We start from the raw sequence: 72089 nt of genomic DNA on the forward strand, positions 1-72089 counted from the left end.
ATCCGATCTAGCAGCTTCATCCAATTTTGAATTTTCTTCCTCCTGAGGCCAGCTTTGAGTCGCCCACCAAGATGACAGCTGATAATATTTAAACCTTGTCAACGTCCCTCTTGTAAGGTTATTAAGCACTTCCCAGCTTACTAAATTAGATTCCTTTTTTTAGATCTGCCCAGTAATTTTTACCTCCCATTCTCAAAGGCTGACTGAGTTGATCTCTCAAGCATTCTGGGGTGCCTGGAGAATCCCATATAGGGGCCCGTGCTGCATAATATAGAATCTTCATTCTCTTTCTTATAAATGCCCAAGTCTCTAAAGCCGCCCTTAAAATCTTCAACTTTACTTTCTTATAAAACTTTGGGTCTCCATATTTAAAGAGGAAGTGTTGCTGACCCTGAACCACATCTTTTAACATGGCTTCAAATAGTAGTCCCATTGATGAACTATCAATCTTACTAGACAACATTCGAAATGTTTTTAAGTGAAAGGCATAACAATAAGTAAGTAAATCCGGTAGCACCAACCCACCCGCAGGGAGCCCTCTTCTAAGCTTTTTCCCAAGCTATTCTTGGGCCTTTCATCGACCAAATAAAGCTGCCTATTTTTCCCTGTAGCTTGGCTATATCTTCTTTCCTAAAAGACAATGGGATAGAATTATAAAGAAAAGTAATTTTTGGCAAGACAATCATTTTTACGAGATTTACCCTCCCATAGATGTTTAAAGGGAGGTTCGCCCATCGTAAAAGTAAGCTCTTTACCTCCTTACTGACTCTCTTCCAGTTGACTAAGGGGATATCCTCCAGTTTCTGAGTTAACTGTACCCCGAAATATCTCATCTGATTTTTGGCTCCCTGGCTTCTCACCCCCTGATAATTTCTGTTTTTCCCCTATTGATCTTGTACCCTGAGACCTCGCCAAATCTCTCCACCTTCTCCATTAGACTAGGAATTGCTTCTTGAGGGGTTGTCGTGTAAAGGAGCAGGTCATCTGTGTATAAAGCTAGTTTAATTTTTAACTCGCCAAAACTGAAAGAAGAAATTAAGATGTCTGCCCTGAGCCAGTTGGCGAAAGTCTCAATATATAAATCAAACAGGAGCGGGGACATGGGACACCCCTGTCTTGTGCCTCTTGTAATGCTGAACCAATCGGTTAGGTCCCCATTTACCAGCACCTTTTCCTTGGGGTTAAGGTATAGATTTTTCACGGTCTTAACTAAGTTATTCGGGAACCCAAAACTTTTTAAGGTCTTCCATAAGTATGCCCAGTTCACTTGATCAAAGGCTTTGGCTGCATCTATTCCCACTACAGTTAATGGAATCTTTCTTACTTCTTCCATATCTATAGCCCCCATTATCTGGAAAGTTAATTCGTTCAACTGCCTCCCTGGTATGAAGCCCCTTTGGTCTGAGTGAACAATCCCCTTGAAATCAGTGAAGCCACTATGCCTGAGAATACTGTATTTAATAGGAATGTAGGTCTATAGGAATCGATCGCCTGGGGGTCTTTATTCGGTTTTAAAATTAGCGTGACTGTGGCTTCTGCCCATGTGCTAGGTGGAGTCTCCCCGTCTACATATATTTTATTGAACATAGTTTTTAGAATTGGCACCACTTTATCCAAGATGCATAGATATAATTCTACTGGCAGACTATCCGGTCCTGCTGCCTTTCCCCTTGCCATTTTTATGCACTGTGCCCTTATTTCTTCTTCTGTGATGCCACCTTCTAGGAACACCTTCTGTTCCTCTGTCAGTTGGGGGATTATTGTAATTTTTAAACAATTCTCAATGTTCTCCAGCCCTGGTGTTGTATCCTCGCCGTACAGCTTGTACATAAAACTTAGAGCTTCTTCACGAATTTCTTTGTCCACTTGAATGATTTCTCCTGAACCTCTTATTAGATTACTTATCATATTCCTTGCCCTATCTGCCTTAGCTTTCTACGCCAATAAGGAACTGCACTTCTACCCATATGCAAAATGCTGAAGCTTACTTGTTTGCCATCTATCTAGAAGCTTCTTATCTAGTTGTGCCTGAAACTCAGCCTGCAAGCCCTCCAACTCTTTCGCTAATACTGGCACTGTTCTTAGTCTTTCCATTGATGCTTTCTGCAGTTCTCCTTCTTTTCCCTTAATCTCGCTCATTTTTCTCTCTTCGTCTTATTTCATGGTTTTTCTCCTTCCTGCCGTTATGGACCTGATTATCCCCCTTAGATACGCTTTAAAAGCCTCCCAGACTATCTGATCCTTAGCTATGCCCATATTGAATTGGAAATACTCATCTGTTTTTTCCCCCACATCTTCACTTCTTCATTTAATATTATCGTCCTATCCATTGTCCACCTCCTCTGCGCCTCTTTTTGCTGTAATCTCAAAGTCATAGCCACAGCGGAGTGATCTGATAATATCGCAGGATGTGATTAACTATCTCCACCTCTGTAAACAACTCCTGAGCTATAAGAAAATAATCAATTTGTGAATGGTGCCTATATTTCTTGCTATAAAAAGTGAAGTCTCTGGTTTCCCCCATCCTACTACGCCAAAGATCCAGCAAGTTGAACTCTCTCATCATGTTCTTTAAACTTGCATATGTTTTTGGGGGACTATTATATTTTACTTTGGAGGTGCGATCTATTTCCTTATTTGAAACTAAGTTAAAATCACCTCCCATTACAATCAGTGCTGTTGTGTCTAACAAGTAGACTTCAAGTTTCGAAAGTGCTTCCGGATTATCTTCGTTTGGCCCGTAGTATACTGCACATATCAAGGGTCTGTCCTGAATCAGTATTGTAGCCACCAGCCATCTCCCTGACTGGTCTGTTTCATATTTGACTACTTTTATTCCTGCATTGCTTCTTATCAGTAGTGCCACTCCCCTCGTACTTCTCCTTTGCTCAGAAGAAAGCACCTCCTGGACCCATCTTACTTTGCTATAGCTGTTTGCATTCTTGTGCTTCCAAGTGGGTCTCTTGTAAAAAAATGTGTGCCTCACTATTCCTCAGAAATTCTGTTACCCGGGACAGCTTTCTCCTTTTCCTCAGCCCATTCACATTCCATGTTAATAGTTTAATTTTGTTGAACCTATCCATATTTAAAACTATTGTCTTTATGACCTCCTGACTTCTTCAATCTTGGGCCCATTTTTTCTTTTTTTTCCCTTGCTCCCCAAACCCTGTGATTCCCCCCCCCCCCCACCTTGGAATTCGCCTTTTTACTCCTTCAACGGTTCAAACTGCCATTCGTGACCCTCCCGTTCCAGCAGGATGCATTTTCACAAAAATTGAAGAAACCCCCTATTTTTTTCTGTTAAACAAAATTTCTATCTCTACCAAATTCAATTTCGAACCTCGATTGTCTGTATCAGAATCATCTCTACATCTGTGCCAAAAACGTGTCCACTTCCTCTGGACTACTAATATTATGCATTTTATTTTGCCATGTTATTTTAAGCATAGCCGGGAGTTTCATTTGGACCTGGGCACCACTACTTCTCAGCTCACCCATTCTGGTTCCAAGCTACCACTGCCTCTGAGCAGTTCTTTTCCCAAGATCTGATCTGACTTGATAACTGAATGCCTCATATTTTAAGGTCGTTTCTTTCAAAGCTCTCCCCAGTACTAGCTCTTTTACGGCGCACTGAGGAAGTTTATCAATATTTTCCTCAGTGTCTTTCTGGCCGGGTTTAGTTTAAAGGGGTCTCTGTGGACTCTCTGGATCTCTTTCTCCAGGTCTATGTCAGGTCTGTCCTTCAGGATTCCTTCTTTCAACATTTTACATATAAAAGCCTTAATATCTCCCCCTTCTGCATCCTCCGGGATTTTAAGGACTCTTAGGTTGTTTTGTCTGGCCTGCATCTCGAGCTTCTCCATGTCCTCCTGCAAGGTTTTGTTCTGTGCTTTTAATTTTTCTAAATCTTTAGTATTTTCTGAAACTACTTCTGACAAGATCTTCACCTTGCTCTCCAAAGCCCCAGTTCGTAAAGCAATATCGTCCAGCTTTTCTTCCAGGACATCGCACTTATCATGGATCCCTTTCTGATTGATCTCAGAAATCTCAAATTTCGAGAGAATATCTTGTCTTAAATTCAGAAACATCAATTCCACCTGACTCATTGTCCCCTCTACTCCTTGTTTCTTTTCCATATTATCCCCCTCCAAGGTACTGCCACTACCTTGAAGTTGAAGTTGAAGTTGGCTAACACCCGAGGTTGACACAATGGAGGATGTAGCTGTAGTATAGAGGGAATTGGCAGTTCTATCTACCCCAGCCGCGGTCGGTAGTAGGAGTTCCTGCAGGGCGGTGACGTCGGGAGGGGAAGGGGCAGGGTGGGGGGTAGTAAACTATGGATTACGGAGGTTTACAGGTAAGTAAACATATAAATGAATAAAACGAATTTCGTTGCGTGCACTGCATCGCATTTGGGGATACAGTGCACGCAACGAAATTCGTTTTATTAATTTATATGTTTACTTACCTGTAAACCTCCGTAATCCATAGTTTACTAACCCCCACCCTGCCCACCCCCTCCCGACATCACCGCCCTGCAGGAACTCCTACTACCGACCGCGGCTGATCTACCCCCTGGATTTCACACTGGTCTGCACACTGACCATCTCCGCTTTGTTCATTCGCTAGTAAGGCAAACCGATTTTCCAATTGTAAGGGCACCGAATTTACCTGGGTGACCTTGTTTCCTCCTCCTTTAGGGGGTGTGACATGCTCCATTATTTTAAAATAAGAGGTGAGAGACGGGGCAGGTTTTATCTGAATGCGCGTTGCCTTGCCACCGGTTTTGTCTCACTCCAGATTTAATCGCTTTTCTTTTTGGTGAGACTGGTATCACCTCCCTGATCACCCTAGATTTATCTGCTCTGTATTTTGCCTCGGGATGAGACCTTAGTTGATACCTGTTTCTTATCTGATTTGAGGGGGCTCCCTTATTAGTTGGCATGTTAAAAGTGCCCTTGCCTGCCTCCTCCGGTGCCTCGATCCCCGCTCGTACACCACATGTTCCTTCTATGGCTGCAATGTCTTCCCTCTCTCCCTCCTTCTACCTCTCCTTGTTGCCCTGCAATGCTTTTGAGAGCAAGTCCGAGTCCTTTTCCATCAACTAAGCCACTATTCCTTTACGTTGTAAACCTTTCCAACTCGTGCGCCTTACCCCGTCAGTTCATGAGTCCAGGCTAAATCTTTCACCACAGCGTTCGCCCCGACTCTTCCCGGGCTTCTCCTCCACTCTTACCAGCCAGTGTCCTGTTCCTGTTCTGACACTGCCACGACCAGTCTGGAAACCAACCAGCACTGAGGCTGACCTTGTCCTCCTCCAGAGGTCGGCTATGTGTCTCCAGGTCCCCTGCTGATACGCTGTATCTCGACCCATATAACCGGCCAAGGAGGTTCCAGGTACTTTTTCAGAGGTTAGTTTTTATTAATTATTATCTTGTCCATTCCCTTCTGCTTCGTCTCACATCTTAAGTGGGCTGAATCGTCTTAGAGAATCGCTTAACTCAGCTCATGCTACACGCTGCTCTGGGAGCTCCCGCGACCGGCGTCAGCCTGCCGACATGCTTCCCCACTCAAAAACCTATGTTCCTTCTTGAGAGACCAGCAAACTGAGGTGGGGTATATTGGGGTGGAGTGGGTTGGATTGGGGCAGAGTACGTTAGCTTGGGCTGGAGTGGCATGTGGTAGATCAGAGTGAAGTGGTGTTGGGTAAATTGTGTAGAGTGGAATGGAGTATGGTAGATTGGGATAGAGTGGAGTGGAATGCATTTGGTGGATTGGAGTGGGCAGATTGGAGTGGGGTCGATTGGGGCAGAGTGGAACCGGGTAGACTGGAGTGGAGTGGGTGGATTCGATTTGGATAGATTGGAGTCAGGATTGGAGTGGAGTTAGATAGATTAGGGAAGAGTGGAGTGGAATGGGTAGATTGGAGTGGGGTGTAGTAGGAACCGTTAGGGTGGAGTGGGGAAGATTGGGTGGATTAGAGTATGGTAGATTGGAATGGAGTGGGTAGATTGGAGGGATAGATTGAAGAGGGATGGTTGGAGTGGTGTAGTTTGGAGTGGGGTGATTTGGAATAGAGTGGGGTAGATTAGAGTGGAGTGGGGTGGATTGAAGTGGGGTGGCATAGAGGGAGTGGGGTAATTGCAGTGGAGTGGATTGGGGTAGATTGGGGTAGAATGGGTAGATTGGAGTGGAGTAGATGGGGTAGATTGAAGTGGGGTAGATTGGGGTGGAGTAACTTGGGGAGGGGTAGATCAGAGTAGGGTCGATTGGGTGGAATAGAGTGGGGTAGATTGTAGTGGGGTGGATTGGGCTGGAGTGGGTTAGATTAGAGTGGAGTGGGGTAATTGTGAGGAGTGTGGTGGATTGCAGTGAAGGTTGGTAGAGTGGAGTGGGTTAGATTGGAGTGGAGTGGGGTAGATTGGGTGGATTGCAAGGGGTACATTTGTGGTGGAGTGGGGTAGATTAGAGTGGAGTGGGCTAGATTAAAGTGCAGAGGAGTTGGGTAGCTTGCAGTGGAGCTTTGAGTGGGGTAAATTGAAATGGATTGGGGTCAATTGGACTGGGGTATATTAGACAGGAGTTGAGCGGAGAGGGGTAGAATGGAGTGGAGTCGGGTAGATTGGAGTGAAGTAGGGTGGATTGGGGTACATTAGGGTAGAGGGGATTGGGGTAGATTGGAGGGGAGTAGGGTACACTAGGTAGAGTGGTGTAGATTTGAGTGGAGTGCAGTTGATTGGGATGATGGGGTAGATTGGAGTGGGATGGAGTTGATTGGGTTAGATTGAGTGGAGTGGTGTAGATTGGAGTGAAGAGGGTTAGACCGGAGTGGAGTAGAATTGATTGGAGTGGGGTGGGGTGGAGTAAGGTAGATTGGAGTGAGGTAGATTGGGGTGGAGTGGAGGGGGGTAGATTGTAATGGAGTGGGGTAGAGTGAAGTAGATTGAAGTGTGGTAGATTGAAGGGGTGGAGTAGATTGGAGTGGAGTAGATTGGAGTGGATTGGGGTAAAATGGAGTAGAGCGGGATAAAATGAAGTGGGGTAGATTGGGCAGAGTGGAGTGGGGTAGATAGGAGTAGAGTAGATTGGCGTAGGTTGTAGCGAAGTGGAGTGGGGTAGATTGGGTACACTGGAGTGGAGTTAGGTAGATTGGAGTGGGGTGGAGTGGGGTAAATGATGTGGACGGGCATAGAGTGAAGTGGCATGTTGTGTCGTGGAGTGAGTGGCATAGATTGCAGTGGCGTGGAGTTGAGTGGCGTGTCTTAGAGTGGAGGGGCGTAGAGTGGAGTGGCAGGTCGTAGAGTGGAGTGTCGTAGAATAGAGTGGCATGCATAGAGTGGAGTGGAGTGCCATAGTATGGTGTATGCATGGTGTGGAAGCACACTGCTATTACAGACAACACATTTTGAAATGAAATGACCATTACATTTGCACCAAAATACAGTTTTACTGTACTCAAACAATAAGGTGTGCAAATGTCATCACCTAGTGTATTGATATGTTTTGATTATATTCAAATATTTGTTTCTACCACACTTCAGAATTAAGTAATTCTTGTATATTCTGAAACATCATCACTGTTCATTTTTTTGTTGTGTGCTAGAAAAAACACCCATCCTACACCCTCACCTTTTACATGGGTACTCAGCAGGATTATCACATAAATTCTCTCACTCTGAAGTCAGAGAAAGAAAAGTAAACACTATGCTTCCTTGGAAGATAACTTGCCATTTGAGCTCTGTCTTTGAATGCACAGCAAATGTGACAATATGAGAACAAGATTTAAAGGCCTGTTTACAAAAAGCGAGTTTGTGGAAGAGTATAGTGAAATGATTTAGGAAACGTGAGGAACAAACTCAAGCTGGACAGCCTAAAACAAATAGAGGGAGCAAATAGAAAGGCAGAAAATGTGAGTTACAAACCACAAAGCCAATTGTCAGCAATGTATGGAATGCATCCCTAGGTGAGCTTTCTGAATGTCCCCAAGATGTCTTCAGCAAAACAGATTCGACCTAACAAGGACAGAGAAATGTGTGCTTGGTTTCATTTGTTTGGTAAAACAGTGGCATCAGCTGGAAAAGGGAGAAATACCACATTCACAAAGATGGTGCTCATATGCCAAGTTCAGAACTTGGGTTCTGATATACAAACTATTAGCGATTCAAATATCAGTCACAAAGCGGGTTATGACTCTAAAAACACAATTTTGAATTGAACGTGATTAGGGCTGTGTTGTTGAAACACATTGGGCTTAGATGCTGTCAGTCACGGCTTGTACTAAATGAGTGTGGCGGGCAGGGGGTTTAAAATAATAAATATTACTTGCCTTGTAGACCACTGACTCTCCTCCATCGTCATCTCTCGTCTGGTGCGGTCCGGCCGGAACAGGAAGCACACAGGCTCCCCTTAACCAATCACAAAGCTGCAGTTAGCACAACGCGGTGTGATTGGTCCGAGGGCCATGGTTCGGCGCTCTGTTGGGGACAGGGAGCCTGTGCATGTTCCCCACCAGGCTGTGCATTACAGCCTAGGGGAGAACATGCTAAGTGCGCATGTCTGTTTGGCCGGCCCAGAAGGGCCGGCCAAACAGACATGCGCACTTAAGTACACATGTTTCCTCCTCCCCTGCTGGCTGCGATAACAGCCAAGCTCCGCTCCGCCCCAAAACTTGCTTCAGCCAGAAAAATAAAATCTTAACATCGCGTTGTTATTTTATTTTTCCTTCTGTGCTCTGCCTAAAAGCAGTGGGGCATCGCTTCTCTACCTTAGCGGAGGAGCTGCCGCTGCTTGTGATTGAGCACTTAATATGCACTTTGTTGGCACTTTTCATCAGTGCGTCCTTCCTTCTCTCTGTGCTGTTGGACGGAGGAATTGAAATATATAGACATTTTCTCAAAATACAGAAATCCTATTTAAACCATTAAAAAAAAATCATAAAAATATTAACAATTATACTTTTCTAAACATTAACAAAAACACATTTAAAAACATAATAAATGAAGAAAAAATGCAAGGTAGTGATGCCTCCTCCATCTAGCCAAAGTTGCTCACCCTGCAGAAGTTAACGCCTCAGCTCCTTCACCATTAACAATCAGGCTCCTGGTGTGGTGTACTCTATGTACCTCCTGTACAGAAAGACTGCTGAGTTTCAAAGACTTTCTGAATCTGCCACTCCTCAAGTCTGTGGTAACCTGACCTAACCAACACTGAAAATTGACAATCTGTCTTGTAAGGACAGCTCTGGCATTACCCTACCGGTTCACTTACCTTGCAAAAAACGCTCGAATATGAAATTGACTTGTCTGTGCCTCTATGCATGTGACTCCTCATGCAATGTTGTACATAAAACAATGACTGGCTCTGTCAAGGCCTCCATATTATTATTAACAGCTCACCAGCATTTATTGTGCTGCACACAATCTTTGATTCAGCTTTGATTCTGTGCCAAGGCCCCCCGCCTTCCTCCTATAAGGATATAATACCTTTAGTTGTTAGCATTGTACACCAAGTATTGAGTTTTCTAGTTGACTAAAGGCACAGATGTTGGTACAGCACCCTCTCCCTCCTGGTCACTTGAGCTTTGTGCTCTAAATTCTGAACTGTACCTATACAGAAGCCTTCTTTAAGTACTTTTGTCCTCACCCTAACTGTGTCTGTGGTTGGGTGGTTGGTATGAGTGATGCTTGAGCATGTGGTTGTGGGTGTTGGAAGACTCTTAACCCCATTGGTCTCTACTTTTGTACAGGAATTGTCATGGCTGGGCTCTCCAACATCCATTTCCGGTCTTGATCTTCCCTCTCTCATGCTTGTTCCTCCTGGAGTGATGATATGTATTTAGGAAAATGTTGGCTTACTAGATTGATTCAGCAACATGCATAATGCAGCGCTTGTTTACAGGTTACCTTCTTTAGAGATTATTTGTGGTGAAATTCATGCACTTGAATGTTTTTTTTAACAAACACAGGTCTGATTTTGGAAATAGTTTTAAGTTATGTGTTGGTTAAACTTTGCATTATTTTATTTTAACTACTTATCTGCATTTCTTGTTCAAAGACTAATGTAGGTATGGATTTTCTGGTGTTTAAGCATAGCTGCACTTTAAACTCACTTTTCTATGTAATATCAGTTTAGTGGGCCAATGGCAAGGAGATAGACAAGTGTTTTTGGACTGGGGACCACTTAACCATGGACGCTGGTTGTGGAGCAGAAGTGTCTATAGTGCCCACTGCTGAGACTGCCTCGGGATGAACTGACCACCTTATTAATTCCTCAGTACGAGTAAGTGATTGTTCGGTTAAAGGGCCTCTTCCAGTCATGCTAGCCTCTTTCCTTCGAGTTGCAAGCTTCCTTTGTTTTGGAGCACAAGTAATATCTCATTTCCCTATTTTTTCGAGTCTACTATGAATAACTTGATCTGCATTTATTTACTCTTAAATGCTGAGACATATTTTCTCTTTTTGAACTTCAGCTACTGTGAATGTCAATTTCCCAAATGATACATCATTATATGAAACACAATCTTATACTAGAATCTTCAAATCAATGTGGATTTTAAACATCAATGGTAGACTATTGATGGTAGTTAATATCAAACTGATAGTATCATGGGTACCATAATATTGAAATATCAAAGATTCAAATATTTATTACTTAATCATTGTCATTTTAATATTGATTTTATAGATTTATGGGAGTTTTCAAATAATGATGTGAAGTTTAAATGGACTTTTTTTTAAAATATTATTTTCTTGTAAAATGTATTCCTTTTCATGGTTTTGAGTTTTTAAGGGTGTTTGGTGGGTAGGAGGTTTAAAATTATATATATATTACCTACTGGCGGTCGCCAGTAGGTAGTTATAGTTAGGACCTAGTTTCCATAGGAAAAGCGTTTTTTGTTTCCCCAATAACTTTGGCGCCGGTTGACGAATCTTCGCAAAATTTTCAAAACTTGTGGCCCGCTCCGGTCAGCTCCTATCCTGAATGTTTCGGGGTCATTCAACAAGCAGGAGCCGAGAAAAAAGGGGGGTCCCCAAACATGTTTTCTCTATGTTATTTTCCATTGGAAACTTTAGACACGGCTACAGGCCGAACTGCTGAACGGAATTACACCAAATTTGGCAAAAAGGTAGCCCTTGGTTCAGAAAGAGCCCTTTTTGTTAAATGGTGTACATCCGTTCAGTTGTTCCTGAGAAATAAAAAAAAAGCAGGTCAACAAATGAATTTCCCATAGGAAACTTTAGACACGGCTACAGCTCGAACTGCTAAACGGAATTACACCAAATTTGGCAAAAAGGTATTGCTTGGTTCAGAAAGCGCCCTTTTTTTTAAATGGTGTAAATCCGTTCAGTAGTTGCTGAGAAAATCAAAAAATAAAAGTTTCGATATTTAGAGGCGTGGTGGATCCGCGGACCCTCCCGACCACAAGCTTTATTCTAATTGGCTGTCAACAGTCCAAACCAGGAAGTGTTGGCAGCCATCTTGTGCCTCGGTAACCGAGGCACAAGAAAACAGAAAAACAAAAGGTGTAAAATAACAAAAAGGGCAGGGTAGAAACACCCTGACCCCCTAGGCCTGCTCAGGGGTCCCACAGGGACACCCAGGGCCAAAAAAAGAATAAAAAAAAAAAAAACTCGCCAGAATTCGCGCTGGGTGCGCGAATCCGGACAATTTTTTTTTTGTTTTAAAACGAAGCGTTAGCTCCGCGCTTCGTTGTATTGAAGCCCCCGGGTGGGCCAGGTCCCGGGGGCAGTGAAAAAAAAGTGTGGGGGGCCCCAATCCACCCCACACTGCCCTGGGGACCACCACCTCCCTTGGGCAAGATTATTGATTTGTTGAGGGGCACACAGCCCCCCCACAGCCCGGGGACTGCCTCCATCCTCGGCTTCTTCCTTTTGTTCAATCTGTGGGGGAGGCCTCCAAGGCCCCCCAAGCCCCGGGGCTTTTATTAATTATTTTGCGGGGGGCACGCAGCCCCCCCGCTGCCCAGGGGACCGCCACCCCTGGAGCTTTGAAAAAAATAAATACACCTGTGTGGGGGGAGCTCGAGCCCCCCCACACGCCCCAGGGTCTGGCACTAAAATGAAAATGCTGGGGTTTGTTACGGACCTCCGAGCCCCAGGGACCCCCACTTCCCCGGGGCTCTGCATTATGTGGGAGGGGGGCCGCGCGGCCCCCCTCTTGGAGCCCTTGATGGCCCTGGGGACCGCCACCCCCAAGGGCCGGCTCCTACAGTGTCCCGGGGTGCCCACCCCTGGGACACTGCTGTTTGCTATGGCAGGACGGGAGCTGTGCGGCTCCCGCCCTGTCATAGCAACCTGTGGTTTGGGTTTTGAAAGCAAGAGCAGGAAACCTGCTCTCGATTTCAAAAATCAAACCACATTGCTTTTCCACATGAGGAGCTGCATGTCAGCAGCTCTCCATGTGGAAAAGCAATGCTGGCTCCCGCAGGAGGCGGGAAGCCGGCAGGGACTGTGGGGGCATTGTGGCTCCCCCCATGGTCCCCAACAAAGTGGCCAGGCCCCGGGGGATGTGGTCCCCGGGGCCAGAAGTGGCCCGTGAATAATAAAAGAAAAACAGAGAGGCCAGGTCCGGGGGATGGGGTCCCCGGGGTCATATTGGGCCTGAGGAGGGGGGCCATACGACCCCCTCCTAAAAATAAAAATAAAAAAGGATGGCCAGGCCCCGGGGGATTGGGTCCCTGGGGCCAAAAGTGGCCTGGGATGGGGGCCACGCGGCCCCCCTCCCCAAATATATATTTTTTAAAATAAAGGCCGGCCCCTGGGATGGAGTCCCCAGGGCCAATAGAGGCCACAGGAGGGGGGCCCACATGGCCCCCCCTCGTGTTTACATTTTATTAAAAATTTTAAAAATATGTGGCCATGCCCCGGGGGATGGGTGTCCCGGGGGCCGGAATTGGCGACAGGAGGGGGGCCCATGCGGCCCCCCTCCTGTCTACATTTTAATAAAAAAAAATTAAAAAGGGGCCAGGCTCTGGGGGAGTGGGTCCTCAGAGCCGGAAAAAAGGCAACTGAAGGGGGGCCACACAGCCCTCCTTCTTAAACAAAAAGCCAAAAAAAACCGGCATCATGGCTAGACCCCGCCCCCTCCCTGCAGTACTCAGCAAATGTGCCCCCTGGCACGTTGTAAGTTGGGGAATTAATTCCCTTTGAATACTGAGGGTCCCTGGGGGCCAACTAGCCCACCAGGAACCTCCAGTATGCGCCAGGGAGCTGCGTTGCAGAGAGGTGTTCAGAGGCCAGGCCCCTTTTTACACCTCTCTGCAACGCAGCTCTGTGGCGCTTACTGGAGGTACCTGGTTGGCCCCTAGGGACCCTCAGGACTAAAGGGGACTTAATCCTTAAATTTACAACGCCCCAGTTGGTGAGTTTGCACAGTGGTGCAGGGAGGGGGTGTGACCTGATGTGACAAGTGTGCAAACGCGCCCTGTGGCATGTTTTAAGTTGGGGAATTAAGTCCCCTTGAATCCTGAGGGTCCTTGGGGGCCAACTAGCCCACCAGGTACGTCCAGTAAGTGCCACAGAATTGCATTGCAGAGAGGTGTAAAAAGGGGTGCGGCCTCGGAGCACCTCTCTGCAACGCAGCTCTGTGGTGCTTACTGGAGGTACATGGTGGGCTAGTTGGCCCCCAGGGACCTTCAGGATTCAAGGGGAATTATTCCCCCAAATTAAATCCCACCAGGGTGCGCGTTTGCACAGTGGTGAAGGGAGGGGGCGGGGCCTGATGGGACATGTGTGTACTTATGCAATCACTCCACCAAAACCCAAGCACTTATACATTCACCATGCACTCTCCTTGCAGCACTCTAATCATCCAGTCACTACCCATGCACTCATGGAATGACCCATGCACTAACTCATGCACTGCTACAATAACCTGAGCAGTACCCATGCAGTCCAGCCATTGCCCTGTTACTACCCATGCACTCCTCCAATCACCCAACGAGCACCATGTACTTATCCAATCACTCCGCCAAAACGCAGGCACTTATAAATTCCCTATGCACTCTCCTAGCAGTACTCTAATCTTCCAGTCAGTACCCATGTATTCATGGAGTGACCCAGGCACTAACACGTGCACTGCTACAATCCCCTGTGCACTACCCATGCAGACCTCTAACCACCTACACAGTACTGATTCACTCCTCCAATTACCCAGGTTGTACCCATGCACTCCAGAAATCCCTCTGTCACTACCCATGCACTCCTCCAATCACCCATCCAGCATCATGTACTTATCCAATCACTCCGCCAAAACCCAAGCAGTTATAAAATCACCATGCACTGTTCTTGCAGCACTCTAATCACCAGTCACTACCCATGTACTCATGCAATGACCCAGGCACTAACTCATGGCAAATACAGAGGTGGTCACGCTCATTACATTGGTACTCCAACGCATAATGTTCCCTAGTGTATGTATGTGTTTTCACTGTATTCTAAGTGTCATTTAGCATAGCACTTGCTCCGGTCCTAGTTAGTCAGAGTCAGTTACTTCCAGTTCCCGTCACTAAAAAGTTGGTGGCACAGGAGGACTTTCTGCTCCTCTGTTGGTTCTTTCTGCACATCTCTTGCTTCTTCCTGCACTTTTCTTCGTCTTTCTGAACTTCTGTTGCCTCTCTGCATTTGTCTTGCTTCTTGCTCGCTTTTCTTCCTCTTTCTTCACATGTCCTAACTTTGTAGGCATAGTTAGAAATTAGCATTGAAAAAAACATTAAAATTCACTGAAAAAAACATGGGTTTCAGGGACATTATAGTTAGTTGGACATTTCACTCGTAAAAAACCATAGAATTTCCCCCTTTATAGTTAGTTCAGCTAACTATAACTCGCTCCCCCGCAATGCACTGCTGATGACGTCACATATTACATAATTTATGACATGGTCAGTGACATCACTGATGACATCCCTGATGACATCTCAAATGACATCATTGATGACATCACTGATGCCCACTTTACGCAGTTAGTGCCGTGCACGCACGGTGCCCACGTTACGCTAGATGGGCCATGTACGCATGATGCGCTTCGCGCACCGTGCGCACATGGAGGACATATGATGCACTTCGTTTTGAAAGGTAATATTTTAATTTTTCGTATATTTTATAAGCCATGCACGGCACTAACTGCGTAAAGTGGGCGCGCGGTGCGCGAAGCGCACCGCGTGCTCACTGTGCGCGCACGGTGCGCGAAGCGCACTGTGCGCGCACGGAACGAACTGCGTTAAGTGGGCGCGCACGCCACGAATGGCGTAAAGTAACTTAGCATTTAAAAAAACGTACAAATTCACTGAAAAAACCATAGGTTTCACACACGTTATAGTTAGGAATTAGCATTTAAAAAACCTTGCAAATTCACTGAAAAAACCATAGGTTTCACACATGTTATAGTTAGCGGAAATTTTACTGATAAAAAACCAATGAAATTCCCCCGTTATAGTTAGTGCAGGCAACTATAACTCACGCGACCGCAATCTTCTGCTGATGACATATGTGTCTTTATGAAAAAAAAATATTTGTAATATATGTATAGCTAAAAATGTATGGAAGAAGACATGGGCAAATAAGTGTCTAAATACAGTATTAGCATCAGCAGAGGATTGCGGTCGCGTGAGTTATAGTTGCCTGCACTAACTATAACGGGGGAATTTCATTGGTTTTTTATCAGTAAAATTTCCGCTAACTATAACATGTGTGAAACCTATGGTTTTTTCAGTGAATATATATATATATATATTTATATATATATATATATATATATATATATACACATATATATATATATGCTCCACAGACTCCGTTTGGACAGGAAATACTCGAACACCCAGATTGCTTGCAGGTAGTTTTTTCGGCAAGTAGAAAAACAACGCGTTTCGCCCTTACGGCTTGATCACGCTCGTATAGTACACCATCCACCATGTTTAAATTCACCTCTACGTGAAAAATTAGAAGAGGGACTACAGATGCAAATACAAAGCATATCCTCGCAAATTTTGCGGCCATTTTGGAATATCCTGTATAACCTTAAATATCATCTGTTTACTCATATATTTGAATACAGGTAATACTGTAGTTTGCAATGGACAGTTTAGATTCTTCAAATATTGCATTGCCCAAATAAGTCATTCATTGTACATACAATTAATTCAAATGTAGACAAAGCTAGTGCCCGCATTGCAAAATGCATATAAACTGCTGCGCAGTACCGTAGTAGCTTTATAAACTCTACGTGTTCCTATGGGATGATAATATGATAAAATTACGTATCCCAACCAATATTACTACACGCAATGCCTACGGCACGTTAATTAGTTGTGGCAAATAGCATCGTCATTGTGGTACGGACACTGCTGTTGTACATAATTATACAAATAATCTGATTTCAACAAAGTTCATACAGATATAATAATTGGTACCTCGCTTCTTTGTAGTCACCTATGCATATGACCATCTCCACATGCCATTAAGCCTAAGTGGGCTTGCTTAGCTTATGTAATACATTGAGTATCAATATCCAAACAATCGCACTTAATGAATGTCCACAATTTAATAATACTGTCCATAGGTCCATTATTTCTTCATTAGGCTACAGATATTCCACCAATTGCAACAAAAAGTGCGGGCACTAGCTTTGTTTACATTTGAATTAATTGTATGTACAATGAATTATTTATTTGGGCAATGCAATATTTGAGGTATCTAAACTGTCCATTGCAAACTACAGTATTACCTGTATTCAAATATATGAGTAAACAGATGATATTTAAGGCTATACAGGATATTCCAAAATGGCCACACAATTTGCGAGGATATGCTTTGAATTTGCATCTGTAGTCCCTCTTCTAATTTTTCACGTAGAGGTGAATTTAAACATGGTGGATGGTGTACTATACGAGCATGATCAAGCCGTAATGGCGAAACGCGTCGTTCTTCTACTTGCCGAATAAACTATCTGCAAGCAATCTGGGTGTTCGAGTGTTTCCTGTCCAAACAGGGATCTGTCGCTCTGCCTGTGACAAAGGACAGCTTATGTTTGAAACGCGTAAGGCAATGTTATGAACCAGGGAGTTGCAGACTACGTTGTTGCCTGATTTTTCCTATGGAGAGTGCGTCCTGAAGCTTTGGCATTGTGAAACTGTATAATATACAGGGCAGCCATGCCGTGAGGACTGCACCACCGCAGAGAGTAATTGCGGGCCGGAGGCTCTGGATGTCAAGAGCTGTTCTCGGTCCATGAGGATGGCTTATTATTTTAACAACGTTTTTCTGCTTCTACTGGTAAGCCCACTAATGGCGAAATTATAAATATATTGAGAGTCAACATTGGCTGTTTATTACGAACTACGAGGCTGATGTAAGAACTGCTGTTCCCAGAATGCATTTTTTTGAAACTACAAGGCCTCACCTGAAGGCAATTCAAGGTATTTGTAATACTCAGCAGCAGTCTTTGCCTTTCATTTGATGTCGCTCTGCCTGTGACAAAGGACAGCTTATGTTTGAAACGCGTAAGGCAATGTTATGAACCAGGGAGTTGCAGACTACGTTGTTGCCTGATTTTTCCTATGGAGAGTGCGTCCTGAAGCTTTGGCATTGTGAAACTGTATAATATACACGGCAGCCATGCCGTGAGGACTGCACCACCGCAGAGAGTAATTGCGGGCCGGAGGCTCTGGATGTCAAGAGCTGTTCTCGGTCCATGATGATTTATTATTATTTTAACAACGTTTTTCTGCTTCTACTGGTAAGCCCATTAATAGCGAAATTATAAATATATTGAGAGTGGACATTGGCTGTTTATTACGAACTACGAGGCTGATGTAAGAACTGCTGTTCCCAGAATGCAATTTTTTGAAACTAAAAGGCCTCACCTGAAGGCAATTAAAGGTATTTGTAATACTCAACAGCAGTCTTTGCCTTTCATTTGATGTCGCTCTGCCTGTGACAAAGGACAGCTTATGTTTGAAACGCGTAAGGCAATGTTATGAACCAGGGAGTTGCAGACTACGTTATTGCCTGATTTTTTCTATGGAGAGTGCGTCCTGAAGCTTTGGCATTGTGAAACTGTATATATATATATATATTCACTGAAAAAACCATAGGTTTCACACATGTTATAGTTAGCTGGACATTTTACTGATAAAAAACCAATGAAATTCCCCCGTTATAGTTACTGTAGGCAACTATAACTCACGCGACCGTAATCCTCTGCTGATGCTAATACTGTATTTAGACACTTATTTGCCCATGTCTTCTTCCATTAAATTTTAGCTATACATATATTACAAATATTTTTTTTCATAAAAACACATATGTCATCAGCAGAGGATTACGGTCGCGTGAGTTATAGTTGCCTACAGTAACTATAACGGGGGAATTTCATTGGTTTTTTATCAGTAAAATGTCCAGCTAACTATAACATGTGTGAAACCTATGGTTTTTTCAGTGAATTTGCAAGGTTTTTTAAATGCTAATTCCTAACTATAACGTGTGTGAAACCTATGGTTTTTTCAGTGAATTTGTACGGTTTTTTAAATGCTAAGTTACTTTACGCCATTTGTGGCGTGCGCGCCCACTTAACGCAGTGAGCAGCGCTCCCTGCTCACTTCACTTCAGTCTGCCAAACGCGTTTCGAGCCCAATGGCTCTTGATCACTGGCCTGCATGAAAACACACGAAAACAGCATAGTTCAGCTAGGTAGCCATTTATTTCATCATAAGTCCCGCCCATCAGGGCGTAACATCGTGGCATGATGGTAGCGGTAGTCCACATGATAACGGACCTGAATACCAGCCCTTGTATGGGTAATGCTGTCCTCGCTTGAAATTAAAAACCAAGTGGAGTAATGTTCAAAAATGCTCATGATCGGAAATGGCAGGTGAAAGCGCTGTACTGCCACCAATATCAATCCAGAGGTCAGGCCCCCTCCACTCCAATAGGTGCCCACGGTTGCGAGCACTGGATCCGCACTTCATGCGGCGGGACCACTCCGCGGCCGGACCAGCCGCTAAATACAAAAAAGAACAGGTTGCCCCAATGGAGTAGTCGCACGTGGAAGGGAAATAGCACACGGCCCCTGGCAGCAACACCGCAGCGCTCCCTGCTCACTTCACTTCAGTCTGCCAAACGCGTTTCGAGCCCAATGGCTCTTGATCACTGGCCTGCATGAAAACACACGAAAACAGCATAGTTCAGCTAGGTAGCCATTTATTTCATCATAAGTCCCGCCCATCAGGGCGTAACATCGTGGCATGATGGTAGCGGTAGTCCACATGATAACGGACCTGAATACCAGCCCTTGTATGGGTAATGCTGTCCTCGCTTGAAATTAAAAACCAAGTGGAGTAATGTTCAAAAATGCTCATGATCGGAAATGGCAGGTGAAAGCGCTGTACTGCCACCAATATCAATCCAGAGGTCAGGCCCCCTCCACTGCAATAGGTGCCCACGGTTGCGAGCACTGGATCCGCACTTCATGCGGCGGGACCACTCCGCGGCCGGACCAGCCGCTAAATACAAAAAAGAACAGGTTGCCCCAATGGAGTAGTCGCACGTGGAAGGGAAATAGCACACATCCCCTGGCAGCAACACCGCAGCGCTCCCTGCTCACTTCACTTCAGTCTGCCAAACGCGTTTCGAGCCCAATGCCACGATGTTACGCCCTGATGGGCGGGACTTATGATGAAATAAATGGCTACCTAGCTGAACTATGCTGTTTTTGTGTGTTTTCATGCAGGCCAGTGATCAAGAGCCATTGGGCTCGAAACGCGTTTGGCAGACTGAAGTGAAGTGAGCAGGGAGCGCTGCGGTGTTGCTGCCAGGGGCCGTGTGCTATTTCCCTTCCACGTGCCACTACTCCATTGGGGCAAATTACATTTAGACGTGCAAAATCTATGCGTCAAGAACTTGTATGTAACTCCCCTAGACCAAATGTAAAAACAGAATGGCTGAAACCGCAAAAACGGATTTTTTAAATGTGCTAAATGCAAGGCATGCAAGTATGGCACCAACACCCGCAGCCTTACATTACCATTTAGGAACACTCCTTTTGAAATCCGTAGTAACTATTCTTGTAAAACCGACTTTGCGGTTTATGTCTTACGGTGCACCTGCAATAAATTGTATGTAGGTAGCACAATTCACCAAGTTCACGTAAGAATATTGCAGCATCTTCGTGCCATTAACAAGGATGATCCAACATACCCAGTGGCACGACACATAAATACCACACACAGTGGTAGAAGCGAAGACCTTTCATTTTTTGTAATAGACAGTATCCCAAAGAACAACAGGGGAGGAAATAGATTACTGTCTTTACGAAAACTAGAATCCAGATACATAATGTTGTTAGACAGTAAAATCCCTAAGGGATTGAACGCTGATGAAGCTCTAAGTGTGCATCTGCAATGATTATTGTATTCTAAACATTAGATTTTTTAGGTAACAAGGGCTCTCTCTTTTCTGTTAGTTCTAACCCACTCCACCAACACAGGTAGCACCATTAAGCATGCACAACTTATTTCATTTTTGTGCTTCCCAACCATAAATAGTGGTTCTATGATATATATATACATATATACATATCCAGAAATATTTCATTTGTAGCCACATGCAATCACTACCCACTAGGGTAAGATTTATCATAGCTGTTTTCTATGTAGTCAACAGCGAGTTAATGTGTGACGATATTAAGTTTAAATGTGTTAGCAAACATTCAACAGTATTTGATTTGCGTATTTGTTTTGTTGTAGAATGGGATCCTTTCTATCTCTATGACTAAATGGTTGGGTAACCATGACAACGTTGTATTTAAAAACATGGCAATTGTGTTGTACCTGTGTTCAGTGACCAAGGCGGCAAGACCGTCGAAACGCGTTTGGCCATTCAGTTGTGAATAAATATTTTTCTTTGACGGAATCTCCCACGGAGTCAGCGCCTCTTCAATTATAGTTGAACTGGATTGTCGAATATATATATATATATATATTCACTGAAAAAACCATAGGTTTCACACATGTTATAGTTAGCGGAAATTTTACTGATAAAAAACCAATGAAATTGCCCCGTTATAGTTAGTGCTGGCAACTATAACTCACGCGACCGCAATCCTCTGCTGATGCTAATACTGTATTTAGACACTTATTTGCCCATGTCTTCTTCCATACATTTTTAGCTATACATATATTACAAATATTTTTTTTTCATAAAGACACATATGTCATCAGCAGAAGATTGCGGTCGCGTGAGTTATAGTTGCCAGCACTAACTATAACGGGGCAATTTCATTGGTTTTTTATCAGTAAAATTTCCGCTAACTATAACATGTGTGAAACCTATGGTTTTTTCAGTGAATTTGCAAGGTTTTTTAAATGCTAATTCCTAACTATAACGTGTGTGAAACCTATGGTTTTTTCAGTGAATTTGTACGGTTTTTTAAATGCTAAGTGACTTTACGCCATTCGTGGCGTGCGCGCCCACTTAACGCAGTTCGTTCCGTGCGCGCACGGTGCGCTTCGCGCACCGTGCGCGCACAGTGAGCACGCGGTGCGCTTCGCGCACCGCGCACCCACTTTACGCAGTTAGTGCCGTGCCCACGTTACGCTAGATGGGCCATGTACGCACGATGCGCTTCGCGCACCGTGCGCACATGGAGGACATATTATGCGCTTCCTTGTGATAGGTAATCTGTTGAAATTTTTTGGGAAATTTCTGTGCTCTGATAAGCCATGCACAAAGGGTGGCCTTCGGCCACCATTTGCACAAGGGGTGGAGAAAGTGTGGATAGTGTTTTTTTTATTTTTATTTTTTTACCGTACGCTTACGGTAAGCGTACGGTAAGCGTACCCCGCGAAATTGCCGAAAAAAAAATAATGCCGTTTTTGCTCTTGGGGGATGTTTGGGGACTCCCTCAACATGACTATGTGAGAGGGAGTTGTCAAAACATCCCCGTAACATGTTTTTGGCCATCATGTTTGATACATAACACTCAGTGCGGTAGACAAAATGGTGGACGCCGCTTCCTGGTTTCTGCCGATTCGAATGTTTACTAAGATCTAAGAGCCAATCAGAATCGCGCTCGCGCACGCCACCGTACGCTTACCGTAAGCGTACGGTAAGCGTACCGTAAGCGGGCTCAGATATATATATTGATTTAAAGGCTATTTTCTCAGAATCTACTGAACAGATTTACACCAAACCTACAAAAGGCACTTCCTTGACCTAGGGACTACCTCTCTGCCAAATTTCTAGTAATTCTGTTCAGCCGTTCGGGCTGTAGCTCGTTCTAAAGGTCCTATGGAAAAATGCATGGGAAAAACGCGTTTTGGGACCCCCCTTTTATCTCAGCCCCCGCTTGACGAATCCCCCCGAGACTTTCAGGGTAGGAGCGGAGCGTAGCGCCCCACCTATTTTGAGAAATTCGCGAGGATTCGTCGACCGGCGCCAAAGTTATTCAAAATAGAATGTTGAGGTTTTCCTATGGAAACGTGGTCCTAACTATAACTACCTACTGGTGACCGCCAGTAGGTAATATATATATATATATATATACTTATATATATATATATATATTCACTGAAAAAACCATAGGTTTCACACATGTTATAGTTAGCGAAAATTTTACTGATAAAAAACCAGTGAAATTCCCCCGTTATAGTTAGCGCAGGCAACTATAACTCACGCGACCGCAATCCTCTGCTGATGCTAATACTGTATTTAGACACTTATTTGCCCATGTCTTCTTCCATACATTTTTAGCTATACATATATTACAAATATATTTTTTTCATAAAGACACATATGTCATCAGCAGAAGATTGCAGTCGCGTGAGTTATAGTTGCCTGCGCTAACTATAACGGGGGAATTTCACTGGTTTTTTATCAGTAAAATTTTCGCTAACTATAACATGTGTGAAACCTATGGTTTTTTCAGTGAATTTGCAAGGTTTTTTAAATGCTAATTCCTAACTATAACGTGTGTGAAACCTATGGTTTTTTCAGTGAATTAGTACGGTTTTTTAAATGCTAAGTTTTTTTCCCTTATAATAAGCCCTGTACATTTGGTGGCCTTCGGCCACCAAAAGCACAGGGGGTGGGGTAAGTGTGGATAGTGTTTTTTGCCCTTAACATAAGCCCTGTGCTTTTGGGGGCCTTCGGCCACCAAAAGCACAGGGGGTGGGGTAAGTGTGGATAGTGTTTTTTTTATTTTTATTTTTTTACCGTACGCTTACGGTAAGCGTACGGTAAGCGTACCCCGCGAAATTGCCGAAAAAAAAATAAAACCGTTTTTGCACTTGGGGGATGTTTGGGGACTCCCTCAACATGACTATGTGGGAGGGAGTTGTCAAAACAGCCCCTTTACATGTTTTTGGGCTTGATATTTTAAAAATCACTCTCAGTGCGAGAGACAAAATGGCGGCCGCCGCTTCCTGGTTTCGGCCGATTCGAATGTTTACTAAGATCTAAGAGCCAATCAGAATCGCGCTCGCGCACGCCACCGTACGCTTACCGTAAGCGTACGGTAAGCGTACCGTAAGCTGGCTCAGATATATATATTGATTTAAAGGCTATTTTCTCAGAATCTACTGAACAGATTTACACCAAACCTACAAAAGGCACTTCCTTGACCTAGGGACTACCTCTCTGCCAAATTTTGAGTAATTCTGTTCAGCCGTTCGGGCTGTAGCTCGTTCTAAAGGTCCTATGGAAAAATGCATGGGAAAAACGCGTTTTGGGACCCCCCTTTTATCTCAGCCCCCGCTTGACGGATCCCCCCGAGACTTTCAGGGTAGGAGCGGAGCGTAGCGCCCCACCTATTTTGAGAAATTCGCGAGGATTCGTCGACCGGCGCCAAAGTTATTCAAAATAGAATGTTGAGGTTTTCCTATGGAAACGTGGTCCTAACTATAACTACCTACTGGCTATCGCCAGTAGGTAATACTTATATATATATATGTTACCTACTGGCGGTCGCCAGTAGGTAGATATAGTTAGGACCTATTTTATATAGAAAATCCGCAACATTCTATTTGGAATAACTTTGGCGCCGATTGACGAATCTTCGTGAAATGTTCAAAACTTTTGGCCAGCTCCGGTCTGCTCCTATCCTGAAAGTTTCACGGTAATTCGTCAAGCGGGGGCCGACAAAAAAGGGAGGTCTCAAAACGCGTTTTTCTAATGCAATTTCCCATAGGACCTTTAGCCGCAGCTACAGCCCGAACTGCTGAAAGGAATTACACCAAATTTGGCAAAGAGGTAGTCCTTAGTTCAGACTTGTGCCTTTTGCTTAACCTCTTCAGCGCTGCGCGGATTCCCGTGCAGTGCTGAAAGATTTGAGCGCGGGCGGGGCCATGACGGAACGGTTCCGTCATAAGCACAGCCCAACCGGCGTGCATGACGGAACCGTTCCGTCATCGGCATCGAAGAGGTTAAATGGTGTAAATCCGTTCAGTAGTTCCTGAGAAAATGACATTTAAAAGTACATATATATCTATGGCCTCGGAGGATCCGCGCACCCTATGCGCACCCAGTGTGCACCCTGCCATGCACGAGCTGTATTCTAATTGGCAGTCAACACTCCAAATCAGGAAGTGTTGGCAGGCATCTTGTGCCTCAGTAGAACCGAGGCACAAGAAACCTAAGAAACAAACACCCAAAATGCGACTAGGGGGCAGGGTAGATACACCGTGACCCCCTAGGCCTGCTCAGGGGGTCCCACAAAAAGCATTTAAAAAAAACAAATCGGCGATATTCGCGCACCCAGCGCGAATTTCGGCCCAAAAAATAAAAAAAATGAAGCGCTGGTTCCCGCACTTCTTTGGTAATTGGCCCCCGGGGGGGCCAAATCCCGGGGGCATTTAAATAAAATAATGTGGGGAGGTCCCAATCCCCCCCACACTGCCCCGGGGACCGCCACCCCCCGGGGCTCTAACATAATATCGGTGGGGGACTCACGGCCCACCCGCAGCCCCGGGGACCTTCACCCCCCGGGGCTTCTTTAAAATGGGTGGGAGGGCTCTCAGGACCCCCCAGCCCCGGGGTCTGCCACCCCCGGAGCAACTTCGAAATGTGGGAGGGGGGCCACGTGGCCCCCCTCCTGGAGCCTTGTATAGGCCCTGGGGAATGCCACCCCCCAGGGCCGGCTCATGCAGTGTCCCGGGGCGCCCACCCCCGGGACACTGCCGTTTGTAATGGCAGCGGTACAAAAGGGGGTGGTGATGGACGGAGCATCAGAACCAATCAAACACTCACACCCAGTCAACAGATCTGGGTTTGATCCATCACCGTTCTTTAGCCCACTCTGCCACCCCAGTTCAGACATGGCCATATGCAAATCAGTCTGACCCTGTGCCTCATGGGAACAGTCCAGCCCGAACTGCCAAGCCATGCCTTCCCTGGACTGGAAACAAGCTTCCTAGGAACGGTTTCTGGCATTTCAGCCGTCTTCAGCCAGGCTTGCTTGAATCCAGTGGCAAAGTGAGCAAGGGACTCACGTCTGAGCATACCCTGCCAACTTATGGCGAACAAAGCGGTACAAAAGGGGGTGGTGATGGACGGAGCATCAGAACCAATCAAACACTCACACCCAGTCAACAGATCTGGGTTTGATCCATCACCGTTCTTTAGCCCACTCTGCCACCCCAGTTCAGACATGGCCATATGCAAATCAGTCTGACCCTGTGCCTCATGGGAACAGTCCAGCCCGAAATGCCAAGCCATGCCTTCCCTGGACTGGAAACAAGCCCGGTACCTCCAGTATGTGCCAGGGAGCTGCGTTGCAGAGAGGTGTTCAGAGGCCAGGCCCCTTTTTACAACACTCTGCAACGCAGCTCCGTGGCGCTTACTGGAGGTATCTGGTGGGCTAGTTGGCCGCCAGGGGGCCTCAGGGTTCAAGGGGACTTAATCCCCCAACTTAAAACACGCCACGGGGCACGTTTGCACAGTGGTGAAGGTAGGGGGTGGGGCCTGAGGTGATATGTGTGCAAACACGCCCTGTGGCGCGTTTTAAGTTGGGGAATTCGTTCCTCTTCAATCCAGAGGTCCCTTAGGGGCCAACTAGCCCACCAGGTACCTCCAGTAAGTGCCATGGAGCTGCGTTGCAGAGTGTTGTAAAAAGGGGCCTGGCCTCTGAACACCTCTCTGCAACGCAGCTCCCTGGCACATACTGGAGGTACCTGGTGGGCTCGTTGGCTCCCAGGGGACCGCAGAATTAAAGAGGAATTAATTCCCCAACTTAAAACGCGCCACAGGGCGTATTTGCACACGTCACCTCAGGCCCCGCCCCCTTCCTTCACCATTGTACAAATATTCCTCTAAAATCAGCCGAACTACGAATTACGATTTACTCACCTGTTATCAGGAGAGAACCCAGTGCTGCATCTTTTAGCCCAGCACTGACCCTGAAAAGTAATTCTAAGCGTACTTACCAGTAACTTGTATTTCCTTCCATAGGAATCCATTGTGCGGTTGTCAGCTGAAAAGTTTCTAAGTGTCGATTTTTGAAACGTACAAATATTCCTCTAAAATCAGCCGAACTACGAATTCCGATTTACTCACCTGTTATCAGGAGAGAACCCAGTGGTGCATCTTTTAGCCCAGCACTGACCCTGAAAAGTAATTCTAAGCGTACTTACCAGTAACTTGTATTTCCTTCCATAGGAATCCATTGTGTGGTTGTCAGCTGAAAAGTTTCTAAGTGTCGATTTTTGAAACGTACAAATATTCCTCTAAAATCAGCCGAACTACGAATTCCGATTTACTCACCTGTTATCAGGAGAGAACCCAGTGCTGCATCTTTTAGACCATCACTGACCCTGAAAAGTAATTCTAAGCGTACTTACCAGTAACTTGTATTTCCTTCCATAGGAAATCATTGTGTGGTTTTCACCAGAAAAGTTTCTAAGTGTCCATTTTTGAAACGTACAAATATTCCTCTAAAATCAGCCGAACTTTGAATTGCGATTTACTCACCTGTTATCAGGAGAGAACCTAGTGCAGCATCTTTTAGCCCAGCACTGACCCTGAAAAGTAATTCTAAGCGTACTTACCAGTAACTTGTATTTCCTTCCATAGGAATCCATTGAGTGGTTGTCGGCTGAAAAGTTTCTAAGTGTTCATTTTTGAAATGTACAAATATTCCTCTAAAATCAGCCGAACTACGAATTCCGATTTACTCACCTGTTATCAGGAGAGAACCCAGTGCTGCATCTTTTAGACCAGGGATACTCAAGTACGGCCCAGGGGCCGCATGCGGCCCTCCTGACCTTTAATTGCGGCCCCTGGTGAACAGCAGCACTGGCCTGCTGTTCACTTGACAGAGCAGGCACATTTCGGAAGCTGTGAAATTGGCATACTTTATTTTCAGGTTAACTAACCTAAAGGTAAACAAGCAAAGAATGTTTTCTAGACAACTTATCTTTATCATGCATCTGCTTTGCGTACCCCTACGCCCAATTTCCAACACCCTGACCCTCCCCTGCTGGCATTGGTGCAGCCCTTGGGAAGCCACAGATGGTACTTTGTGGCCCCCGGGAAATGTTTGTGAGTGCCCATGTTTTAGACCATCACTGGCCCTGAAAAGTAATTCTAAGCGTACTTACCAGTAATTTGTATTTCCTTCCATAGGAATCCATTGTGTGGTTTTCAGCAGAAAAGTTTCTAAGTGTCTATTTTTGAAGCGTACAAATATTCCTCTAAAATCAGTCGAACTACGAATTCCGATTTACTCACTTGTATTTCCTTCCATAGGAATCCATTGTGAGGTTTTCAGCAAAAAAAAGTGTCTATTTTCACAAACTAAAAATATTCCTAAAAAATCATCTGTATGACTTAAACACATTCTTTTAACTGTTTACAGGAGATTCACCAGTGCTGGATCCAGGATCCACAACTGAGTAAGAAAAAGTAACAATAACACTACTTACCTGCTAAGTGAATTTTCTGCCATAGGATAACATTGGTGAGTCTATGTGAAAAAAAATCGGTGTCAACTTTTAAAATACAATAATATTCCTTAAAAATCCCTACTGTAACCAAAATGCTTTTACTCAACTGTTTACAGGAGATGTCCAAGGACTGAATCTAGGATCCAGTCCTGTGGTTAGAAAAGTAATCCATAAAGTAACTAATTGCATTTGACTAGAAATTCACATAGAGCTCAATGTTGCATTGTGTTTGAAATTGTGTTGCCCATTGCAACAACTGTAACTACTGTACTTAAAAGTCTATTGCCTATTTGCATAGTATTTAAACTAAAGTAATTCATTCTGAAAAAGTATATTTTGTATTGTAATGTATAATGTAATTATAATGTAATTAAAAAAAAATATCTAAAAATAAATAGTTTAAAAAATGTAGAAAATCAGTATAAAAAAAATCAGTATAACAAGTAATACATTAAAAATTGTCATTTACAAAACCCTTGAAATTCACTGAAAAAATCACAGGTTTCAGGCCTGATATAGTTAGGAATTAGCATTTAAAAAACCTTTGAAATTCACTGAAAAAACCATAGGTTTCAGGCTTGCTATAGTTAGGAATTAGCATTTAAAAAACCTCAGAAATTCACTGAAAAAAAAATAGGTTTTAGGGGTGTTATAGCTAGCTGGACATTTCACTCGAACAAAACCATTGAAACTCCTCTGATATTAGTTAGTTGTACTAACTACATCTCGCACACCCTCAATCCACTGCTGATGATGTCACATATTACATCATTCATGACATGGTCAGTGACATCACTGATGACATCTCAAATGACATCACTGATGACATCACTGATGACATCATCCACGTGACAATCAGATACACCTCATCATACACTAGTATAACCTTTCATCACTCACTGTAAAATACAGAGTGCCAGATTTAAAACCATTGACACACCAATACAAGTTTCTAAACACCCACTCAGTGATTCCTAGATCTATACACACATCTAATCACTTACCTATAGATTCACTCATACATGCTGTCAATGATCAATAGAACACTATCAAATATACTTATACACCTATATCGACATTCCACACCAGCACACATCCTAATCACTTATGAAGTCATCCTACTCACTTATGCAAACAATGGATCATACTTACTTTTACTTAGCTATATACTTATAAAAAAACACCACTTCATCTATTCATATAGATAATAACTCATACTTAGTGTGTTATAAAAACACTATTACAAGTATACAGTTATCCATTCAGTCACTCATACAATCACAGAGTCTTATGTATTCTTATTTATATACAACAACTGACACATACACTGGCTTTTATTTTTCTATTTTGTTGGACATGTACCATTGAGACATATATTGGCTCATCACCACACCCATAAAGATATTCACTCACCCAAACAACTGTTATAACATGTAGTTTTAACTTCAGATACCTACTGAATCAACTATTCACACATCTTTGGGCAGTCACACCCCCCCCACTGAATCACACACACATTCACTCTCCCATACAAATACTTAGTTAACTAATCAATAAATAATATAGACTTTCACATAGCTAGTAACCAACTGGTGCAGCAGTTTACACAACAACTGACAAAGTGATACAGATATTCGCACAATTTAGTCACTATCCAATATATTTAGTGAGACACTATAAATTAGTCAAGTAAACAGTCAATCACACTGCTACTAAATCCTCCATCCAGATATTTATATTTATATATCCACTCATTCTTCAATGCAAATTGCTATATATAATAACAAACCAAACCACATTCACTGGATGATGTCATCAGTGATGTCATCAGTGATGTCATCAGTGATGTCATCAGTGATGTCATTTGAGATGTCATCAGTGATGTCACTGACCATGTCATGAATGATGTAATATGTGACATCATCAGCAGTGAATTGCGGCCGCGCGAGATGTAGTTAGCACAACTAACTATATCGGAGGAATTTCAATGGTTTTGTTCGAGTGAAATGTCCAGCTAACTATAACACCCCCAAAACCTATTGTTTTTTCAGTGAATTTCTAAGGTTTTTTAAATGCTAATTCCTAACTATATCAGGCCTGAAACCTATGTTTTTTTCAGTGAATATATATATATATATATCCATCCAAAAGAAACTGTGATAACAACCAGTATATTGTCCCCGCTCGATAAATCACAGAGCCGACACTCAAAATTCAGTTTCAGCGTATTAATTCTTGACAAGGCAACAATAAAAACACAACGCGTTTCGAAGTTTCGTCACTCCTTGGTCACGGGTTAGGTGTATGCATGGATACTGTTCTATTTAAAGAGACAGTTTGTGCGTTTCAAAAACATAAACAAAATACTTCCTATTGTTTGTTTAACATGTCTTGTATACAGTGAATGAAACAACTGATCATATTTATTTATTTATTTATTTATAAAGTTTTATATAGCGCAAACTTGATCCTGAAGGATATCAGAGCGCTTTACAATTTGAGGGAAGGAAGGTAACAGATCAAAACCTGAGTCAAATGGGGAATCTAATAGGCATTGAATCAAAATAGCGCACATATAACAGATCATTTATAAACTTGGGTGACCGAAGAGTGGGCTAGACGATGGAGCATAATGACATAGGGGAGCAAAAACAATAATCATATACAGGAATAATAACCAATACAAATACAATAATCATATGCAGGAATAATAACCAATACCATAGTATGCCCGATGCGATTAGAGTTAATGATTGCCCCTCATGTTAAGGTAAGAACTTATTCATGAGGAATCTTTTTGCTTCCAGTTTCAAAGCAACCTTGGAAGAGATTCTGCGAATTTCCGGTAGAAGAGAGTTCCAAATTTTTGGAGCAGATCCAGAGAAGGCTCGCTGCATGTTCTCTTTTTGCAGAAGATCTGAGGTTTCAAGAGGAAGAAATTAGCACTCCTTGACAGTCTACCCCCTCCGGATAGTTCTAGCTTTTGCGCAAGGTAGGTGGCGGTTTTGAAGTGGAGGGCTTTGTGCGATAGGCAGGCAATCTTCAGTTGGATTCTAGCTTCGTAGGGCAGCCAGTTTAGAGATTTTAAAACCGGGGAGATGTGGGCATTTCGCTTGGTGCCCATAGTCAATCTGCCCGCCGCGTTCAGTGAAGCCTTTAGGGGGGGCAAAGGGTATTTGGGGAGGCCACATAGCGTAGCACTGCCATAGACCAGCCTCGGCAAAACAAGCACTTGGACAACTTGCTTGAAATCTGCTTGAGGTAGGAAAGGTTTGAGATTCCTGAGTGTTCTCAGAAGGTGGTTAGCTCCCTTGCACATGTTGCTAATATGAGTCTTCATATTCAGATGCTTGTCCAGGGTGACTCCTAGAGATTTAGCTGAGTCGATAATGCCGGGGGAGCAGTTGAAGGCGGTGAGTTGGTTCATCCAGAGGTCGATTTTAGGAGTATGTTTCGGGAGAGAAATGAGGAGGAATTCTGTTCTGGAGGTGTTTAGCAGGAGGTGGTTCTCAGTTAACCAGTTTTGGGTAGTCAGTAGGGTGGAGTTGAGTGAAGTGATGTCATCCGGGGAGGAGATTTTCAGATAGAGTTGGGTGTCGCCTGCATACATATGGAAGCGAATGTCTAAGGATTTTAGAACATTAGCTAATGGTTCCAGGAACAAATTGAAGAGAATGGGAGATAAGAAGGACCCTTGGGGAACCCCCATGCTGACTGGGGATGGCTGGGAGAGTGAGTGGTTCGCTTCAACTCTTTGGGACCTGTGCTGTAGGAAGGACGAGAACCAGTGCAGCACCTGACCAGAAAGGCCCATCCTATGCTCCAGAATGAATAGGAGGTTGTCATGATTGACAGTGTCAAATGCGGAGGAAAGGTCAAGTAGGATAAGGAGGCAGGATTAATTTTGATCCAGCATTATTAAGATGTCATCCATCATGTGAGAGAGAGCCGATTCAGTGCTGTGCCCACTACGAAATCCAGATTGATGTTGGTCCAAGAGATGGAAATTTTCGATGTGCGCACATAGTTGTGACTGGACACATTTTGCAAGGTGTTTGGCTAGAGTGGGGATGCCGGAGATAGGTCGGAAGTTGTTAAGATCTATATTGTCAGCTGTGTTTTTTTTTTAATATAGGTGTTACCTGAGTCTCTTTTAGGCATTCTGGGATCGTGCCTTGTGACAGAGATGCATTGACGATCTTTGTCCAGAAGGGGGAGATGTCATCCTTAATTACTTTGAAGATGGTAGGTGGTAACGGGTCACTGAAGTGATTAGATGGGTTGATACTCCGAAGAACCTTTTTGATATCATTTTCATTGAGGGGAGTAAAGGTGTCCTAGGAAGCGTTATTCTTTTTTTTTTTTTTTTTTTTTTTTTAAAACCTTTATTTGTGCATATGAAAAGAACAAATACGGGCCTACAACCGTCAGGCCGGCCACGGTACGGTTAAGCACTGGTACAAACATTACATCCCCTGCGCATCCACGGTCAAGATTAGCAACGAGTCATGAGGTATACACTGGAGAGATCCTTGACACCAGGGGAAGGAGAAGTGAAGGTTAATTTTAAGGTTTTCAAAATAATTTTATCAGGGAAAAAATCAGTAAAGAATAAGAACCAAGGAGATTCGAGTCCGCAAGATAGCTTCACCACACGGGAGAGCAGCAGCATCATTAAAACGGTCATGGAAGAAAAATCTCAGGCAGTGAGGCGATGCAGTTATATAACAGGATAGTCACATGAGTAAATATGCACCCCTCCAGAGCCGCCCCCACTCAATCCACCCGACACCCGGACCCCGAATCGAAACAAGTATAGCGCAGAAACATAAAAGAAAAAGGCCCATAGAACTAAGTAGAAACAGTGAATTACCCCCCCACCCTACACCAATGCGGAGGCTACGGCCTGCCCCCCCCCCAGCATAGTGCCTGTCGCCCAATGAACCCGAAATATAGACAAGAGAGAAAGTAGGAATAGAGTAAAGAAAAATAAGAGAACAGAGAGGTAAGTGGGGAGGAGCCTACGCTACCCCAGAGCGCCCGAAACCATCGGCCAGCTATGGCCTCCACACACTGAGAACCCACTACGCCAAAAGCGGTCGTGTGAGGATAACGTGTCACAACAATTTAAATGAAGGCGGACAAACCGCGACGAGTGCGCACAACATATGCAAACAGTTCCAGTTCCAGTCCAGCCCATCCGTGAAACCATGGCGATATAAATCAGTTCAGCCCTGGCCCGATCGCGGGCTTAAGATTACACCAGCCCCTACATGAAGGCCCCGCACCCCGTGCAGACAAAGACAATATGGCCGCTTGGGAGAAGATGGTGAAGTAGAGTCACAAAATGGCCGCCGACCATCTATTGAGGTCCCCTTGTGCACCACATAAAGTCCAGACCTGGCATGTAAAGTACAGGAGTTCCACAGAAAAGAAGCAGTAGGCCACCATGAACGGTTCCTCGAGGACGTCAGGTGTCGCTCTGCTGGATACTCTTGCGGGCACGGTGAGGCAGGCAACAACGAAGCAGGCAGCAATGAACAGGGAGACAAAGTAACCGCAATTGAGCTGGAGAGCGATTGATCCTGGGTGCCGGTATAGCCAGATGCAGGCACCAGTGTAGCACGATCATAAACAGCCATTGCGTCCCCGCAAGAGGACAAAGGCACTGGCAGACCCACGCCTTGTTGATGACAAACGGGGTGCTCACGACCCGCAGCCGACAGTATGGAGTCAAACCGCTCACTCAGCGCTTGCAGGCCAAGACACATTTGTAGACGAAAGTCCCGCAGGGCAGCCAGAACGGAGCCGCATGTCAGCGGAGGCTGCGCCCCCACATCGGTAGCAATCCGGGACGGCACTGTGGAGCTGGTGTCTGGTAGAGGGAGGGCGAAGCGGGCAGCGGGCGAGGCCGGAGTAGCATCCCCCAGCCGCGAGCAGGCAATCAACGCCATGTTTTACCGCAGAACGGTACAGTGGCCAGGGGGGGGGTCGTAGCAAGGAGGAAATTCCCCTCAGGTCTGCGCCGCAACAGGGAAAAGCCAACAGTCGCTGCCCTTCCCTCGGGTTCTCTTTGCAGCCGACTAGGCAATAGAAGAAGGGGGTCTGCAGCCTCCCACAGCGCGGTCCACAGAACGGGGCAGGAGACCCGCCGCACCGGGGCTTACCCTATAGCTCCAGCCCATCAGGTGCGGGGTGCAGGAGGTATCCGGGCGTCCCTCCCCCGGCTCATCCGGCGACAGTCCGTGGTGTGAGGTGGGACCGGGACCTCGGGGCTCAGGTTTACGCTAGCGGGTCCGGTAACTGCGGAGCTTCCAGGGGGCCGGCCAAGGCCACAATAGAGCAGGGGTCCAGTGCGGAGAACAAAAGCACCAAGAACTCCGGCGTCCGGGCGGGCTAAGACTCCGGGAAAGCGGCGGCGCGGTCAGTGCGTCGTCGCACACGTTGCACCTCGAAAATCGGCGAGGATAGGAGTCAGGATGATAGTCCGAGGCCAAGGGCCGACGGAGCCGGGCGCCCAAGCGTCTGCTCCGGTCGCCATCTTGGCTCCTCCCCCGGAAGCGTTATTCTTGATACCCCAGCTACATGGTGCTGCCTTGTCTAGTAAGGCCAGGGGGGGTGCAGGTTCATTGGGTAGCAATAGAGCCCTCCTGGTTTCCAGATCAATGTTAATAAGTCTAGTTTTCTCAGTAAAAAAGGCAGCCAAATCATCACATGAGGGAGGTCTGACTTCCGAGGCTGATCGGTTAGGGGCTACCACCGATTGTTGTTTAACCAGTTCAAACAATTTCTTGGGTCGATTAGCCGTTTGGTTAAGTTGGGATCTGAAATATTCCGCCTTAGCTGACTTGATTTGTTTGTTATAAGAACTTCTTGCTGCTCTCAGGAATTTTAGATGGTCCGCAGATCTCCAGGAACGTTCTATGGCCCTTAGATTGCGACGTTCTGAGTTTAGGTTGCAATTGACCAAGGTTTAGATATTTTTGTAGTTGCATTTTTTTGTTGGAGTGGGGCCATAGAATCCATGATACTGGAAATAGAAGAGTTGTAGAAGTCTGTGAGAGCATGGTCTTCACGTATGTCCAATTGGGGAGAGAGGGCACGATTGCAGCGGGTTGCTCGGTCAGCTGTATTGATATCTCTGAGGTCCCTTTTCCAAATCTTTGATTTGGTTGTTTGTGTCTTACTCTGATAAACCTCCGAGTTGATATGGAAGGAAATGATGTGATGGTCCGACCAATCACATGGTATGATGGAGTCCAATGAGATGGTATGACCTTTGGAGATGATGAGGTCTAGAGTTTCCTATTTAATGTGAGTAGGCTGTTCACAATGTTGAATCAATTTGTGATCATTCAAGAAGGAATTGAGGCATGAAACTGCATGGTCATTAATGTTTGACCAATGAAGGTTAAAGTCCCCAAGGTAGATGGTGGACTGGACTGAATCCACATTGCCATATTGACATAATAATAAATTATCTGTGTTTGGAAAAATCAATTTCATTAATCACAGTTTTAAAATGGCATGATTGGAAAAATCGATTGCAATCACTACGCTACTTCATAAAATTTGCGTATCATCTTTATCAAGATGTTATCATTAAACATTGCAACATATGCAGGGTTCTATAATGAGAACCTTCAAATTTTAATGAGCGTTGATATCCCTTATATTCAAGTATAAACAATCAGCACTCTGTTAATGTTTGTTGTCAATAAAGTTTAGTGAATAAACTGCGAAGTACACAGTGAACAAAGTAACGCCCAAGTGGGCAATGGCTGCCCGTATTCAAACCTTTAAACATGCCACATTCTTAGTTTGATTCAAGATAGTCACAAACCAATATATAAACAAGCCACACTTAGCTTGTGATCAATTCTGCCTCAGTGGGCTAAACCAGTCCTGAATTTCTATATTTACCAACCATGTAATGACAAACACATCAAAAGTGTCAAAAGATATTACAGCTCTCCTGCGTTTCGTATTCTCCAATCTGAACCAAAACAAATGGAGAAGAAATTCATTAAAACCACAATTTACAACACACAATGGAAAAAAGGGGCATGTTTCCAGAATTTGAGGCTTAGCCTAGGTGCACTGCCATTTCCTCATCCATATTTAATCCTATTTGGATAGAGGGTGTTAGATTTAATTATCAATTTGGATTCTAATCTCCTTAATTCTTTTGTTCGATACCCACCTCTTTCCTGTTTGGAAACTGTATTAAGCACTACAAATTTCAACAAATTACAATTCTGAGAGTGATGGGATTTGAAGTGTCTTGCCATTGGGTAATGCCTATCATTATCACAAATGGCACGCATATGTTCCAATATGCGTTTCTTTGCCCTATGGATAGTACTGCCTATATAGGCTAATTTGCAAGGACAAAGAAGAGCATACATCACATATTCAGTATTACAAGTAAGGTGCTTGTCAATCACAAATGGTTTATGATCTGAGGACAGTATCACAGTTTTGCAGCTGTTGCAGTATTTGCAGGCTTTACATTGGTTGCAAATATAAAAGCCTTTTATTGTATTTTTGGGTTTGTCACGATTTATCAGACAATGATATAGAGTATCTTGTAGGGATCTCGCTTTCCTAAGAGTTCATCCTGTATTGTGCCCGATGGGTGTAACCAAATCAGGATCAGTTTTTAAAACATCCCACTATTTATTTAAAATTTTCCTCAGATCCCATGTCTTGTTGTGATATCTTGTGGTAAACTGAATTTTCTGATTTCCTTTCTCTTTAGGCTTAGGACACAATAGATGACTTCGGTCCAATTTCGCCACTTTGTCTACAGCCCGTTGAATCATCTTATTGCTGCACCCTCGTTCACTGAATCTCTTTGTCATGACTTTTGACTCCATGTTATAACCATCGTCAGTACTGCAGTTACTTTTAGAGCGCATCAACTCACCATAAGGAATGCTTTGGACCAGTGAAATGGGGTGACAGCTGTCAGTTCTCAGTAAGCTATTCCCTGCTGTGGGTTTTCTAAACAGGTGAATCACTCATCTTTTTCTTTCGACATTTAATCTGAGGTCAAGAAACTCAATCGACTTGCTGGCTGTGTGGCTACTGAATGAGAGATTGAATGAATTGTCATTGAGAATGGTAACATATTCCTGAGCTTTATCTTGGGTTCCATTCCAAATGCAAAATATGTCATCAACGTATCTAACCCAGAGGACGACATTGGTTTTAAAAAATTCAATGTTATTGACTACCTGCTCCTCCCACCAGCCAAGGTATAATCCTGCAAAGCTGGAAGCGCAGCAAGTTTCCATTGCCGTTCCCTGAGTTTTTCTTAAAGATTGTTTCATCAAACACAAAGAAATTGCTTGTGAGACAAATGTGGATCATCTCTATGATCATTCCAGTGTGTAAAAGATGCGATATTGATCTGTTTTTTAAAAAGTGTCTACATGCATCTATGCCTAAGTTATGGGGGATATATGTGTAAAGGCTAATTACATCAAGGCCTACTAATAAAAGATTTTCATTCCATTCAATGTCTTTGATACACCTCAAATATCCCCTGTATCCCTTACGTATGAGGGGAGGGCCTGTATGTACGGCTGAAGAAAATAATCTACATATTTTGATGTGCTTTTAGCATACTTCCCCTAGAGGTGACAATGAGTCTCCCCGGTGGATTTGTGGCATCATTGTAAAGTTTAGGCAGTAAATAGAGTGCTGGTATTTTAGGAAACTTGCATAACAATAATTGATATTCTTCTAATTCTAAGATACCTTGATCTTTCCAATCACTTAGTTTTCCTTCATACACTTTATTGTTGTTTTCATAACATTCTCTAGATGATATTTCATATCTCTCGACATCATTAAGTTGTTTCATTCCCTCATTTAAATACATTGTTAGAAGCCACACAATGACATTTCCCCTTTTTATCAGATTTTTTAATGACAATGCTCTTGTTATTCTCCAATTCTTTTATTGCCTCAATTTGTACTTTTTTGAGATTGTTATACTGTTTAGGTTTTTTATGGTTTATGCATTTAAGCTCTTAAATCATACCACGTTCGAAAACATCAATCGCTTCATTTGCAATTTGAGGCAAGAAAATTGATTTGGGTCTGAAGCCACTGGGGTCACTCATACCAATGTCAATGTCATCGTTAACCAAATTAAGAAAGGAAAGGGATTATCAATAAATCCAGGTTCATCTTCCAGTTCATGCATGGTGTGTAACACATCCAAATCATTCACATTAAGTATACTAGCTTTCTCTTTCTCTTTTGCAGGTTTCTGAGTACTCATAGTTTCATACCACTTTTTAATTTTCAATTTCCTTACAAGGTGAAAGAGATCAATGCGACTCTCAGTATAATTATATTTAGCGGTTGGCTAATATGAGAGTCCTAAGGCTAGCACATCCAATTGGTGTTTAGTTAATGCCAGATCAGATAGATTTACCACTGTTTTGTCGTTCATCATTTTGCTGCCTTCTTTTCACTTGTTCGGACTCCCACGGAGCTTTTGTCTCGATTTTTCTGTGCTTGTTTCCTCCTTTGCCTCCTCGTCCGCGACCTCGTTTTGCTGCTGTTCCCGTGTTGCTTAGGTTGTTTGATCTTCCACGAGTCATGAGGTTGAATTCCTTTAAAATACTTGCTTTTACTCCAGCTGGTTCACTTTGAGATGGAGTATCTTTGTCTCCTTGGTCATTGTTATCTCCTTCATGAGTGGTTGCCATTTCAGCAATTGATCTTTCTACCTCTTTATCTCTTGTCATTGTTGAAGTGGATGGTTGTTCTGCTCCACTTATTTCCTCAGCTGCCCTTCTTAAGTGGTCGAATTTCTTCCCAAATGTAAGGATCTGCCCTTTCTGATAGTCAATTTCGTCCCTATTAAATTTTCTTTGTTTCTTGATTTTAATTTCATCCTCCACTTTCAAGAGTCTGACACCAATTTTGGCCATTTCGCTGTCAAATTCCTCTTGTTCATAAAACTCCTGTATTTTAGTGGCGAGTTCTTCAATTTCTTGTTTTAGTTTGGCACCATCTTTTTCTGCATATTTAACGAGGATTTTCAATATTACCATGGAGCATTCATGATTATTGGCCATCCACTCCTCCAACATGTTGGGGTCAGGATTGTCAAAGGTTGGGGTTATAAAAATTCTTAACACTCAATATACTTTTGGAGTGCAGTCGCCTCCCAGCATTTAGACTGCTCCTTTTTTTATTGTTTTCCAGAGGTAGTCCCATAATTGCTTTATACGTTTTGTGGGACTGTGTTCAAGTGCACTGGCTGTGTTGTCTATATCGTGTAATGCTGCTGTAGGAAATTGCTTATCTGCCGCCTCTTTCCATGTTGCATCTCTCATTGCTGCCATACTTGTAGTGTGATTATTTTATATCTCCCCTTATCAATGCACGGATAATGCCACTGAGGGTACACGCTGTTTAGACACTAATGGGTCTATTACGACGGTGGGTGGACCAAGTCCGCCCGCCATCGTTTCGGCAAATGGGACCACCTGCTATGTGTGCGGCGGTCCCGCAGATCCAATTAGGATGCGCCCGCCACACTGGCAGGCGCATCCCGCATTTTTAACATTACGGCGGGCGGTGCTTTCAGCAGCACCCGCCGCAATCTTAAAAATGCATTTGTGCATTTGCATTCACAACATGGCAGGCACCGCATGGTGCCTGCCACGTTGTGCATGCAAATGCAGGGGGGTACCATAGGTACCCCCCATGTGCACCCCCGACACCCTGGGGGCCCACAATGGGCCCCCACATGCAGGCACTTCAACGCCTGCATCTTGATATGGATGGTGGTGTCTTGCAGACACGACCACCATATCATTCACATTTTCCACCCGGTCTCCTGTTAGACCGGCGGAAAACCGGCGGACGGTCTTTCCATCCGCCGGGGTCCCCCCGCCATCCTAATATGGCGGAGGGGGAAATGGGAGGCGGGCGGTGAATAATGGCGGTGGCAATTTGCCCGCCATTATAATAGACCCCTAAGTGTTCTGGAAACCTTTGTTTGCAGTCACTTTGTACTCGTATAGCCCCAGTGTATAGAGAAACTAATGCACGCTTTAAGCAATTGAGCGAGCTCACCTCACAGATGCTAGTTCTTGGTGCGGGCGTCTTCCGACTCCAATCTCCAAGACCTCCTGCAATCCGGTCCATGAGTACATCCGCAATGCCTTCCCATCTTGCTTCTCAGTTCCTTCGCCAGTCTCTTTTCGCCAGCCATGGAGGCGGGCAGGAACATTTGAAATTTGATCCATCCACAATGGTAGCTTATGCTCCCGCCAGCTTTACACGAGGAGTGCGCGGTGAGGTAGCGAACCTCGAATATCCATCCAAAAGAAACTGTGACAACAACCGGTGTATTGTCCCCACTCGATAAATCACAGAGACGCCACTCAAAATCCAGTTTCAGCGTATTTATTGTTCACAAGGCAACAAAAACAACAACGCATTTTGGAGTTTCGTCACTCCTTGGTCACGGGTTAGGTGTATGCAAGGATACCATTCTATTTAAAGAGACGGTTCGTGCGTTTCAAAAACATAAACAAAATAATTCCCATTGTTTGTTTAACATGTTTTGTATACAGTGAAGGAAACGACTGAGCAAATTGACATAATAATAAATTATCTGTGTTTGGAAAAATCTATTTGATTAATCACAGTTTTTAAATGGCATGATCGGAAAAATCCATTCTAATCACTACGTTACTTCATAAAATTTGCGTATCATCTTAATCAAGATGTTATCATTAAACATTGCAACATATGCAGGGTTCTATAATGAGAAGCTTCATATTTTAACGAGCGTTGATATCCCTTATATTCAAGTATATACAATCAGCGCTCTGTTAATGTTTGTTGTCAATAAAGTTAGTGAACAAACCACAAAGTGCACAGTGAACAAAGTAACACCCAAGTGGGCAGTGCCTGCCATATTTAAACCTTTAAACATGCCACATTCTTAGTTATGACTTTTGACTTTCATTGGTAATACATTTTTGATACTTTTTATTTTTGTTAATTTATATTTATTTCCATACATGTTTTATTTTTCACCTTCTCCATGGTCAGCAAGAGTCCAATTCTTTCCTCCATGTTGTTTGATTTGGAGTGGGAATAGTAAATTGGACCCCTCTAGTGTCCAATACATTTCCCAATGTTGCTTAGTTTGAAGTGTGAAGATTAAATCTGACGACTCCAAAATCCACCACACTCCTCCAATTTTAATTTGTTTGGAGTTGGAATCATAAATCTGATCCCTCATCACCCAACAATTTTGCTAATGTTGCTTAGTTTGGTGTAGGAACAGTCAATCCGATCCCCGTTCCAAATATATGTTAAGCTACTTTAAATATAACTTTTATAAAAAATGTTTTTTATTTTTGTCGATTTATCTGAAATTAATTTCGATTTTAAACATTTTTTAAATACATTTATTTGTAGAGATGCTTATTAAAAAAAACAGATGTAATTGTTTGTACAAATACTACTTTTTAAAATGTTTTGTATTTAAATATTTTTTGATAGAAATAGTATATTATTTTTTGATTATTTGTAAATGAAAATGTTTTTAAAGGATAGTTAGGAAATAGAAAATAAATTAACTTTAATAATATAAAATATATATTTCAAAATATTGCAACTTTTTAAAATGTAAGGTTTAATATAATTAATTAAATAGAATATTTTAAAATTATATTTTTGATATGTTTTACTCAATGTTTCAGTTCCCACTATTTTTTGTTAATTTTGATTTTAAGACTCAATATTATTATAACATCAATTTTTGCTTTAGACATTTTTGACTTTAGATATATTTTCAAGTCAATATTCAGATATTCAATCCTTCCGGTCCTTTTCACTGGCCTTATGCTTTCTTTTTCTCCCCATGCCCTCCTCTCTGGGTCCTGCTTGCCATGATGGTTGACGAATTCTCTGGTGTTTTGGTAGGATGCTCACAAACCTGATTTCAGGTTTTCGGCTGCACAAAGTAAGGGTAATCGTTTCCTGAAGCCACAAGGTCACCACACAGGAATATGTGATAGCCAAGCGCCTACAAGAGACTGGTCCCTTCTGTGGACGTAAAAGCCAAAGGCGTAATAACATCCTCGCTAGATGAAGACTTCAAAGGATTGAAGAAAATATGGAATCAGGAATCCAAGAGTGGAATTCTACTGGAGAGAAGAGTCAAGAGCAGCATGAGGAGAGAGTGAGGAAACAAGCAAGGGGACACAGCTTTGTTGCAATGCACTCGCCAACAAGATGGAAGTCTTTATATATCAAAGAACCGGAAAAGTAAATGAGATCAAACACCACACGACAGGAACCATGATGGTTTGGAAAAAACAAGAAGAAACAAAAGGAAGAGACAGTCATGATGGGAAGAAAAGAGAACAAAACCATGAGCTGGACTAGGTGCAGAGTAGCTTTAATAGGCAGCAACCGACTCTCAAGACAGGCGATTGCCATTTTAGAGCTGTAGGGACAAGGAGACCACTGAAAGAGTAGAGAAAAAAACACAAGGAGGAATGTAGGGAGCTTGATGATTATTTCTATGACCCTTGTTCTCATTTCTGAATTTACCTATGGGGTGAATCTCACCTCTGGGACAAGAAAGATTAAAAGTTCTGAAATGCAAGACCCACCCAAGCTCAGCTTTCCTCTATGAATCGTCTGGGTTTCCCAGCACCCTCCTGTTTGTGTCCTGTTTCAACTAAGACATGGATGTCAGGAATGTACGGCCCTCTCCTGAGATTAGACTTTGTCTTTTAATTCTTTGGATTCTTCCATACTGGGCTATGTAGTGGATCCAAAAGTCAGTGGGAGCATCAAGCATGCAGAGATTTGAATTGATCCTTAGCACTTTGAAAGTTGCGCAGCGCATCCGGTAAGCGCTCCATGGGCCCTGAAATAAGGAAACAATTACTATGCTTGCATTGTCACAGCATCTTGTTTATCCACTTCCTTTTTGTGCTGAAGTGGATCTGTTACATACATGTCAGCTAGAGGAAAATGTTCCACACATCTGCTAATTTTCAGTTTAGTTCTGTGGATCGAGGAGAACTTCAGCTCTCCTCTGGGGCTATTTATGTACCACAACCTGATAGTGCAAGTATACCAGATGGATGAGGAGGCATTTTCTGAGCAGTGATGGATTGAGTCCAGCATTTTTTTATAGACATCTTTTAGAAACTGGTCGTATAGATAAAGACAAGGTAGTGGGGATTCCATGCTGAATATTTTGCTTTTATGTGGAAACATTTTGCCATGAAAAGGCATGTGTCCTCACCCTTGTCAAGCACTTCGAGATCGCCCTTGATCAAGAGAATGCAGAGCAGAGGTAGCCATGAATAGAATCAGGGAAATTATTATTGAGGTATCATGGGCAAAGACTCTTCTTCTTGCAATTTCACCTGTCCACATCTCTTGGCAGGGCAATGTGCAAGCGGATCAGTTGCGCATACTGTTTCCATCTTATACTCTGACCTTATCCTTTACAACATTTCTGAAGGTGTGCAGAAGGTATGGTGCCTCATTTATGGATCTCTTTTTTTTTTAAAAGAACAATGCTCTGCTCACAAGGTTCTGCCTCCAATATCAAGAGAGAGTTCAGGAGTATTACATATTACTGAAGGCTCAGGGGGTTAAGATAAGCTTCCCTTGTGTTCTCTAATTTCAATGCTCCTTTGCAAGATCCAGGAAAGGGAGTTGAAGTGATAGTAGTAGTTCCTTTTAGGCCCTGCAGATCCTGGTCCTCCAGCTTTGGTCTCTGGTTTTTCTTTCTTGCATTCTTTCGCTATTTCCATATCCTCTCAGGAGCTCATTTCTACCTCTCAGACTGTCTGCATCATCATGGAAGTTAAACGGTTAACCGTAATGAAAAAGGGCCTCTCACTTCATCTAACAAAGTCTATTCAAGGGTCTAGGAGACTTTTTACCTTGAAATTACATTCCAGACACTGACCTTCTTTATACAAGTGATGTTCTTTGCATTCTCTGGGATCAGTCCAAGTTATTCATTCCCTATCTACCATGAAATCTCAATGGTGGACGGTAAAAGAATTTTGTGAGTTTGATAAATAATGTTCAGGGTGCTGATAACTTGGTATCTACGTTGATCAAGAGTTTCTCTGTGTATCTTTAGAACTTCAAATTCTATATCTCCCTTTGAAATATTCAATTTGCTCTTATAACTCTGCAGTCACATAATGCCTGCTGACTTCTGATTTCAAATTCCTTTCTGACAAGGCATCCTTCCAGGAAGCTATCACATCAGCCTGGAAGGTGGTTGAGCTATCAGCTCTGATGTGTCATCCTCCTTTTTTTATGTTCTAGGAGGACGGAGTGGTATTGAGTTCTGATCCATCCTGGATTCAGAAGGTTAATTCTTCTTTACATATCTCATGGGAAATCATTCTACCTACTTTCTTTCCTTTTCCACCTGAAAAGGAATATTTATTACATTTCCTTGATGTTAAAAGAGCTTCATTGATTCAAGTTCAGGGCGTTCAGGAGATCTGATCATTTAGGACCTCATTACGATGTAGGTCGGAAAGCATTCCGACCGACTCTGTGTCGGAATCGTTTCCGATCGACTCCGATTCGGGGAGTCTGACTGACCGATTACGATGGTTCCGGACACCGTTCAGTCGGACTCCCATTGACTTTAATGGGAGCCTGTGTTCTGACTGACAACACAGGCTGACAGCACAGGCTCTCATTGAAAAAAGTGGTGACTGTAGGAAACCTTGCACCCTGGGGCGGGCACCCCATACTGTGCATGGTTGTAAAGAGGGGAACCATGGGTACTCCTAAGGCCCCAACTGGAGGCCTCCAGGAGTAGGGTGGCCTGCTATGGGCCCCCAAAGTTGGCTTCCGACAGCCGTTCTGTGTCAGACAGACTGAGTCGGTAAGGCTATCCGAATCGGACATTGTGTCCCGTTATGCAATGGCATGCTGCTGGTGCTCTGCAAGATTTTTAAATAGTTCCCATTAGGGATGCACAAAACATTCAGGTAAGTGCTGATTAGAAGCCATCTCAACGATGGAAACACGCTCTATGTGGACATCCTGAAGTATCTTTTGAGGAGACTCCAGGCTATTCAAACTGTGGCATGGCTAGGTCTCATTATCCCTGCCTGCACTTCCTCAAAGCTACTTCTGCAAACCCTTCAACGGCTCCTCATGCACAAACAGGCTCTAGTCAACCTCCTGTACGACACAAGGGGATATTCGGCACCAGGCCACAGTATCAAATAAACAGAAGCTCCTTCTTCAAACAGCATGTGTCCTTTGTTTGATCCCCCTATCTCTGATTTATGGTCCTCTTAATTACCGCTCCACAACCAGTGGCCACCCTGTCTCTTTCCTGGCAGCACTTCATTGGAACACCCTACCCCAAGGCCCGTAGCTGACAGAGATTTTTATTTCCTTTAAAAAAACAGCTGAATACCTGGCTCTTCTTATTTTCATGTTTCTCTATCTCCTCTTAGAGGTTTTATCCTGCTTTCCATTCCAGATCCCTTATCCTGTTCAGGAAGTTCATACCCCACAGAGCCAGGATACACTTTTGGGGATAAGTTGACTTTATATAAATACAAATAATATGACATTAGATGCTCATCTTTCATCTGTGCTAGTCAAATGTCTCTTTGAAGCATTTAGAGGCCAATTTAGAGGGAATTAGGTAAGATGCAAGAGGTAAGCATGATGTGAATGAATGAAATAGCTTTATAAAGTGCACATTAACCGAGGGTGTCCTAGCGCTAAGCAGATTCAGGCCGAGAGAAGGAGCCACAGGTTTAGGGGAAATTAAAACAAACCAAGGTGACCACACTAATTAAAGTGGAAACAGCCAAGTCTTTAGCTGCTTTTTAAATACCTGCAGTGCCAGCTGCAAGCGGAGAGCCAGGGGGAGAGAGTTCCATAGCTTTCCCCCCTGATAGGCTAGCGTTCTGCCACTCCAGTTTGCTCTTTTGAATCTTGCGACCGTGACCATGAATGCAGAGCTAGATCTAAGACTTTTGCTGGCACGTACCATGCAAACCATTCTTGAAAATATGACGGCCAGTCTTGTGAAGATCCTTGTGCATAAGGCACAGTATCAACCAAAAGGAGGGAAAGGTGGGCTTCAAATAATAATAATCAGTTTTATTATTATCACAGGTCCAGCATACATGCCCATGGATATGTGAAAACAAAGGGTATGCAGTTCCTAGAGTGAATGCAAGGTGTGACAGAATAACTAAGGGTACCAAAGTGGTGACAGGGAACAGGAGTGCAGAACAGGAGTTGAGATGACTCCTTATTTGGAAAAGAAGACCCTCACACACCCAACAAGCGGGTGTCTTGCTTCATCACCGGGTCTTTGCTCCTTATCGGGCCGGCAGGTGCAATGCCCGATCAGGCACCTAATAGGGCCTTCCTAGCGGAGATCTTTATTCCAACGACGATGAGTGAGGTGTGTGTGGGGGGAAGAAAAAATTATTTTATCACGGAAGTGAGTGTAGGTGCAAATGAGGTAGAAAGTGAATAGATTAAAACAGGGGTAGGTGATCCACTAAATAATTTTAATACAGTGTGGTCACCATCCTGGTTAAAACAAAAATATATAATCCGCACATTAGTCACCATAAATTATGTGGGTGTATGTGCTGGAGTATTCAATAGGTCGACATGTTTCTTGCCTTTTCATATAATAAATGGCAATTCATCAGGACCGAGGAAAGAGGAAAAAATTGTGGCTACCTACACCTCTTTGGTGGTGCCCAACGTCTCTAGGAGATTACAATGGTGGGCACGCATACAGCACCCTAAAAAAGTGCGGTACCGTGGTTACAAAGCACACCTGCAGAGAAGGAAAATAACGACAAGTAAAAGACATAAAAAGCAACAATGTAATTGCAACAACAGGTGATTCAAGACAGTTGGTGGTGTCAAGACAACCGTGACATGCAAAGATATTGAGCAACGTATGGAGGACTTGTAAAGAACTCTAGGCAAAGCAGAAAGAAGCACAACATCCAGTGATTAATACAGTAATTAATACCAGGAACATTAGGATTGAAGGAGAAAGGACACCTAGCGAACTCACCCTCATAGGCAGTGCTGAATTCGCGGCCGGGGTGAGTAAACACTAAATTTTAGTGTCCTGTAATGAGGGAAAACAAAGGGGATACCAGACAATAGCAATGTAATAGTCAATGCATCCCAGACAGTTGAATGCGGTTCGGAAAGCGGATAATAAGCGCCTCTATTGTTTAACATGTAGCAGGGGGCGAGGCAAATGACTCTGTGTAAACCGCCACAGCCCAGTGTAGAGGTGACCATTGCAAATTAGCTTAGAGGGAGCATGAGGCAAACAAGAAGCATTGCAACATCTGTGAACGCCAACACACGACCACGAGTTCCAAAACCATCCCAAGTGCTAGGTGGAGGGCACAGGAGAATGCAATGAACCGGCGGCAGACCGCGGGGCAAATCGAAGAATAATGAGAACAGCGCGGCGCAGAATTAAAAGACATTGCGTGATTGGAGAGAGGCGCTATCAAGATTAAAATTAAAATTAAAACCGCTGTCAGCATCGTGTCTCTGTACTCACGGTTCCGTATTTAAGGAAAACACCGTCCACCTAGTATCTTCACCAGCCGCTTTAGACTAGTGTGTGTATATCGAGGTCAATCCTGTTTAAAGCCACCCACCGGCGTGCTGACGCGGGAGGCGGGTGCAGCCGGGAGTGAGCGTACTAACGATGGAACCGCTAGAGCGCTAAATGGCCGGAAGTGAGGAGCGTGTTGCTCGTTGTCATGGCAGCAAGGGAAAAGAAAGGTCAGCCAAAACAGTGATTAAAACAGCGTGCAGGGTCACACTAACATAGCGATGTTGCTAAAAGTGCCCTCGCGTATCGAGATGGATTGAGCTCAAGCGGGGTCAAGGTGGACGAAAAAAAGTAAAAAGTACAATGCTGCACTATCACGAGGAAGCTGGGGAGTACAAAATAGAAGTTAACCCCAGATATTACTCATAGATAATCGCAGACCAGGCCATTACTGAGGAGTTGCACACAGTGGGTACGGCAACTAGAGGAGTGTCAAAGTGTGTAAAAGACTGTCATGATGGATTCAAGTCAGCATACTCCAAGGAATTTCGTCGTTGAGGCCAGTGGTATCAGCAGCCAATCTCAGGACCCACCGCTGTTCAAGTCTGAAAAGGGTTCTTTTCGACATTTGGGGATGTGCTTCAAGGACAATCCATTGGAAGGAGTTAGGGGCGTGATGTTTAAGCTGATAGTGAGTAGTCATTTTTGTATTGGTTTTAGCGCATCGAAAACTGCTCTTGTGTTCTAACATGCGTGTCTTGACTGGACGGGTCGTCATGCCTATATAAGGTAGACCACAGGGACACGTCATCATATAGACGCAGTTCGAAGAGTTACAGTTAGTATGTTTGGAAATGTTCCACGTTAAACCGTTAGGGAATGTCAGTTCTTTGCTGGTACGTGTCTGTTGGCACATGGAGCAAGATCCACAGGGATAATGACCCTTAACTGGTGGAAGATCCCACAGCATTCTTTGTGAACTTGTGGTAGGTTTCTTTGGTCTGGTATGGATCAGTAGATCCTTAAGATTGCTGGTGCGCTTGAATGCGAATCTGGGTGCCTGCAACTCCAAATGACCAGTGTTAAGAATCCCCCAGTGTTTCTTTATGATGGATTTGATCCTGTTGGAATCAGGCGTAAAGGTAGTGACACATGTAATGGATTTGTCAGGTACCTTGATGTTAATGTCCAACAAACTCTCCCTGTTGTTGTTTCTGGCTCGTTTACGCGCCTTCGCTACCACATGTCGGGGATAATCTCGTTTGAGCAGATCGTTCATGAGAATGCCTGATTCTTTCTGGTAGTCTATCACAGAACTACAGTTTCTCCTGATGCGCAAAAATTGCCCGAATGGCAAGTTTTCCCTCAATGCTTTAGGATGAAAACTGCTGAAGAGGAGCAGGCTATTCCGGTCAGTGGGTTTGCGGTATAGACTCGTGGTGATCTTGTTGTCGCCAAGACGAATACAGAGATCCAAAAAGGGAACTTCTGAATCAGAGATGGTGTGAGAAAATCTCAAGTAGGGGTTCAATGTATTTATCCAAGTGCAAAATTCTATGCATTTGGTGTAATCTCCTTTCCAAAGGACAAGGATATCATCAATGAACCTTTTCCAGAGCAGTACATTCGCGGAGTAGGGGTTCGAGGGGTGGTGTATGTCCCTAGCTTCGAAGGCCGACATGTACATACATGCTAGACTCGGCGCGAATGTACTGCCCATGGAAGTCCCCTGGATTTGATGGTATAGCTGGGTATTGTACTCAAAAAATTTTTGGGTAAGAGCCAGACTAGCACAATCCATTATGAATGGTACAGGGGTGTTGGATGAATGTTCGCTGTTCATTAAAGCATCCTCAATGACCCCGAGAGTCGCTTGTTGAGGTATGTTGGTGTATAGCGACTCAACATCAAGGGTCAGCAGTAGGTCTATTTCCTGTGGGTTATGAAACCCTTCAAGGAGACGCAGGACATCAGTCGTGTCGCGAATGTAGGAGGGTGTAGTGGTCACTAGGGGTTGAATGAAATGGTCAACAAATTGTGACAATGGTTCCAAGATGGACCCTCTGCCAGACACGATCGGTCGGCCGGGTACCGGTATGGTCCCTTTGTGTATTTTAGGGAGACAGTAGAAAAAGGGGGTTACCGGTTCTTTCGCTGTCAGAAAGCTGGCCTCTTTTTTCGAAATCCAACCTTCTAGTTCAGCAGTCGAGACCATTGAGCAAATGGTTCTGGTCAACCTCGGGGTAGGGTCTTCCTTGATAGGAACGTAGTATCTAATATTGTTGAGTTGCCTCCGGCATTCAAGATCGTATTCATCTGCAGACCAGATAACAGTGGCACCACCTTTGTCTGCTTGCTTAATTACGATCGATGTATCATTGGCCAGGGTTTTAATGGCCAATGACTCATTCTTGGGCAGATTATTGAAGGGAATGAGATTGGTCTCCGAATTCAGGTCTTTGAGGACTGCCTGTTCGAACGTGAGAACTTCTGGAGGGACCATACTTCTTGTGGGTGTGAAGGTGGATGGTCTATGTAGCCCTGAATCATCAACAGTGGGCGGGGGGCGATCCTGGAAGAATGCTTGAAGTCTAACTTTGCGAAATAAGTTCTGGACCTCACATGTATCGCGAAACCTGTCAATTTTAGGTGTTGGAACATAGCCCAACCCTTTCTGGAGTACTATTTCTTCCACCGGAGTGAGCACTCGAGGGGAGAGATTGACAATCAATCTCTCATGTCCCTGGTTTGGCTCCTGGTTTCCATTGCCCTGGGGGTTGTTCCTGCCACTGTACTCTTTTTTGTGATCGCCCTCTTCTGCGCCCTCTTCCTCTGCCCCAGCCTCTGTCTAAAAAAGGTTGTTGCATGCCAGGTGGAAAGAAGGGCGGTGGGGGGCCTTGGTGGTATATAGGATACTGCCACATAGGTGGTCCCTGGTATGGGGGCATGTTAAATGCCGGAAATCCTGGTGTCTGGAAAGGTCTTACTTTCCTGTTATTACTGTTCCAGCTCCCTGTACTAGAATCGCTGTTCGTTGAGGAGTTCCGTCTAGAGGGTCCTGAACCTTCATCTGACGAATACCCTGTGACTGTTGAAGTGTATTCTGCTTTGAGGTAGGGATATACCTTTTCTGTGGAGAACTTCTTGATATCTTTCTGAAGCTTAGATATCTTTTGCTTCATCAGGTATTCCCTATTCTCGGCAAGTTCAGCATTGATTTCTGCTAATTTGGTTTTGTATGCAGTAGTTTGAATGATGACCTTAATAGCACCCTCCGCTGTCTGGATCTTGATTAACAGGGCATCCGCTATTCTTTTTGCGGTGTTAATGATTAGAATGAGCCAGTCCCTGGTGCATTTCCATGCTACCAGGGACCACTCTTTTTTGAAAAGGGCATCCTCTAAGAACAGGCGAGGAAAGTTATTCACAATCAGCCCGTTGGGTGCTATGTTCGCTCTTAAATATTCGGTCATCATGGCCCCATGGAGTGTCACTTTGAGCCACTCATGTTTCAGATTAGACAAAGATGTCCAATCTTCAGTATGGCTCCCAGAGGCCGACGTGCCGTCGGCGGCCAGCAGTGATGGTGTTCTGAGTATAGCTGCTGCAGCTTCATCACCAAAGCTAAGCCCTTGAAAGTCCTCCATGGGAGGGTAAAAAGAGGGGGTGGGGCAAGGAGATTTGTTCACAAAGTATAAAGATTTATACAGAATAGAATGAATCAAAATTAGACAAATTCTAACAGTTCATGGTCCAAGGAGACATTGTCTAACCACTTGGTATCCTGAGATTCCCGCGGGGGTCACCCGTGCAATCAATATCAACCAAAAGGAGGGAAAGGAGGGCTTCAAATAATAATAATCAGTTTTATTATTATCACAGGTCCAGCATACATGCCCATGGATATGTGAAAACAAAGGGTATGCAGTTCCTAGAGTGAATGCAGGGTGTGACAGAATAACTAAGGGTACCAAGGTGGTGACAGGGAACAGGAGTGCAGAACAGGAGTTGAGATGACTCCTTATTTGGAAAAGAGGACCCTCACACACCCAACAAGCGGGTGTCTTGCTTCATCACCGGGTCTTTGCTCCTTATCGGGCCGGCAGGTGCAATGCCCGATCAGGCACCTAATAGGGCCTTCCTAGCGGAGATCTTTATTCCAACGCCGATGAGTGAGGTGTGTGTGGGGGGAAGAAAAAATTATTTTATCACGGAAGTGAGTGTAGGTGCAAATGAGGTAGAAAGTGAATAGATTAAAACAGGGGTAGGTGATCCACTAAATAATTTTAATACAGTGTGGTCACCATCCTGGTTAAAACAAAAATATATAATCCGCACATTAGTCACCATAAATTATGTGGGTGTATGTGCTGGAGTATTCAATAGGTCGACATGTTTCTTGCCTTTGCATATAATAAATGGCAATTCATGAGGACCGAGGAAAAAATTGCGGCTACCTACACCTCTTTGGTGGTGCCCAACGTCTCTAGGAGATTACAATGGTGGGCACGCATACAGCACCCTAAAAAAGTGCGGTAACGTGGTTACAAAGCACACCTGCAGAGAAGGAAAATAACGACAAGTAAAAGACATAAAAAGCAACAATGTAATTGCAACAACAGGTGATTCAAGACAGTTGGTGGTGTCAAGACAACCGTGACATGCAAAGATATTGAGCAACGTATGGAGGACTTGTAAAGAACTCTAGGCAAAGCAGAAAGAAGCACAACATCCAGTGATTAATACAGTAATTAATACCAGGAACATTAGGATTGAAGGAGAAAGGACACCTAGCGAACTCACCCTCATAGGCAGTGCTGAATTCGCGGCCGGGGTGAGTAAACACTAAATTTTAGTGTCCTGTAATGAGGGAAAACAAAGGGGATACCAGACAATAGCAATGTAATAGTCAATGCATCCCAGACAGTTGAATGCGGTTCGGAAAGCGGATAATAAGCGCCTCTATTGTTTAACATGTAGCAGGGGGCGAGGCAAATGACTCTGTGTAAACCGCCACAGCCCAGTGTAGAGGTGACCATTGCAAATTAGCTTAGAGGGAGCATGAGGCAAACAAGAAGCATTGCAACATCTGTGAACGCCAACACACGACCACGAGTTCCAAAACCATCCCAAGTGCTAGGGGGAGGGCACAGGAGAATGCAATGAACCGGCGGCAGACCGCGGGGCAAATCGAAGAATAATGAGAACAGCGCGGCGCAGAATTAAAAGACATTGCGTGATTGGAGAGAGGCGCTATCAAGATTAAAATTAAAATTAAAACCGCTGTCAGCATCGTGTCTCTGTACTCACGGTTCCGTATTTAAGGAAAACGCCGTCCACCTAGTATCTTCACCAGCCGCTTTAGACTAGTGTGTGTATATCGAGGTCAATCCTGTTTAAAGCCACCCACCGACGTGCTGACGCGGGAGGCGGGTGCAGCCGGAAGTGAGCTTACTAACGATGGAACCGCTAGAGCGCTAAATGGCCGGAAGTGAGGAGCGTGTTGCTCGTTGTCATGGCAGCAAGGGTAAAGACAGGTCAGCCAAAACAGTGATTAAAACAGCGTGCAGGGTCACACTAACATAGCGATGTTGCTAAAAGTGCCCTCGCGTATCGAGATGGATTGAGCTCAAGCGGGGTCAAGGTGGACGAAAAAAAGTAAAAAGTACAATGCTGCACTATCACGAGGAAGCTGGGGAGTACAAAATAGAAGTTAACCCCAGATATCACTCATAGATAATCGCAGACCAGGCCATTACTGAGGAGTTGCACACAGTGGGTACGGCAACTAGAGGAGTGTCAAAGTGTGTAAAAGACTGTCATGATGGATTCAAGTCAGCATACTCCAAGGAATTTCGTCGTTGAGGCCAGTGGTATCAGCAGCCAATCTCAGGACCCACCGCTGTTCAAGTCTGAAAAGGGTTCTTTTCGACATTTGGGGATGTGCTTCAAGGACAATCCATTGGAAGGAGTTAGGGGCGTGATGTTTAAGCTGATAGTGAGTAGTCATTTTTGTATTGGTTTTAGCGCATCGAAAACTGCTCTTGTGTTCTAACATGCGTGTCTTGACTGGACGGGTCGTCATGCCTATATAAGGTAGACTACAGGGACACGTCATCATATAGACGCAGTTCGAAGAGTTACAGTTAGTAGGCTTTAAACAGGATTGACCTCGATATACACACACTAGTCTAAAGCGGCTGGTGAAGATACTAGGTGGACGGCGTTTTCCTTAAATACGGAACCGTGAGTACAGAGACACGATGCTGACAGCGGTTTTAATTTTAATTTTAATCTTGATAGCGCCTCTCTCCAATCACGCAATGTCTTTTAATTCTGCGCCGCGCTGTTCTCATTATTCTTTGATTTGCCCCGCAGTCTGCCGCCGGTTCATTGCATTCTCCTGTGCCCTCCCCCTAGCACTTGGGATGGTTTTGGAACTCGTGGTCGTGTGTTGGCGTTCACAGATGTTGCAATGCTTCTTGTTTGCCTCATGCTCCCTCTAAGCTAATTTGCAATGGTCACCTCTACACTGGGCTGTGGCGGTTTACACAGAGTCATTTGCCTTGCCCCCTGCTACATGTTAAACAATAGAGGCGCTTATTATCCGCTTTCCGAACCGCATTCAACTGTCTGGGATGCATTGACTATTACATTGCTATTGTCTGGTATCCCCTTTGTTTTCCCTCATTACAGGACACTAAAATGTAGTGTTTACTCACCCCGGCCGCGAATTCAGCACTGCCTATGAGGGTGAGTTCGCTAGGTGTCCTTTCTCCTTCAATCCTAATGTTCCTGGTATTAATTACTGTATTAATCACTGGATGTTGTGCTTCTTTCTGCTTTGCCTAGAGTTCTTTACAAGTCCTCCATACGTTGCTCAATATCTTTGCATGTCACGGTTGTCTTGACACCACCAACTGTCTTGAATCACCTGTTGTTGCAATTACATTGTTGCTTTTTATGTCTTTTACTTGTCGTTATTTTCCTTCTCTGCAGGTGTGCTTTGTAACCACGGTACCACACTTTTTTAGGGTGCTGTATGCGTGCCCACCATTGTAATCTCCTAGAGACGTTGGGCACCACCAAAGAGGTGTAGGTTGCCGCAATTTTTTCCTCGGTCCTGATGAATTGCCATTTATTATATGCAAAGGCAAGAAACATGTCGACCTATTGAATACTCCAGCACATACACCCACATAATTTATGGTGACTAATGTGCGGATTATATATTTTTGTTTTAACCAGGATGGTGACCACACTGTATTAAAATTATTTAGTGGATCACCTACCCCTGGTTTAATCTATTCACTTTCTACCTCATTTGCACCTACACTCACTTCCGTGATAAAATATTTTTTTCTTCCCCCCACACACACCTCACTCATCGGCGTTGGAATAAAGATCTCCGCTAGGAAGGCCCTATTAGGTGCCTGATCGGGCATTGCACCTGCCGGCCCGATAAGGAGCAAAGACCCGGTGATGAAGCAAGACACCCGCTTGTTGGGTGTGTGAGGGTCTTCTTTTCCAAATAAGGAGTCATCTCAACTCATGTTCTGCACTCCTGTTCCCTGTCACTACCTTGGTACCCTTAGTTATTCTGTCACACCTTGCATTCACTCTAGGAACTGCATACCCTTTGTTTTCACATAAGGCACAGTGCCTTTAAAGATACCCTCTTCTCCACTGGCAACCAGTGTAGACCATGCAGTAAATGAGACACTGGTTTAAACTTGGGAATTTTTAGAAGTGTCCGTGATGTTACTTTATGTCAGTGCCTGCTTAATGCCAAGGTCATCTTATTGTATTTCAAAGAGGCAAGGGCCTAAAAGAAGGAGACAAATGGGAACAAGAAAAAGAGAGGGCTGCAGGAAAAGGATAGTTGAGAGGGAAGAAGTAAGTGTGATGTTAGCTTCAATATTTCTCATGCTCAGATGGGGAGCAGGAAAGGGGAGGAGTGGAAAGGGAACATGGAAATACTAAGCATTGAAAATGCAAATAGGCCAACCTTGCGAATGTACTGTCAAGCCAGACCAAAAAATCCATGTAGGTTAACAAAGCTGTAGGACAGTAGGATCTGCACTTATGTTGCCCCCACTTTTTCCCTGATGTATACACTGGTTTCTGGCTATAGTCTGGCTGGGTCCCTGCTAATCAGGGCCCCAGTCTCTCTGTTCTCTCTAAACGACTTGGTGTGCATATTAGATGCACTAGTGATTGGATACTGTGGTAACTTATGGGCCCCTAGTATATGGTACCTTAGGTACCTAGGGCATAGGTACTTCACAGGCCTACCAGGGGCTGAAGCATGCATTATGCCACCCCTGGGAAGCAGACTCAATCTGACACCACAGGCCTGCTACTGCAGCCTGGGTGAGGTAGTGTTAGAACTCCTCACTGAGGTATAGGTTTCTATATCTCACCATACACACACATATATACACCTATCAGCCACCCCTATGGCAGGCCCTATCAATCCTGAGGGCAGGGTGCTTGGTTTACAATGTGAGGGGGTGCCTCTGCATGAGCAGGGCCCCTCTGCAGCTGGCAGAGTCTATTCTCTGTGGCTGTTTGTGGATACGGTTAAACCATATACTCTTAAGTGCATTATAATGCTAACTTTGGAATGACTGCATCAAAACATGTTGTGTTTGGTGTCAAACAGCTTGGAATCATACCCCCACATCGGTCCATGATGTGGGAGTATGATCCCACCCTTCTAGAGGCGACGACATGTGCCTACTGTGGTAACACGGTAGAAATCTGAAAGAGACCTGGCATCACAAAATGGATGCCACCAGCACAGACACTGGGCTGCCCTCCTGCTGTTGACTGAAACTCGCAGTGGAGGAGGCCCAACAATAGGCATCCTGTCACAGGGAGGTGTCATCACCTTCCAGACAGGATTTAGTGTATTGGGGCTGGGTGGGTGCACTTCTAGAGTGCTTTGAAGTCCTGCACTGGGGGAGCAGTAGGCTCCTCTGTGCATATGCCAACTCAAACCGGTTCAGAGGCTACCTGTCCCTGCTCTGGAGCGAAACTGGACAAAGGGAAGTGGGTGTAACCACCCCCTACCCTGACTCTCCCAGAGGAGTGGTCCTAGAGCTAGTACCTCCCCTATCTTCAGTATAAGATAGCAAACCTTGCCATTGCAAAGCAGATAACCCTGGACGACGCTCTACAAAGAAGAATCCTGGCCCTTCGACGTTCCACTACCTTTGGAAGACAGAAGAATCTCCCTTGGAGTCAAGGAGTGACTCCCCTGCTTGGCAGGCACCAGAAACTCTAATCAACGGTCGCAAACTTTCCCTCTCCCGCCGGAGTTCGAAGTCCCTGCAGCCGCAGAATTAGATTTCCTGACTTCTTGATGGCCATTGTGAGTCTCCAGCAAAGCTGAGGTGAGTGGACCCCACGAGTGACGAGGAACTGCAATACCTGGGAGCCGTGCACTATCGTCGAGTGAAACCCCTTCACGACGTTCTACGAACTTGTGCTTTGAAACTTTGGGGCTCAAGCCTCCAGCAGGTTGTGCAGTGAAAATCAGAGGCCTACCCCATCCCAAGTGACCGTGGGCTCCTGTGAAGCATTTCCTCAAGAGGCGTCTTTGCGATCCCTTGCCCGTTGGCTTGTGGGTCCCCCGAAGACTTTCTTATCAACTCAAAGAACTCTCTGGTTGCTCCAGGCCTGCCCTCACTTACCCTTGCTGGGTAAGTTCCTCAGACCTTGCTGGTCTGCACCATTTACTAGATTTACTTTCCACGAGACTTGCTGTTGCCAAGGCTTGTTGGCTCCAATCCGGTTGCCGACACCGCAGTCAGCTGCAGACCTTGTGGGACACTCTGAATCCAGCTGCTGGTCATCGTCGATCCTTCCTGGAACTCGTGAGCAAATACCCTTGATCACCTGAAAACACCCAACTTCCGTGGGCAACCAGCTCCCTGGCCCCCGGTCACTGGCAAGTGACTGTGAACACTGTCCCTTCAATTTTCAGATCATCTGCATCTCGAATCCACCCTTGGATTCCACCGGACACTTCTTCAGTCGACGCAAGCAGCAAGTCTTCTTTGGTCTCCATAGAAAACAGCGACGCGACCCGACACCAAAAGACACCTATGCACCCGGCTTCCCTGGGTGAGGTAACTCGTGCACTCCGGTGCCCTAGTGTGTGTTGGCCCATTACTTACTTACCTTGTAAGTGGCTTGCTTGTATACTTCCCCGAAGTACCCTAAAACTTTAAAAATCAAACCGCGACTTGCTCCATTGTAATCAATAGGGAACCCACGGCTGTGTTCACACACTGCATGCGTCTCCAGTGGGTCTGTTACTTACCTGCTTTCACTGCAGTTGTGAAGCCCCAACGATTCTACAGGCCCTAGGCCTTGTCATTCTGAAAGTCGACTTTCCTAACCCTCTTTTTTAGTATATGGTCTGGTACGCCCCTGGGGCCCCAGCCATATTTGTGCTTAACTTATTGTGAAACGTTGATATTTGAAGGTGTTCCTGGCTTCTAATCTCATAAAGAGATTAGTAGAGTGTGTCTAGAAATAAATACATATATATATTTGATATATATATACCTGTGTGGTGTCTTTTCATTTGGTAATTCAAGCTGCTTTACATTCCTCTGAGACTTAGCCTGAAGGCTGCTCTCCATAGCTACCACTAGGATAGCTTTCTTTAAAAGGTTGTCTTAAACCTATCTACCATAAGAGTCGAATTGGACTGGTGCAAGGTGGCCACTATAACTAGTGACCAGCATATGCCAGGCCAATTTCTCACAAAAGCCCTCTTCCCATCTGTGTTGCTGTCAGAGAAAGACAAACACCATAAATTATCCAGTTATCTAAGACCCATAACAGTACTATAATGTCATGTTTGAACCCCTGAATGTTCAACCTTAGACAGCTGAATAAATAAACAAAATGATTACAGCTGTGTGAAGGGCAAGCACTTTTTTGTTGAAACACACAACTTCTGCCCAATCGAAACATACACTCCTGACTCTCAACATGTGGGTGGAGCCAAAGCTCCTCTCTAGTCATGCTCCGTAATTGTCTGTCGATAGCTGGACTATCAAGCTAGACCATAACAAGGGTAGTAGCTGAGAAGAACAGAGGGGACACAAGAAGGAAGAATAGAACAAGAAGAGGGACGGTGGCATGAATATGGAGAAGGGACTTTAAGGATGGAGGAGAGACCATGGGGTGAGAGCAAACCTCATTCAGGGTTTTCGGATACATAGGTAGTGACATGAGTGATAACTCCCTTGTGATATAAGTGATAGGCCTCTCTGGAACGTATTTCATACGTTTCTAAGCGAGATATTTGATAGGCACTTGAATGACAGATGCAACAGAAAAAAGATGGGACGTATGTGATAGGCTCCAGGGGTTCATATACAATAGCACCCTGCGAAACATATGCAATAGATTCCTATAGGACTTATGCGATATTCCCTTTCAGAGCGCACGCGATAGTCTCCCATGGGACCAATGTTCTAAATTTGATAAGATAGGTTATTGGGGGGGATGTAAGGGTCTAACATAGAACATCTGTGGTAGGGTCTTATAAGACAAATTCATGTGTGGGCATATGTGACATGTTTTTAGGGGACATATGGTAGGCGTCTGGGAGACATAAGTAATAGGCTCCTATTGGAAATGTTTGACAGGCCTCTGCAGGACATATGATTGGCTTCTAGGGAAGGATAGGGAAGGATGTGAGGCTCAAAGAGCCTCCTCTGGGTAATATGAGATACACTCATGCCTGAGGACAGTTGATTTTAATAATGGTAAACTATAATCTGAATTACACTGGCAAACTCACAGGACAGAGAGAACTTTTAAACATCTTCTGGTTAATTGTCCTTGCAATTTTTAATTTTCTTTTACAATGTTTTTACTCGATTTGTAAAGATTTTAATTAATCATGTACAAATAAAATATTTACTTACTTACTTACTTACACTCATTTGGGACAAACGTGATAGAGTCCTGGGGGATGTGTGTAATAGATTCTCATGGGACACATGCGATAAGTTTCTCAGTGGTATGTGTGATCGGCTCCGGGGAACTAATGTGCTTTTCTTATGTGGGACACGACAAGCACTATAGTATATCCGTGACAGGCAGTTGAGGCACTTATATGAAAGACTCCTGGGGATATATATCACAGGCTTGCCAGTGATATATGTTACAGGCTCCTGGAATATATGTGCTAGGCTCCCAGGATTGATGAACAGGCTCCGGCTAGACATAAGTGACAGACTCATATAGGGTGCATTTACGTAAAAGGCTCCTATGGGAAATATGAGTAGGCTCCTGGGGGCACACATGATTCATTGCTGGGAAGTGAAAAAGTAAAAGGCTTCTGAAGGGACATTTTATGACAGCCTCCTTTGGGACTTATGTAAAAGTTTATTGTAGATCTATGCAATAGGCTCCTGAGAGACATACCTAATAGGCTTTGAGGGACAAGCGCATGATCTTATTGGTCAAGTTATTTCCTTCTCTTGTGGCTCACCATGTCCTGACGGTGACCCTAGTGCCAGAGCTACCTTGGGGCGAGGAGTGTGGGGGGGAGGGAGGGGAGGAGAATGGGGGTACCGGGGGAGGGGGCCGGGTTGGGGGGGGGGGCGGGGAGTGGCCGGGTATTACCCCAGTGGAGTGCCTGGGGAGAGAGGCTAGTGGGCGGCAGAGTGTTGACCCTGTGGGTGAGAGAGGGCTTCGGCGGCTTGGTGTTGCCCCACAGTGTGAGAGGAGGGGTCGGTGGCGGGGTGTTGCCAAAAACAGCATAATAAACATACATTTTCGATGATCGTTTTGAGAGTTTAATCCGAATGAATGAGAACAGAATATAGAACGGAATATAGACAATGAGGGGACAAAAGAAACAAACATTGAAAGCTAATTGAAGCGGGAGGGACGGCAACTGCTGAGGCATGTTATTATGCAGATGGATACAGGATATGAAAATGATTAATAATTTCTGAAATTAAATAAATGGTGACAACAATTGGTGCCCTGACGATAAGTCTGCGCGAGGCACGCGGCGAGCACCGGCCAGGTGCTGATTATGTATTTTCAATTAGGAACTGTTTAATTAGCAGCCAGCTGGAGGGATGAAAGGCAGATGGATCGAGCACGGTGGCGGGGGAGGTGGGGCCGGGGCTGCTACTTATGATCAAGCGAGGGGGGTGGGGGGCCCCCTCCGTGTTACTCTTCACAGTAACTTTGTAGTTTTGCTTGTGATGTGATCAGAAACTGTATCAGCGCCATATGTATAAACTGCTAACATGCCACTCCTTGTAAAAGCTTAATAAACACAGTTACAAAAAAAAACTCTAGTTTTCTTTTCCCGGTGGTTTGTTCATTTCGGACAGTGCCAAAGCTCTTGGCACTCTTTGAGCTGGCACGAAACTGGAGCGAGCTCAAATTGGGCACGTGGGTTGTTGAGACCAGCTGGGCTTATTCTAATCCTTCTCAAGCAGGTATTCCTAGTCACTGTAAGGTGAAGAGGGACTTCTATTACCTTCATGACAGTCACAGACTTCACACACAGCTTTGCCAGTGCACCTCAGCCATGAAACACTTGCCAGGGCATCCCTGGAGTTCACGCACAGCTCTGCCAAGGGCAAGGCACGTCACCTCATACCTGACGTATACTCAGATGCTTGCTTCTAACCTGAGATCCACACCAGAGGCGCAACTAGAGCTACATTTTGGGGGGGGCTACTAAAAAGTTCGGGGGTGGGGGCGGCTAATTCTTCCAGCGATAGTCAGAGTGGAGATGCAGGGGCTCTAAGAAGGGGTGAAAAAACAACAAATCTTCGTTAGCAAGTAAATGGTCTTTTAAAGACCTGTGAAGTACTTGGGTGCGGCTGTGTGTGTGCCCGGGAAGCTGTCTCAGCCAGGGCTGCCACACACAACGGGGGGGGGGGGCTGAAGCCCTTTCAGCCCAATGGGCGTTGCGTGCCTGATCCACACACAGCCGCACTATTGCCTGCTGACTCCACAGTCGTAGTTGTACAAATAATGGGGTGACCCAGTATCCCTCAGAACCTGGGCAGTAAGTTATAAGGTAAACAGTGGTTCCGTTGGGTGAAAGAATTACTTTACACATTAGGCATAGTCAAGCGTTATTCAGATAATATGCGATATTCTACTGTAAGCAACACACAAAACAGTTCATATGCAATCAAATTCTTTATATATAAATTACGTCATTCATATATATATGCAAAATTATTTTATGGAAGGCCGTCAAGCAATAGTGTAATAATAAAAGTGACACAGTGAAAAGTAAGTGCTCTGTGACAATGTGCGTGATATGTACAATAGTGAGTGAGTGTGTTCTTCACCGCCGCCGATAGCAGCGCCCCAGCCGCCGCAGGGCCGCCCGCTCAGCCTGATCACGCTTCCCGCCGCTTCCTGCCTGCGGCCCCGCCCCCTCGCCAGACGATTGGTGGACGCGACCCCGCCTCCCAGCTGACCCGCCCTCCCGGATCCCTTCTTATGTCGCCCCCTCAGCGACCGTGCAGCGGACGCGCGCAGCGGGAGCACCGACTGAGCGCCGAAGGTGCGCCAAAGGTAAGCCCGTCTGCGCCCGTCTGCGCCTGGACCGCGCCCAGTGCCAGGACCCCTGGCCCCCGCAGACCCCAGCCCACCCGCCGGACCTACGACGCCACCGAACTCTACGCACTCAACGCCGGAAGAATCCCGGGCTGCTACCGAGCCACCCCGAGACGCACCCACGGACCCTTCTGCTGCAACGCCTGCAAGTTCACCTGCATACGGACCTGCACCACTCCAGCAGTGCTCAAGACCTCGACGAGCAACAGCAGCAGCCACCTAAAGTGCATCCTGCTCAACACCCGCTCCGTCCACAGACACGCCGTCGAGCTCTGGAACCTGCTCGACACTACTTCACCAGACGTCGCCTTCCTCACGGAAACCTGGATGAACGCCTCTTCAGCGCCCGACATCGCCATCGCCATCCCAGACGGCTACAAGATCATCCGAAAGGACCGCATCAACCACACCGGAGGAGGCATCGCCATCGTCCACAGGAACACCATCCGCATCACGACCAACACCGATGACACCCTCGCAACCGCCGAGCACCTGCACTTTCAGGTCCACATCAACCCCAAGACCACCCTCAGAGGCACCCTCATCTACAGACCCCCGGGACAACGCACACAATTCAGCGAAGACATCGCCGACTTCATCAGCCCGCACGCCCTCTGCTCCGCTGACTACATCCTCCTAGGGGACCTCAACTTCCACCTGGAGAACAACAATGACCGCTACACCACCACCCTGATGGACAACCTCGCCAACATGGGACTCAAGCAGCTGGTGACCACCCCCACCCACTACGCCGGACACACACTCGACCCCGTCTTCTCATCCAGCAAGGACATCGTCTTCAGCCACGCCACCGGACTCCACTGGACGGACCACAGCTGCGTCCACTTCAGCTTCGGAAGGACCACGACCCACCACCACCAGCAACAGGTTGCACGCAGGAGCTGGAACAAGATCACAGCCGAACAGCTCACGACCTCCCTGAACATGAACCCTCCCACCAGCACAACGAACCCTAGCCAGGCTGCCACCAACCTCACGAAGTGGATCAGCGACTGCGCAGACGAGCTCGCCCCCCTGAGGACCCCGCCTAGCAGACCCGGCAGCAAGAAAGCCCCATGGTTCACCGACGAACTCAAGAGCTCCAAGAAGAACTGCCGAGCCCTCGAGAGAACCTGGCGCAGAGACCCAACACCGGAGAACATGATTGCCCTCAAGCTCGCCACCCGAAAACACCACCAACTGATCCACGCCACCAAGAAAACTGCATTCAAGGAACGACTGGACAACAACGCACACAACAGCAAGGAACTCTTCAACATCGTTAAAGAGCTCTCCAACCCCAACGCCGGAAACAACGACATCACCCCTTCGCAAGACCTCTGCAACTCCCTCGCCTCCTACTTCCACAACAAGATCGCGGACATACACAACAGCTTCAGCACTCAACCGACGAACGCCACGACCGAACCACCGCCCCCCACCACCACCCTCCGCGCCTGGACTCCGATCAGCACCGAAGACACCGTCCGCACGATGAACTCCATCCACTCCGGATCTCCGACCGACCCCTGCCCTCACCACGTCTTCAACAAAGCCGACGCTGTCATCGCACCCCACCTGCGGGACATCATCAACACCTCCTTCGACACGCCACCTTCCCGGAGAGCTGGAAGCACGCCGAACTCAACGCCCTACTCAAGAAGCCATCGGCCGACCCGACCGACCTCAAGAACTACCGCCCCATCTCGCTGCTCCCGTTTCCTGCAAAAGTCATCGAGAAGACTGTCAACAAGCAGCTGGCCGCCTTTCTCGAGACGAACGGATCCCTCGACCCCTCGCAGTCTGGCTTCTGGGCCAACCACAGCACCGAGACCGCCCTGATCGCAGCCACCGATGACATCCGAGCGCTGCTCGACAACGGAGAAACAGCGGCCCTCATCCTCCTCGACCTCTCCGCGGCCTTCGACACTGTCTGCAACCGTACCCTAGTACAACGCCTCAGCAACGTCGGAGTCCAGGAGAAGGCACTGGAGTGGATCATCTCCTTCCTCGCCGGAAGGACACAGAGAGTCCGTCTCCCTCCGTTCAGATCTGAAGCCACTGAAGTCATCTGCGGCGTCCCTCAAGGCTCCTCGCTCAGTCCAACCCTCTTCAACGTCTACATGAGCCCCCTCGCAGACATCGCACGCCAGCACAACCTCAACATCATCTCATACGCCGACGACACCCAGTTGATCCTCTCCCTCACCAACGACCCCGCCACCGCCAGAGCCAAACTTCACGAAGGGATGAAAGAGGTAGCCGAATGGATGAAGAACAGCCGCCTGAAACTGAACTCGGACAAGACGGAAGTCCTCATCCTGGGATCCTCACCCTCCACCTGGGACGACTCCTGGTGGCCCCCCGCCCTAGGCAGCGCACCCAAACCAACAGACCACGCACGCAACCTGGGCTTCATCCTGGACTCCTCCCTCTCCATGACCAGACAAGTCAACGCCGTCTCCTCGTCATGCTTCAACATCCTGCGCATGCTACGTAAGATCTTCCGGTGGATCTCCACCGAGACCAGGAAGACGGTCACCCAGGCCCTCGTCACCAGCCGTCTGGACTACGGCAACTCCCCCTACGCCGGAACCACCGCCAACCTCCAGAAGAGACTCCAGCGGATCCAGAATGCCTCAGCACGACTCATCCTGGACATCCCCCGTCGCAGCCACATCTCCGGACACCTGAGAGACCTGCACTGGCTCCCGGTCAACAAGAGAATCACCTTCCGTCTCCTCACCCACGCACACAAATCCCTACACAACCAAGGCCCAGGATACCTCAACAGCCGCCTCAACTTCTACGCTCCCAAACGCCAGCTTCGATCGACCAGCCACGCCCTCGCCGCCGTCCCCCGCACCCGAAGAGCCACCACAGGGGGATGGTCCTTCTCCTACCTCGCCGCCAAGACATGGAACTCCCTCCCCACCCACCTCTGCCTGACCCAGGACCACCTCGCTTTCAGGAAGCAACTCAAGACCTGGCTGTTCGAGCAGTAGCGGACCCCCCTTCCCCAGCGCCTTGAGACCCTCTGGGTGAGTAGCGCGCTATATAAATGCGATGATTGATTGATTGATTGATTGAATAGTTTAAAATCTAGAAAATTTGAAAATGGCCAGCGGATTAAATAGTTATAGTAAAGCTGCGTGATGGAAGAGTTCCTTTTGGCGCAGGTTCTATGTACTGGTCCACATAATAGTCGACGTTTCAACCCTTGTGCTGCGCTAATGTAAGGTCAGTACGGGTCTTCATCAGGACAAAAGGCAAACAGTGACGGCCTTGTTGCGATTGAAATTCAAAAAGGGCCCTTTGTGGAGATGCCGATCCGGTAAGATCAGGAAGGACTTCAAACGGATGATTACGTTGTGGGGGCCTCAGAGGTATATCCGATGAACCACAAGTCAGGTATCAGTCGGTGCTTGTCAAAGATATCTCTTTCAATATGGAATGCCGTCTCTATTCACGGCGCTGCTAATTTGGTCACTCGGGCGGCAGGCAATGTTTTCTCTGCTCGTCTAGAGCGACGAAAACTCACTAAGACGGCAGGCAAAGAGTCCGGGCTCGTCTGTGGTATGCGGCATACTGAACTGACTCTTTGGCGGGATGTTAATTGATGTGGACACTGGGCTGTCAGGAGGGGGGATTGACCTAATGGTGGCCCTGGACCATTCTGCCCTACCCTGTGAGGCTTGGAGTTGTATATTTTGGGGGCTTTGCCTTGTGACTGATACCCCAGCAAGACGGAGCGCTATGTGGTGCCCTAGTGTATATGTTGTTATGAATTCCTATGTGATGGAGGGAATGTTTTCACTAATGTATGTTTGACAATAATTTCTCTAATTTCTCGGATGCCCTCGGTGGAGGGTCTGGTTGATGTATAAGGTTGGGTCCTTCTGGCACAATGCATTCAGTAGAGTTGCGCTTTAATGGAAAATGGAGACAATCGTAGTATTGCTCGTACAATCTTTGAGCTGTTTGCTGATCTTGCATCCTGTATTCTCTTAACCTAAGGTCTACTAAACTATGATGTTACATTCTTGCTGATACTGTGTGAATAAAAGGCTATGTCTTGGTTAAACCATCATAATCTAAGTTGTCTCACTGCTTGGGAGGCTTACCGGTGGGGGGCCGCGACTTGCATGTTGTGCGGTCACTATTTGTAGTCAACCACTTTAACCCACTAACCTACCCCTCTGGCCCCTTCTCCGATAAGGCATGGCCTCACTACGTTATTCTAGGACCTGGGACACAGCTTTACAATTTTTAATGATCTATTTCTACAAAAGCCTAGATCAGCCGTAAACACTCGAGGCTTTGAACCAGTTCTCAATATATTTTCCTAGAAACAACCAACATCTGCAAAAAATATTATTAAAGTATCTTGACTGTATGAGTTTCTCTCAGCTGACAGGTTAGATCAGCAACTCTGCCAGTGGGACCTTATCGAGGCAAACAAGAGACCTCCTTATAGTTTCTTTGGGTTACCAGTGGGTATGGTGGGCTGAGCTGAAAACTTACTCTGATGTAAGTGGGGCAGGGTACAGAGAAACGAGGTAAAAAAGATTTAATTAACAAATAAAGATGTATTGTCAAAGATAACTTCAAAAACATTGAAGTTGTAGTCGCTAAATACCATATAAATCAGAAGAAAATGAAAAAAAGAAACTGCTGATAAATTAATGTAACCATTTCATTTTTAGTCGTGTGTGCCAATCTTTGACACAGAATCTAAAGGAGATTAGTGTGATGTGATGGGAACATTCAATCTAGCATACAACAACATGCCTCTTTTTGCCCATCTTGAGCTATAGTTTTCGCTGTGAAAGTCATTCTCAAGTCTTTGCCACTGTTCCCATTGCACGAATCTATGTAGGGTGTGCCCTGCTAACTAATGTCTCAAGAGGTTGGGGAAACCAGTCAATCTAACTTACAACAAAATGCACCTTGAACACCATCAAATCTGTAGTCATTCCCTCCAGGGATCACAAGATAGTCCTATGGGTAAATCTTACACACTCACCAATTTTTTAAAGTTGTTATTCAAAGTGTGCAGCGAACTAGTAACTTGCAGTATGTTTATCAAAAAGGTTTAAGATTGCGGAGAACAATTTATGGATGTTCAAGAGCAATTTAGATTTCCCAGCAGGATTTTTTGAGTGTTTACAGGCTTGATACTTTTTTCTTACACACCCGAGCCTCGTATGGATTTTACTCTTACCACCAATTACTGATTTTTTCCCTCAAAGCTCTCTACTCAGCACTTCTGCTGCATATGGATTTCCATCTACTGGGTTAATCCAAAAAGCTTTTTCTTGTCAATCTGTTTATATATTGTAATTTTGATTTTTTTTTAAATTGGACATACCCACAACTTGGGTATGCAGAGATAATAATGATCCCACCAACAAAAACAATAAACCATGCATCTTTATTGTTTTCTAGTACCAAAATCAATTTATGCAAAACAAAAAAAACAACAATTTAACTCTTTGACTGTTTAACAATATATTTGAAAATTATTGTAAAAATACACTTAAACATTTATGGTTCACTTTGCTGGTCGTCAAATACAGAACCTAAAAGAAATGTTGTTAATTAATTCTGCAACTATTTAACTATATTACCACAGTATTTGTTCACAATTTGTTTTCTTCCTACCACTTAAAAAAATTGCAGGCTGATTAAAAAGCAAAAACCTGAAATTCGAAGGGCGTGAGTGGGAGTCCTATAAAAATGTATTCATTGCAAATTCAAAATAAATAAATTCTTTCTGTTTCTGATTAATTTTTATAATTTACATGTTTTCATTTATGCAGAACATCAGGACAACATGTATTTTGATCTTCCTTATGCCTTTAACACACAAGAAGTATCCTAGAAATAGCAGTGAATTGCCGTCATACACTGGGTAGGATTCACAAGGTAAATCTGTACACTTCACATTGAACATTGGTTTCAGGTAAACTTTTTGAAGTTTAGCAGCACAGGACAAATACATAACAAATGCGTGATTGACTCTTGCCATGAACCAAATGGACAATATTTTAACCAGGATGTTAAGGAGTCCAAATCCCCCATAATGAGATACCTTTGTAGTGAGAAATGGACACAATCTTTTTTCCTTAAGTGACCCTTTATCAATTCAACTAAATATCGTACAGGTTTATTCAATATATCCCACAAATTATATTCCTTTAAAAGAATTGTTAAATAAAATTACACTTTGTCCCTTTTCAGTCACCTGTGTCTGGTACCATAGTAGCGACTGGATACGTAACATCCTGTACCATGCGCCATCATCAAGTAATTGCACTTCTACAAGGATCCTAAATTCCAATCTTGCTATTCTTTTGGAGCTCACTGCCTTAAGCTATTTTCTTTTTTTTAATAACACATTTTATAAGCATACATTCGATGACTGCGATCTTAATCATGTTTACAGCGTTATTTTGAGAACGTATACATAAGTTATTGATAAGAAATGTCAATTACAAACAAAACTTTTAAATAAAGCAAATCAAATGCCCTCACATGAATATTTTGTATATGTATAAGATAGATATATGTCATAATTATATTCATCCTTCTTTGAAAGCATGTCTCTTTCCTGTGCGCCATACAATCTGATTTCAGAGTCAATTGCGTCTGCCCCTGTCTCTAGCCTTGGTAGGACCAATCCCCTATAATCCGCCCATCTCTGACATATTTTCGGAGGTTTCTGCGGACATCCACAAGCCCGGAAGACAGGAATCTCCAGACCCATGCAGTAATCCATTCCATTTCGCCAAGCCCTGGGGGAGGGGGGTGTATATCATTTCCATGCCCTGGCAATATCTCGTTTGGCAATGGTAAGACCCAGTCATAGGAGATGGCCCTTATTTATTGCCGCCTATTGTGTTTGTTATGTGTAATAATATCAGTTTGGGGGACCTAGGTAGTTCCCATCCTAGAACCTCGGCTAGGCATGCCAGCACCCCCGTCCAAGACCTATCCAGGGCTATACATTCCCATACTGTATGCATGTAGCAAACCCTCGTCCTGCATAAGCATGTAGGGGATGTCATTAGGTCTGCTCGCCGCAGCCTATAGTGTGTGTAGTAGGCCATATGCAGGTATTTGAATTGAATGAGTCTCAATTGAGAGGATATACCTGCCCCTCTAGGTGACTCAAGGGCTTCAGTAAAATTGTCCTAGTCCAGAGGGCCGATGTCTGCTTGCCAGGCAAATTTAAATTTCTCGAGGGTGGTGGCGCTATGAGTGATACAAGACTGATATATTTTGGGGATCTTGTGTTCCCCCAGATCCCCCATAAAAAGTTTGGTCTCTAATGGGTTAAATTGTGGGATTTATATGATTTTGTCTGTGTGTGAGGTGATAGCATGTCGAAACTGCAAATAGGGTCTGAAACAATTGGAGGACCGCACCCTGGAAGACGTCACCAATAGTCGATATACCAATATAGTCCCATTCGCGAAACCCCTGGAGCCCCAGCAGGTGGGACAGGAGCTGGTTATGCCAAAGAGGTGTTTCACGAGTAATGCGGCCCCACCACCCCATTTTTCGAAAGGATTGTCGCCAAGAGAGAATAACTACCTTGGTGGTGGGTAGCATCATATGATGGTTTTAACTACTATATAAATGGGATGTAAGAGTCGGGCCGTTTAAAATCCAGCGTTCTATTGCATACGCTGGGTCATCGCTAGGGCCATAGCGCCAGTCGTTAATCACCTGTAGATGTGACGCTGTATAATAGGCTCGTATATTCGCAGCCGCAATGCCACACAGAACATGGATTGGAGGCATGCACAGAGTGCTAGCCGGGAGGTGCCGCCCCCCCCCCATAGGATTCATCCCAGTAAGACATTGATATGCCTAAACCAAGAAGGCTGAAAGGAAATGCATAGTTCTGTAGGTGATAGAGCAGTTGCGGCAGGGAGACCATTTTAAAAATTGCAGATCTTCCATACAAAGATTGGGGCAGCCCCGCCCAAAGCTTGATGCTGGAATACACTTTTCCCTCAACTATGCCAAGGTTTCTATCCCATGAGAGCTGGGGGGACTCAGATAGGAACACGCCCAGATATAGCAGTCCATCCTTAGCTAGTTTTAAGCTCTCCGCCTGTGTTCCCTGTCCCAGGGTGCCTCTCAGTGGCCATATTGTAGACTTTCAGGGATTCAGATACAAGCCTGATGTCTCGTCGAAGATCCGCATAATCCGTAATATTCTGGGCCCAGATTTATATGGGTCTGTGAGGAAGAAGAGCACATCATCTGCATATAGTGTATGCAATCATATATGTCTAATGTCCATTCAAATCCCCGGACTAGCGCGTCCTTCCTAACCCATATGGCAAGTGGCTTGACAGCCACTGCAAAAAGGAGAGGGGACAGAGGACATCCCTGCCGTGTTCCCTGTCTCACTGGAAAAGGGGGTGAGGTGCAGTTGGCGACTGGTATTGTGGCAGTCAAATCAGTATATAGGAGATTGATGTATTTAATAAACAGTGGAGCAAAATTGTATTGGGGCAAGGCTGTGAATAGATATGTCCAGCTAAAAGAATCAAAGGCTTTATCCATATCAGCTAATAATAATGCTGCTGGTCTGTTTATTCGATCTACAGCTGCGATTGCATTATGTGCTCGCCGAATAATATGACGAGCTAAGCGATGGGGCATAAAGATGGCTTGATCAAGGTGGACAACATCCAACATATGTGGCATCAATCTATTCACAAGAATTTTAGCTAAGATTTTGGACTCAATGTTTAGGAGAGCTATTGAACGATATGAGGAGTGTTGTTCAGGCGGGCAGGCCTGATTTGGGGAAAATCACAATCTCTGCATGCCGCCAGTCCGATGGGAGACGCATCTTCTCTACCGATTCCTGGATGGTGTTAAGGAGGAGGGGACCTAATTGGAGTATAAATGCTTTATAAAATTTGCTAGGGTATCCATTAGGGCCAGGGTCTTTACCCATCCGTAGCTCAGACACAGCTGCTGTGACCTCCTGTAATGTAATCGGCGTGTCAAGCAAGTCTTGTGCGTCTCCCGAGACAGTACGCGGTGGGATATCATTTAGGAACTTTCAATCAGCGATACCTATATCATCTTTCTTGGTCGATATAGATCACCGTAGAATTGTACAAAACTACTGGCAATCTCCACCGGGTCCGTGATGGTCATTCCTTGTACATCCTGGATAGGGGGAAGAGGAGTGGATGCCACAGTCTGTTTACATAATCCATATAGTAATTTGCTGGTCTTGTCTCCGCACTGATATATTCAACTTTGGGATGCCAGCCAAGATTGCCTGGCTTCTTTCATGAGTTTGCTTTGATATTGTTGCTCGACCAATCGTAGATTTCTACGCTCTATAGAACATTCCCGTTCACGGCAACGACTTTCTAGTGTCGTGATTTGTGCTTCCAGTTGCAAAAGCTCCTGCCGCTGGCGCTTACCCTCCGCCGCTGTGTAGATTATGTCAACCCCGCGTATAGTAGACTGTATGGCTTCCCACAATATCTCTGATGAAGAGACGGTATGCTCATTATGTGTAAAACACTCTGTGATTGACAAATTTATATGATCCCTATATTTATGGTTTTGTAAATGCCATGGGGATAACCACCACCAGAATGGACATCGATGTGAGTTGGTTGCAAGTGTTAGTGTAATGGGGAAGTGATTGGATAAGCCGTGGGGAAGGATTGTGGCTTCAGTAATTCTCTGAATATGAGACCCAGGTATAAATAGGTAATCCAGTCGGGAGGATGTATTATGTACAGCAGAGTGGTATGTGCAGCCCTTGACATGGGGATGTCACACTCTCCATGTATTCACCCAATCCATCATGTTTACCAGAGTAAGTAGTTTGGACTCCTT

Source organism: Triturus cristatus, chromosome 3_1 (genome assembly GCF_964204655.1).
Source record: "Triturus cristatus chromosome 3_1, aTriCri1.1, whole genome shotgun sequence".
NCBI classification, from domain to species: domain Eukaryota; kingdom Metazoa; phylum Chordata; class Amphibia; order Caudata; family Salamandridae; genus Triturus; species Triturus cristatus.